This window comes from Periplaneta americana, chromosome 4 (assembly GCF_040183065.1).
Source record: "Periplaneta americana isolate PAMFEO1 chromosome 4, P.americana_PAMFEO1_priV1, whole genome shotgun sequence".
In the NCBI taxonomy this organism is placed as follows: Eukaryota; Metazoa; Arthropoda; class Insecta; order Blattodea; family Blattidae; genus Periplaneta; species Periplaneta americana.
This window is the reverse complement of record NC_091120.1, coordinates 205,635,698-205,707,786: the sequence shown is the minus strand read 5'-3', so window position 1 is coordinate 205,707,786 and position 72,089 is coordinate 205,635,698.

Sequence of the window (72,089 nt, the reverse complement as noted above, 5' to 3'; positions counted from 1 at the left end):
CTAAGCCTTCATACTTTCAAGAAATATTACATAAACTTTGAAAATTTCAGGAAATATTAACCCAAACCTTCACATTTTCAAGAAATATTAACCTAACATTCGAAACTTTCATAAAGTATTAACTCAAAATTTAATATTTTTTTAAGATTTATTACCCTAAAGTTTGAAAATTTCACGAAATATTAACCCACACCATATTTTCAAATCATATTACGTAAACGTTGAAAATTTCAAGAGGGCAAGAGGGCGACAGAGCACGAAAGCACGAGGGCACAAGAGCCAGAGGGCACGAGAGCATGGGGGAGCGATGGCAGGAGGGCAAAGGGGCAGGAGGGTCCGGGGGCACGAGAGCACGGGGGCAGGAGGGCACGAGGGCAAGAGGGCAGGAGGACACGAGGGCATGAGAGCACGGTGGCACGAGGGCACGGGGAAACGGGGACACTTGCTGCATACGCCACCTGTATCAAGATAATTTTGAAACTTTCCCCAAATATTAAACCAAACATTCATATTTGCAAGAAATATTAATCTAATCTTTGAAAATTTCACGGAAATTAAAAAAAAACCTTTATAATTTCAAGAAGTATTGATCTAAATGTCGAAAATGTCACGAAATATTAACCCAAATCTTAATATTTTCTAGAAATATTACATAACATTGAAAATTTCACGAAATATTAAAACAAACATGCATATTTTCAAGAAATATTAACCTAAGTGTTGGAAAATTCACGAAATATTAACACAAACCTTCATTAACCTGAAGTTCGAAATTTTCACGAAATATTGATCCAAACCTTCATATTTTCAAGAAAATTAAACTACACTTTGAAAATTTCACTATATATAAAACCAAACCGTAATGTTTTCAAGATTTATTAAACTAAACTTTGAAAATTTCACGAAACCTTCCTATTTTCAGAAATATTAACCCAAAACTTCATATTTTCAAGAAATATTAAACTAAAGTTTGAAAATTTCACGAAATATTAACCCAAAACCTTTATATTTTCAAGAACTGTTAACTTAACTTTGAAAGTTTCACGAAATATTAAACAAAAAACTAATAATTTCAAGAATTATTAACCTAAACTTAAAAAAAAATATCACGAAATTTTAACAGAAAACTTCATATTTTCAAGAAATATTATATACATTTCGAAAATTTCATGAAATATTAGACCAAACCTTCATATTTTCAAGAAATATTAAACCGAACATTCATATTTTCAAGAAATATTAAACCAAACTTTGAAAATTTCACGAAATATTAACCAAATCTTTCAGATTTTCAAGACATATTAACTTAAATTTCAAAATTTCCCCAAACATTAACCCAAACCTTCATATTTTCAAGAAATATTAATGTAATGTTTGAAAATTTGACGGAATATTAACAAAAACCTTGATAATTTCAAGAAATATTAAACTAAACTTCGAAAATTTCAAGAAATATTAACAAAAATCTTCATACTTTCAAGAAAATTAAACTAAACTTAAAAAATCCCACGAAATATTAACCGAAATCTTATTATTGTCAAGAATTATTCGCATAGATTATGAAATATTAGAAGAAATATTAACCTAAACCTAGAAGATTTCACGAAATATTAACGCAAACGTTCATTTTTCAAGAAATGTTACATAAACTTTCAAAATTTCACGAAACAATAACGCAAACCATAAAGTTTTCAAGATTTATTAACCAAGAATATGAATATTGCAAGAAATATTAAACCAAACCTTCATACTTAAAAATATTATTACATAAACTTTGAAAATTTCAGGAAATATTAAACCAGACCTTCATACTTAAAAGTATTATTACATAAACTTTGAAAATTTCAGGAAATATTAAACCAAACCTTCATACTTAAAAGTATTATTACATAAACTTTGAAAATTTCACGAAATATTAAACCAAACCTTCATACTTTCAAGAAATATTAAACTAAACTTTAAAAATTTCACGAAATATTATCCCAAATCTTCATATTTTCAAGATATATTAATCTAAACTTCGACATTTTCATGAAATATTACCCCAAACCTTAATATTTTCAAGAAAATTACAATAAACTTGAAAAATTTGACGAAATATTATCCCAAATCTTCATATTTTCAAGAGATATTAATCTAAACTTCGAAATGTTCACGAAATATACATTAGTTTATAGTTTCAAGAAAAATATTAAAGCAAACTTTGAAAATTTGACGAAATATTAATACAAACCTACAATCTTTCAAGAAATATTGCAGAAAACTTTGAAAACATCAAGAAATATTAAACCAAACGTTCATAGTTTCAAGAAATATCACCCCAAAGTTAGAAAATCTCACGAAGTATTAAACCAAACCTTAATATTTTCAAGAATTATTCACATAGATTTTCAAAATTTCATGAAATATTAGCGCAAACCTTCATATTTTCAAGAAATATAATACAAACTTTGAAAATTTGACGAAATATTAAACCTACCATTCATATTTTCAAGAAATATTAACCTAAACTTCGATAGTTTCAGGAAATATTAACCCAAACATTAATCATTTCAAGAAATATTCAACTAAACTTTGAAAATTTCACGAAATATTAACCCAAACCTTCTTATTATTTTCAAGATATATGAACTGAATATATGAAAAAATTCACGAAATATTAAACCTATCCCTCGTAATTTAGAGAAATATTAACCTAAACCTAGAAAATTTCACGAAATATCACCCCAAACGTTTATATTAGCAAGAAATATTACATAAACTTTGAAAATCTCACGAAACATTAACCCAAACCATAAACTTTTGAAAAATTATTAACCTAGAGTATGAAAATTGCAAGAAATATTAAACTAAACCTTCATACTTTCAAGAAATATTACATAAACTTTGAAAATTTCACGAAATATTAACGCAAACCTTCATATTTTCAAGAAATATTAACTAAACTTTGAAAATTTCACGAAATGTTAGACAAATCTTCATATTTTCAAGAAATATTAACCTAACCTTCGAAAAGTATTAACCCAAACCATAATATTTTTTTTAAGATTTATTACAATAAAGTTTGAAATTTTCACGATTTATTAACCCAAACCATATTTTCAAATCATATTACGCAAACTTGGAAATTTCAAGAGGGCACGAGAGCACGAAGGTACGAGAACACGAGGGCAAGAGGGCAAGTGAGGAAGAGAGTAAGAGGGCACGAAAACAAGAGGACACGAGGGAACAAGTTTACAAGGGCCAGTGGGCACGAGGGCACGAAGGCGCGAGGGAAAGAGAGCACGGGGACACGATAGCAGGAGGGCACGGGGTAGGAGGGGACGAGGGCACGAGGGCAGGAGAGGTCGAGGGCAAGAGGGCAGTAGGGCACCAGGGCAGGAGAGCTCGAGGGCACGAAGGAAGGAGGGTACCAGGGCAGGAGAGCTCGAGGGCAGGAGGGCACGAGGGCACGGGGTCATGAGGGCACGGGGGCTGGAGGGCACGGGGGCATGAGGGCACGGGGCATGAGGGCAGGAGGGCACGGGGGCATGAGGGCAGGAGGGCACGGGGGCATGAGGGCACGAGGGCACGGGGGCAGGAGGGCACGAGGGCAGGAGTGCTCGAGAGCACGAGGGCACGAGGCATGAGGGCAGAAGGGAACTGGGGCATGAGGGCACGAGGGCACGGGGGCAGGAGGGCACGAGGGAAGGAGTGCTAGAGGGCACGAAGGCACGGGGGCAGGAGGGGACGGTGCCAGGAGTGCACGAGGGCAGGGGGGCATGAGGGCACGACGGCACGGGGGCAGGAGGGCACGAGGGCACGAAGGCACGGGGGCAGGAGGGCACGAGGGCACGGGGGCAGGAGGGCACGAGGGAACAGGGGCATGAGGGCACGGGGGCATGAGGGCATGAGGGCACGTGGGCACGGAGGCAGGAGGACACAAGGGCACGAGTGCAGGAGAGCTCGAGGGCACGGGGGCAGGAGGACACGAGGACACGAAAGCACGGGGACAAGGGGGCACTTACTGCATACGCAACTCTATTAACCTAATTTTGAAACTTCCCCAAATATTAAACCAAACGTTCATATTTGGAAGTAGTATTAATCTAATCTTTGGAAATTTCACGGAATATTAAAAAAAAACCTTCATAATATCAAGAAATATCTGAACTTCGAAAATTTCACGAAGTATTAAGTAGCAACCCAAGACGTGAAAATGTATCTGTATGCAGATAATATGGTTGTGCTAAGCAGCAACAGGACCTCACTCCAAGAGGCCATCAACAACCTAGTCGTATGGTCCCAGGACAACGACATGCAGATACACCAAAACAAGACGAAAATAATGAAGTTTCAAAGAGGAGGAAAATTATCCTCAAAGGAGAAGTTTATCTTCGAAACTCAAACCCTCGAAATAGTAAAATATTTCAAATATCTAGGGGTGACCCTGCAAGTAACAGGATTCACGTTCACAAGGCATATGGAGAATAGAACAGTCGCGGCAATCAAGGCCACAATAGGGATACGAAACCTCAAGTCTCTGTCACTCGGAACCTCAATTGCATTGTACAAACTCAAAGTCGCACCACTAGATCCATATGTCATTGAGATAATATGGACGTACTTGAGCTACCAAAACCTGAAAACTTTGGACAGGGCTAAGTCCAGATATATAAAAAGAACACTCTGCATCTCCAAGTCCGCTGCAACCCGACTCGTGTACCAGCTGGCAGGAACAACGTCCTTCATGGAAGATTTAATGGCCACCTACAACCTGACACCAACCCCAGCCAGTACGAAGTCTTTTGACGAACGACCATAGAAAGCCGCAGAAATTGACCCTGCATTTTTCCGCACCCCAGCGATGAACAACGAGGAATGGAAAGCAGCCAACTTCGAGCTACGTCACCATTACACAAGGGAAGCAATCCATGGTTTTCACTACCGCATCTGTACTAGAAAAGGTTTTCACCAGGTGACCAGTGATTGTGCGTGTATAATCTGTGGACTGCATTGCCCGCTAAATCACCTCTTTGAGTGCTCACTAAGAATATTGCCGCTTTCGTATTACGCTAAAGATGAATGACAAAGAACTGTGTACGACCTACTCACAATGCTCGATATACACAATGTGTTTATTAAATCTATCATAAACCTTAATATTTTCAAGATATATTAACCTAAGTGTTGGAAAATTCACGAAATATTAACACAAACCTTCCTTAACCTAAAGTTTGAAATTATCACGAAATATTGACCCAAACCTTCATATTTTAAACAAAATTAAACTAAAATTTGAAAATTTCACGAAATATTAACCCAAACCTTCCTATTTTCAAGAAATATTAACCTGAAATTTGAACATTTCACGAAATATTAACACAAAACTTCATATTTTCAAGAAATATTAAACTCAAGTTAGAAAATTTCACGAAATATTAACAAAACTCTTCATATTTTCAAGAAATATTAAACTAAAGTTTGAACATTTCACGAAATATTAAACCAAACCTTCCTATTTTCAAGAAATATTAAACTAAAGATTGAAAATTTCACGACATATTAACCCAAGCCTTCATATTTTCAAAAAAATATTAACCTAAACTTTGAAAATTTCACGAAATATTAAACCAAAACTTCATATTTTCAAGAAATATTAACCTCAAGTTAGAACATTTCACGAAATATTAACCCAAAACTGCATATTTTCAAAAAAATATTAACCTAAACTTTGAAAATTTCACGAAATATTAACACAAAACTTCCTATTTTCAAGAAATATTAATCTGAAGTTTGAACATTTCACGAAATATTATACCAAACATTCCTATTTTCAAGAAATATTAACCTGAAGTTTGAACATTTCAGGAAATATTAACCCAAACCTTCCTATTTTCAAGAAATATTAACCTCAAGTTTGAAACTTTCGCGAAATATTAACAAAAATCTTCATATTTTCAAGAAATATTAACCGCAAGTTTGAAAATTTCACGAAATATTAACAGAAACCTTCATATTTTCAAGAAATATTAAACTAAACTTTGAAAATTTCACGAAATATTAACCCAAACCTTCTTATTATTTTCAGGATATATGAACTTAAAATATGAAAAAATTCACGAAATATTAAACCAATCCCTCGTAATTTCGAGAAATATTAACCTAAACCTAGAAAATTTCACGAAATATTAACCCAAACATTTATATTTGCAAGAAATATGACATAAACTTTGAAAATTTCACGAAACATTAACCCAAACCATAAACTTTTGAAAAATGATTAACCTAGAGTATGAAAAATGCAAGAAATATTAAACTAAGCCTTCACACTTTCAAGAAATATTACATAAACTTTGAAAATTTCAGGAAATATTAAAGCAAACCTTCATACTTTCAAGAAATATTACATAAACTTTGAAAATTTCACGAAATATTAACCCAAACCTTCCTATTTTCAAAAAATATTAAACTGAAGTTTGAACATTTCACGAAATATTAAATCAAACCTTCCTATTTTCAAGAAATATTAACCTGAAATTTGAACATTTCACGAAATATTAACACAAAACTTCATATTTTCAAGAAATATTAAACTCAAGTTAGAAAATTTCACGAAATATTAACAAAACTCTTCATATTTTCAAGAAATATTAAACTAAAGTTTGAACATTTCACGAAATATTAAACCAAACCTTCCTATTTTCAAGAAATATTAACCTCAAGTTTGAACATTTCACGAAATATTATACCAAACATTCCTATTTTCAAGAAATATTAACCTCAAGTTTGAAAATTTCACGAAATATTAACCCAAACCTTCCTATTTTCAAGAAATATTAACCTGATGTTTGAACATTTCACGAAATATTAACCCAAAACTTCATATTTTCAAGAAATATTAAACTCAAGTTTGAACATTTCACGAAATATTAAACCAAACCTTCCTATTTTCAAGAAATATTTAACTAAAGATTGAAAATTTCACGACATATTAACCCAAGCCTTCATATTTTCAAAAAAATATTAACCTAAACTTTGAAAATTTCACGAAATATTAACACAAAACTTCCTATTTTCAAGAAATATTAATCTGAAGTTTGAACATTTCACGAAATATTATACCAAACATTCCTATTTTCAAGAAATATTAACCTCAAGTTTGAAAATTTCACGAAATATTAACCCAAACCTTCCTATTTTCAAGAAATATTAACCTGAATGTTTGAACATTTCACGAAATATTAACCCAAAACTTCATATTTTCAAGAAATATTAAACTCAAGTTTGAAAATTTCACGAAATATTAACCCAAACCTTCCTATTTTCAAGAAATATTAACCTGAAGTTTGAACATTTCACGAAATATTAAACCAAACCTTCCTATTTTCAAGAAATATTAACCTGAAGTTTGAACATTTCACGAAATATTAACCCAAAACTTCATATTTTCAGGAAATATTAACCTCAAGTTTGAAAATTTCACGAAATATTAACAAAAACGTTCATATTTTCAAGAAATATTACATAAACTTTGAAAATTTCACGAAACATTAACCCAAACCATAAACTTTTGAAAAATTATTAACCTAGAGTATGAAAATTGCAAGAAATATTAAACTAAGCCCTCATACTTTCAAGAAATATTACATAAACTTTGAAAATATCAGGAAATATTAAAGCAAACCTTCATACTTTCAAGAAATATTACATAAACTTTGAAAATTTCACGAAATATTAACGCAAGCCTTCATATTTTCAAGAAATATTAACTAAACTTTGAAAATTTCACAAAATATTAGACAAATCCTCATATTTTCATCATCATCATCATCATCATCATCATCATCATCTTCCTAACAAGTATTAGGCCAAGTGGCCTGTTACGGTCTCAAACTAGAATTTTCAGTCCATCTCTTCTTTGGACGGCCTAGAGATCTTTTGCCATATGGATGGTAATGAAGCAGTGCTTTTGGAATTCTGCATCGATTCATTCGTTCGAGATGACCCTTCCACTGAAGTTGATATTTGCTGATGACCTGCATAATGGGTTCTATTTGAAGTTCTTGCATTATGTCCTCATTTATTTATGATCCCAGCGAGTATATCCAATTGTTGCTCTCATGAACCTCATCTCACTTGCTGTTATTCTACTGACATCTTCATTCTTCACAGTCCACTCTTCGCTACCATAGCTTAATACTGGCTGTGCTAAGGTTTTATACAAGCCTATTCTTGTGTGTCTTTGTACTAGTGAGGGTTTCATGATTTTATTAATGATCCCCATTGTTTTATTATATTTACATATTTTTAACCTTCGAAAATTTCATAAAGTATTAACCCAAACCGTAATATTTTTTTTTTTAGATTTATTATCCTAAACTTTGAAATTTTCACGATATATTAACCCAAAGCATATTTTCAAATCATATTACGCAAACTTGGAAATTTCAAGAGGTCACGAGAGCACGAAGGTACGAGAACACGAGGGCACGAGGGCAAGTGAGCAAGAGAGTACGAGGGCACGGGGACACGAGGGAACAAGTTTACAAGGGCCAAAGGGCACGAGGGCACGAAGGCGCGAGGGAAGAGAACACGGGGACACGATGGCAGGAGGGCACGGGGTAGGAGGGGACGCGGGCACGAGGGCAGGAGGGCACGGGGGCAGGAGGGCATGAGGGCACGGGGGCATGAGGGCACGAGGACAGGAGAGCTCGAGGGCAGGAGGGCAGGATGGCACGAGGGCACGGGGGCAGGAGGGCAAGAGGAAACGAGGGCAGGAGGGCACGAAGGCAGGAGAGCTCGAGGGCATGAGGGCACGGGAGCAGGAGGGCACCGGGGCAGGAGGGCACGAGGGAACGGGGGCATCAGGGCACGAGGGCACGGGGGCATCAGGGCACGAGGTCACGGGGGCAGGAGGGCACGAGGGCAGGAGAGCTCGAGGGCACGAAGGCACGGGGGCAGGAGGGCACGAGGACACGAGAGCACGGGGACAAGGGGGCAATTACAGCATACGCCAACTCTATTAACCTAATTTTGAAACTTTCCCCAAATATTAAACCAAACGTTCATATTTGGAAGTACTATTAATCTAATCTTTGAAAATTTCACGGAATGTTAAAAAAAAAACTTCATAATTTCAAGAAATATTAACCTGTACTTTGAACATTTCACGAAATATTAAACCAAAACTTCCTATTTTCAAGAAATATTAACCTGAACTTTGAACATTTCACGAAATATTAAACCTAAACTTCATATTTTCAAGAAATATTAACCTCAAGTTTGAAAATTTCACGAAATATTAACAAAAATCTTCCTATTTTCAAGAAATATTAACCAAAAGTTGTAAAATTTCACGAAATATTAAACCAAACCTTCCTATTTTCAAGAAATATTAAACTAAACTTCGAAAATTTCACGAAATATTAACCCAAAACTTCATATTTTCAAGAAATATTAACCTCAAGTTTGAAATTTTCACGAAATATTAACAAAAATCTTCCTGTTTTCAAGAAATATTGACCTAAAGTTTGAAAATTTCACGAAACATTAATCCAAACCTTCCTATTTTCAAGAAATATTAACCAGAAGTTTGAACATTACACGCAAATATATAACCAAACCTTCCTATTTTCAAGAAATATTAACCTGAAGTTTGAAAATTTCACGAAATATTGACCCAAACCATCCTATTTTCAAGAAATATTAACCTGAAGTTTGAACATTTCAGGAAATATTCACCCAAACCTTCCTATTTTGAAGAAATATTAACCTGAAGTTTGAACATTTCACGAAATATTAAACCAAACCTTCCTATTTTCAAGAAATATTAATCTGAAGTTTGAAAATTTCACGAAATATTAACCCAAAACTTCATATTTTCAAGAAATATTAACCTGAAGATTGAACATTTCACGAAATATTAACCCAAACCTTCCTATTTTCAAGAAATATTAACCTGAGTTTGAACATTTCACGAAATATTAACCCGAACCTTCCTATTTTCAAGAAATATTAACCTAAACATTGAACATTTCAGGAAATATTAACCCAAACCTTCCTATTTTCAAGAAATATTAACCTGAAGTTTGAACATTTCACGAAATATTAACCCAAACCTTCCTATTTTCAAGAAATATTAACCTGAAGTTTGAACAATTCTCGAAATATCAACCCAAAACTTCATATTTTCAAGAAATATTAACCTCAAGTTTGAAAATTTCACGAAATATTAACAAAAATCTTCATATTTTCAAGAAATATTAACCTCAAGTTTGAAAATTTCACAAAATATTAACAAAAACCTTCATATTTCCAAGAAATATTAAACTAAACTTTGAAAATTTCAGGAAATATTAACCCAAACCTTCTTATTATTTTCAAGATATATGAACTGAAAATATGAAAAAATTCACGAAATAATAAACCAATCCATCGTAATTTCGAGAAATATTAACCTAAACCTTGAATATTTCACGAATTATTAACCCAAACATGTATATTTGCAAGAAATATTACATAAACTTTGAAAATTTCACGAAATATTAACGTAAGCCTTCATATTTTCAAGAAATATTAACTAAACTTTGAAAATTTCACAAAATATTAGAAAAATCCTCATATTTTCATCATCATCATCATCATCATCATCATCATCATCATCATCATCTTCCTAACAAGTATTAGGCCAAGTGGCCTGATACGTTCTCACACTAGAATTTTCAGTCCATCTCTTCTTTGGACGGCCTAGAGATCTTTTGCCATATGGATGGTAATGAAGCAGTGCTTTTGGAATTCTGCATCGATTCATTCGTTCGAGATGACCCTTCCACTGAAGTTGATATTTGCTGATGAACTGCATAATGGGTTCTATTTGAAGTTCTTGCATTAAGTCTTCATTTTTTTTTTTTTTTTTTATCACAGCGAGTATATCCAGCTGTTGCTCTCATGAACCTCATCTCACTTGCTGTTATTCTACTGACGTCTTTATTCTTCACAGTCCACTCTTCGCTACCATAGCTTAATACTGGCTGTGCTAAGATTTATACAAGCCTATTCTTGTGTGTCTTTGTACTAGTGAGGGTTTCATGATTTTATTAATGATCCCCATTGTTTTATTATATTTACATATTTTTAACCTTCGAAAATTTCATAAAGTATTAACCCAAAACATAATATTTCTTTAAGATTTATTATCCTAAAGTTTGAAATTCTCACGATATATTAAGCCAAAGCAAATTTTCAAAACATATTACGCAAACTTGGAAATTTCAAGAGGGCAAGAGGGCACGAGAGCACGAAGGTATGAGAAAACGAGGGCACGAGGGCAAGTGAGCAAGAGAGTACGAGGGCACGAGGACACGAGGGAACAAGTTTACAAGGGCACGAGGGCACGAGGGCAGGAGGGCAGGAGAGCTCTAGGGCAGGAGGGCACGAAGGCACGGGGGCATGATGGCACGAGGACAGGAGAGCTCGAGGACAGGAGGGCACGGGGGCACGGAGGCATGAGGGCACGAGGGCATGGGGGCAGGAGGGCACGGGGGTATGAGGGCACGAGGGCAGGAGAGCTCGAGGGCATGAGGGCACGTGGGCATGAGGGCACGAGGGCACGGGGGCAGCAGGGCACGGGAGCATGAGGGCACGAGGGCACGGTGGCATGAGGACACAAGGGCAGGGGGCAGGAGGGCACGAGAGCAGGAGAGCTCGAGGGCACGAAGGCACGGGGGCAGGAGGGCACGAGGACACGAGAGCATGGGGACAAGGGGGCACTTACTGCATACGCCAACTCTATTAACCTAATTTTGAAACTTTCCCCAAATATTAAACCAAACGTTCATATTTGGAAGTACTATTAATCTAATCATTGAAAATTTCATGGAATATTAAAAAAATACCTTCATAATTTCAAGAAATATTAATTTGAACTTCGAAAATTTCACGAAATATTAAGTAGCAACCCAAGACGTGAAAATGTATCTGTATGCAGATAATATGGTTGTGCTAAGCAGCAACAGGACCTCACTCCAAGAGGCCATCAACAGCCTAGTCGTATGGTCCCAGGACAACGACATGCAGATACACCAAAACAAGACGAAAATAATGAAGTTTCAAAGAGGAGGAAAATTATCCTCAAAGGAGAAGTTTATCTTCGAAACTCAAACCCTCGAAATAGTAAAATATTTCAAATATCTAGGGGTGACCCTGCAAGTAACCGGATTCACGTTCACAAGGCATATTGAGGATAGAACAGTCGCGGCAATCAAGGCCACAATGGGGATACGAAACCTCAAGTCTCTGTCACTCGGAACCTCAATTGCATTGTTCAAACTCAAAGTCGCACCAGTAGCTTCATATGCCATTGGGATAATATGGACGTACCTGAGCTACCAAAACCTGAAATCTTTGGACAAGGCTAAGTCCAGATATATAAAAAGAACACTCTGCATCTCCAAGTTCGCTCCAACCCGACTCGTGTATAGTCGGAGGCACCGATTTTGGCAGATGACCTCGATGGCATTTCCAGTAGGCGAGCCAATATTGTTTCTGTAAGCTGCGAGAATGAGGTGCGATAACATTCTGAGTCGTTCATATTTTCATAACAGCAGCTCATATCAATTATCCTTATTATGAAACACACCACGGTACAGTCCTACTCAAAAAATACCGTTAATAATTAATGTAAATGACTTCCGTTCGCAATGATTTTACAATACGTCTCCTACATTTCCCAAATTAAATTAATTCTTAATTAAAAGGAAAATTCTACCCTTACCAGATCAATATACAAGATTTGTCCAGTAATAATCTAGGGATCGTCTACTGGTGGTGCGACAATTGAAGTTAATAAAATTACGATTCTTCTTAATAATCAAAATATAATTTGGTTAATTGGGTAAAATTGCATGCTGCGGAAGTTAGATTTATATAAGAGTATAATAAATAGGATTGTAATGGATATTACAAGGGCAATAATTTCTTCACACGCACATTGTGAACAGAACAGAGAAGAAAGCATTTTAAAATATTCGAAATCGTACAAAATATCCGAGAAACCAATTTTCTCTGCACAAATTGCACCAATTGAAAAATATAATTACCATTCACAATAAATACTGTATTTTATGGATTCTAAAAAGTTCTAGAGGTATTGGCTGATGACTATACTAAATTCCAGCACAACATTCATTCAGAATATGTAGAAATTACACTTTGGATGTTACTAAATGTATAGGCCTACTATCAAAAGGTGTTACATACCCCCTTAAATACTGTACATGTGTTACCTGTGCGATATCCGATGTTTAATTTTTTAAAATACAATTCATAGTACTGGAACTGCCATATTGAATTCGCACAAATTGTATTATTCGTAATTTTCGTCTCGAAAACCCCTAAGATATCTAATTTAATTTTTCACCCATTTTTGTCCCACTCCACCACTTTAGGGACAAAGTCGGACTAAATAATACCTTATTCGTATTCTGTGATCGCAAAGATCCCCAGATATCGACTTTCATCGAGATCGGATGACATGAGATTTCTCACTCCCTTCTGCCTTTTCATCAGTACCTTAGGATATGGTATTTAAAAATCTAAGAATGTTTAACCAATATTGTAGAGAGTAACCTTCATTTTAAATTTTACGTCTCTAGTTAAATATAGTTCAGTGAATTTTTGAAATCGTCGACTTCTTTCTCTCTCCTCTCTGCTCGGAAGTAAAAAAAAAAAACTGAAGTTATTTCAAGGTAGCTAAGATGAAATTGAATTTTTTTACTTTCCTTATACATTTTAGAAATAATTCTGAGAGATGAGATGAATAGTCTAACCCAATTTGATGAGTGAATCTTTGTTTTAAATTTAAAGGCTGCACGTCTGCTGGTTAAAAAAAATAAATCGGTATAATTATTTTGATCATTACTGCCTCCCATTTTCCATCCCTTAATGTTCGTATTTCGTAAAACTCAGTCTTATCTATTGACTAAGGATTAACATATTTCCATATACATATATATTTCCATATATAAAACAGATTGTATTTCCATTTCGTACAATATTCTGGTCACGAGACATAATCATATACTTTGTTTTTTCGGGATTTACTACCAAACCTATCGCTTTATTTGCTTCAAGTAAAATTTCCGTGTTTTCCCTAATCGTTTGTGGAGTTTTTCCTAACATATTCACGTCATCCGCATAGACAAAAAGCTGATGTAACCCGTTCAATTCCAAACCCTCTCTGTTATTCTGAACTTTCTTAATGGCATATTCTAGAGAGAAGTTAAAAAGTAAAGGTGATAGTGCATCTCCTTGCTTTAGCCCGCAGTGAATTGGAAAAGCATCAGATAGAGACTGGCCTATACGGACTCTGCTGTAAGTTTCATTGAGACACATTTTAATCGATCGAACAAGTTTCTTGGGAATACCAAAGACACGTATAGACTATTGTAATATTCGTTTCGTTTTTGGAGGTGACTGTCCAGAGTGCACAAATACTCGGGCGTGCATGTTTACTCTTATGTCCTACCCATTCCACTGCGACAGAGATAACAGCCGATCTTGCAAGCGGTGAGAACTCGCTCTCCAGATTGCATTAAGAATATCCATCTGCCAAAATCCCTGGCGCGACCTATACCAGCTGGCAGGAACAACATCCTTCATAGAAGATTTAATGGCCACCTACAACCTGACACCAACCCCAGCCAGTACGAAGTTTTTTGACGAACGACGACAGAAAGCCGCAGAAATTGACCCTGCATTTTTCCGCACCCCAGCGATGAACAACGAGGAATGGAAAGCAGCCAACTTCGAGCTACGTCACCATTACACAAGGGGAGCAATCCATGGTTTTCACTACCGCATCTGTACTAGAAAAGGTTTTCACCAGGTGACCAGTGATTGTGCGTGTATAATCTGTGGACTGCATTGCCCGCTAAATCACCTCTTTGAGTGCTCACTAAGAATATTGCCGCTTTCGTATTACGCTAAAGATGAGTGACAAAGAACTGTGTACAACCTACTCACAATCCTCGATATACACAATGTGTTTATTAAATCTATTATAAACCTTCCTATTTTCAAGAAATATTAACCTCAAGTTTGAACATTTCACGAAATATTAACCCAAAACTTCATATTTTCAAGAAATATTAACCTCATGTTTGAAAATTTCACGAAATATTAACAGAAATCTTCATATTTTCAAGAAATATTAACCTCAAGTTTGAAAATTTCACAAAATATTAACAGAAACCTTCATATTTCCAAGAAATATTAAAGTAAACATTGAAAATTTCACGAAATATTAACCCAAACCTTCCTATTTTCAAGAAATATTAACCAGAAGTTTGAAAATTTCACGAAATATTGACCCAAACCATGCTATTTTCAAGAAATATTAACCTGAAGTTTGAAAATTTCACGAAATATTAACCCAAACCTTCTTATTTTGAAGAAATATTAACCTGAATTTTGAACATTTCACGAAATATTAACCCAAACCTTCCTATTTTCAAGAAATATTAACCTGAAGTTTGAACATTTCAGGAAATATTAACCCAAACCTTCCTATTTTCAAGAAATATTAACCTCAAGTTTGAAAATTTCACGAAATATTAACAAAAATCTTCATATTTTCAAGAAATATTAACCGCAAGTTTGAAAATTTCACGAAATATTAACAGAAACCTTCATATTTTCAAGAAATATTAAACTAAACTTTGAAAATTTCACGAAATATTAACCCAAACCTTCTTATTATTTTCAGGATATATGAACTGAAAATATGAAAAAATTCACGAAATATTAAACCAATCCCTCGTAATTTCGAGAAATATTAACCTAAACCTAGAAAATTTCACGAAATATTAACCCAAACATTTATATTTGCAAGAAATATTACATAAACTTTGAAAATTTCACACAAGGGCAGGGGGGCAGGAGGGCACGAGAGCAGGAGAGCTCGAGGGCACGAAGGCACGGGGGCAGGAGGGCACGAGGACACGAGAGCACGGGGACAAGGGGGCACTTACTGCATACGCCAACTCTATGAACCTAATTTTGAAACTTTCTCCAAATATTAAACCAAACGTTCATATTTGGAAGTACTATTAATCTAATCATTGAAAATTTCACGGAATATTAAAAAAATACCTTCATAATTTCAAGAAATATTAATTTGAACTTCGAAAATTTCACGAAATATTAAGTAGCAACCCAAGACGTGAAAATGTATCTGTATGCAGATAATATGGTTGTGCTAAGCAGCAACAGGACCTCACTCCAAGAGGCCATCAACAACCTAGTCGTATGGTCCCAGGACAACGACATGCAGATACACCAAAACAAGACGAAAATAATGAAGTTTCAAAGAGGAGGAAAATTATCCTCAAAGGAGAAGTTTATCTTCGAAACTCAAACCCTCGAAATAGTAAAATATTTCAAATATCTAGGGGTGACCCTGCAAGTAACCGGATTCACGTTCACAAGGCATATTGAGGATAGAACAGTCGCGGCAATCAAGGCCACAATGGGGATACGAAACCTCAAGTCTCTGTCACTCGGAACCTCAATTGCATTGTTCAAACTCAAAGTCGCACCAGTAGCTTCATATGCCATTGGGATAATATGGACGTACCTGAGCTACCAAAACCTGAAATCTTTGGACAGGGCTAAGTCCAGATATATAAAAGATCACTCTGCATCTCCAAGTTCGCTCCAACCCGACTCGTGTATAGTCGGAGGCACCGATTTTGGCAGATGATCTCGATGGCATTTCCAGTAGGCGAGCCAATATTGTTTCTGTAAGCTGCGAGAATGAGGTGCGATAACATTCTGAGTCGTTCATATTTTCATAACAGCAGCTCATATCAATTATCCTTATTATGAAACACACCACGGTACAGTCCTACTCAAAAAATACCGTTAATAATTAATGTAAATGACTTCCGTTCGCAATGATTTTACAATACGTCTCCTACATTTCCTAAATTAAATTAATTCTTAATTAAAAGGAAAATTCTACCCTTACCAGATCAATATACAAGATTTGTCCAGTAATAATCTAGGGATCGTCTACTGGTGGTGCGACAATTGAAGTTAATAAAATTACGATTCTTCTTAATAATCAAAATATAATTTGGTTAATTGGGTAAAATTGCATGCTGCGGAAGTTAGATTTATATAAGAGTATAATAAATAGGATTGTAATGGATATTACAAGGGCAATAATTTCTTCACACGCACATTGTGAACAGAACAGAGAAGAAAGCATTTTAAAATATTCGAAATCGTACAAAATATCCGAGAAACCAATTTTCTCTGCACAAATTGCACCAATTGAAAAATATAATTACCATTCACAATAAATACTGTATTTTATGGATTCTAAAAAGTTCTAGAGGTATTGGCTGATGACTATACTAAATTCCAGCACAACATTCATTCAGAATATGTAGAAATTACACTTTGGATGTTACTAAATGTATAGGCCTACTATCAAAAGGTGTTACATACCCCCTTAAATACTGTACATGTGTTACCTGTGCGATATCCGATGTTTAATTTTTTAAAATACAATTCATAGTACTGGAACTGCCATATTGAATTCGCACAAATTGTATTATTCGTAATTTTCGTCTCGAAAACCCCTAAGATATCTAATTTAATTTTTCACCCATTTTTGTCCCACTCCACCACTTTAGGGACAAAGTCGGACTAAATAATACCTTATTCGTATTCTGTGATCGCAAAGATCCCCAGATATCGACTTTCATCGAGATCGGATGACATGAGATTTCTCACTCCCTTCTGCCTTTTCATCAGTACCTTAGGATATGGTATTTAAAAATCTAAGAATGTTTAACCAATATTGTAGAGAGTAACCTTCATTTTAAATTTTACGTCTCTAGTTAAATATAGTTCAGTGAATTTTTGAAATCGTCGACTTCTTTCTCTCTCCTCTCTGCTCGGAAGTAAAAAAAAAAAAACTGAAGTTATTTCAAGGTAGCTAAGATGAAATTGAATTTTTTTACTTTCCTTATACATTTTAGAAATAATTCTGAGAGATGAGATGAATAGTCTAACCCAATTTGATGAGTGAATCTTTGTTTTAAATTTAAAGGCTGCACGTCTGCTGGTTAAAAAAAATAAATCGGTATAATTATTTTGATCATTACTGCCTCCCATTTTCCATCCCTTAATGTTCGTATTTCGTAAAACTCAGTCTTATCTATTGACTAAGGATTAACATATTTCCATATACATATATATTTCCATATATAAAACAGATTGTATTTCCATTTCGTACAATATTCTGGTCACGAGACATAATCATATACTTTGTTTTTTCGGGATTTACTACCAAACCTATCGCTTTATTTGCTTCAAGTAAAATTTCCGTGTTTTCCCTAATCGTTTGTGGAGTTTTTCCTAACATATTCACGTCATCCGCATAGACAAAAAGCTGATGTAACCCGTTCAATTCCAAACCCTCTCTGTTATTCTGAACTTTCTTAATGGCATATTCTAGAGCGAAGTTAAAAAGTAAAGGTGATAGTGCATCTCCTTGCTTTAGCCCGCAGTGAATTGGAAAAGCATCAGATAGAAACTGGCCTATACGGACTCTGCTGTAAGTTTCATTGAGACACATTTTAATCGATCGAACAAGTTTCTTGGGAATACCAAAGACACGTATAGACTATTGTAATATTCGTTTCGTTTTTGGAGGTGACTGTCCAGAGTGCACAAATACTCGGGCGTGCATGTTTACTCTTATGTCCTACCCATTCCACTGCGACAGAGATAACAGCCGATCTTGCAAGCGGTGAGAACTCGCTCTCCAGATTGCATTAAGAATATCCATCTGCCAAAATCCCTGGCGCGACCTATACCAGCTGGCAGGAACAACATCCTTCATGGAAGATTTAATGGCCACCTACAACCTGACACCAACCCCAGCCAGTACGAAGTTTTTTGACAAACGACGACAGAAAGCCGCAGAAATTGACCCTGCATTTTTCCGCACCCCTGCGATGAACAACGAGGAATGGAAAGCAGCCAACTTCGAGCTACGTCACCATTACACAAGGGGAGCAATCCATGGTTTTCACTACCGCATCTGTACTAGAAAAGGTTTTCACCAGGTGACCAGTGATTGTGCGTGTATAATCTGTGGACTGCATTGCCCGCTAAATCACCTCTTTGAGTGCTCACTAAGAATATTGCCGCTTTCGTATTACGCTAAAGATGAGTGACAAAGAACTGTGTACAACCTACTCACAATCCTCGATATACACAATGTGTTTATTAAATCTATTATAAACCTTCCTATTTTCAAGAAATATTAACCTCAAGTTTGAACATTTCACGAAATATTAACCCAAAACTTCATATTTTCAAGAAATATTAACCTCAAGTTTGAAAATTTCACGAAATATTAACAGAAACCTTCATATTTCCAAGAAATATTAAAGTAAACTTTGAAAATTTCACGAAATATTAACCCAAACCTTCCTATTTTCAAGAAATATTAACCAGAAGTTTGAAAATTTCACGAAATATTGACCCAAACCATGCTATTTTCAAGAAATATTAACCTGAAGTTTGAAAATTTCACGAAATATTAACCCAAACCTTCCTATTTTGAAGAAATATTAACCTGAATTATGAACATTTCACGAAATATTAACCCAAACCTTCCTATTTTCAAGAAATATTAACCTGAAGTTTGAACATTTCAGGAAATATTAACCCAAACCTTCCCATTTTCAAGAAATATTAACCTCAAGTTTGAAAATTTCACGAAATATTAACGCAAAACTTAATATTTTCAAGAAATATTAACCTCATGTTTGAAAATTTCACGAAATATTAACAAAAATCTTCATATTTTCAAGAAATATTAACCGCAAGTTTGAAAATTTCACGAAATATTAACAGAAACCTTCATATTTTCAAGAAATATTAAACTAAACTTTGAAAATTTCACGAAATATTAACCCAAACCTTCTTATTATTTTCAGGATATATGAACTGAAAATATGAAAAAATTCACGAAATATTAAACCAATCCCTCGTAATTTCGAGAAATATTAACCTAAACCTAGAAAATTTCACGAAATATTAGCCCAAACATTTATATTTGCAAGAAATATTACATAAACTTTGAAAATTTCACGAAACATTAACCCAAACCATAAATTTTTGAAAAATTATTAACCTAGAGTATGAAAAATGCAAGAAATATTAAACTAAGCCTTCACACTTTCAAGAAATATTACATAAACTTTGAAAATTTCAGGAAATATTAAAGCAAACCTTCATACTTTCAAGAAATATTACATAAACTTTGAAAATTTCACGAAATATTAACGCAAGCCTTCATATTTTAAAGAAATATTAACTAAACTTTGAAAATTTCACAAAATATTAGACAAATCCTCATATTTTCATCATCATGATCATCATCATCATCATCATCTTCCTAACAAGTATTAGGCCAAGTGGCCTGTTACGGTCTCAAACTAGAATTTTCAGTCCATCTCTTCTTTGGACGGCCTAGAGATCTTTTGCCATATGGATGGTAATGAAGCAGTGCTTTTGGAATTCTGCATCGATTCATTCGTTCGAGATGACCCTTCCACTGAAGTTGATATTTGCTGATGAACTGCATAATGGGTTCTATTTGAAGTTCTTGCATTATGTCCTCATTTATTTATGATCCCAGCGAGTATATCCAATTGTTGCTCTCATGAACCTCATCTCACTTGCTGTTATTCTACTGACATCTTCATTCTTCACAGTCCACTCTTCGCTACCATAGCTTAATACTGGCTGTGCTAAGGTTTTATACAAGCCTATTCTTGTGTGTCTTTGTACTAGTGAGGGTTTCATGATTTTATTAATGATCCCCATTGTTTTATTATATTTACATATTTTTAACCTTCGAAAATTTCATAAAGTATTAACCCAAACCATAATATTTTTTTAAGATTTATTATCCTAAAGCTTGAAATTCTCACGATATATTAACCCAAAGCATATTTTCAAATCATATTACGCAAACTTGGAAATTTCAAGAGGGCAAGAGGGCACGAGAGCACGAAGGTACAAGGGCATGAGGGCAAGTGAGCAAGAGAGTACGAGGGCACGAGGACACGAGGGAACATGTTTACAAGGGCACGAGGGCACGAGGGCAGGAGAGCTCGAGGGCAGGACGGCACGGGGGCTGGAGGGCACGAGGGCAGGAGAGCTCTAGGGCAGGAGGGCACGAAGGCACGGGGGCATGAGGGCACGAGGACAGGAGAGCTCGAGGACAGGAGGGCACGGGGGCACGGAGGCATGAGGGCACGAGGGCATGGGGGCAGGAGGGCACGGGGGTATGAGGGCACGAGGGCAGGAGAGCTCGAGGGCATGAAGGCACGTGGGCATGAGGGCACGAGGGCACGGGGGCATGAGGGCACGAGGGCACGGTGGCATGAGGACACAAGGGCAGGGGGCAGGAGGGCACGAGAGCAGGAGAGCTCGAGGGCACGAAGGCACGGGGGCAGGAGGGCACGAGGACACGAGAGCATGGGGACAAGGGGGCACTTACTGCATACGCCAACTCTATTAACCTAATTTTGAAACTTTCCCCAAATATTAAACCAAACGTTCATATTTGGAAGTACTATTAATCTAATCATTGGAAATTTCACGGAATATTAAAAAAATACCTTCATAATTTCAAGAAATATTAATTTCAACTTCGAAAATTTCACGAAATATTAAGTAGCAACCCAAAACGTGAAAATGTATCTGTATGCAGATAATATGGTTGTGCTAAGCAGCAACAGGACCTCACTCCAAGAGGCCATCAACAACCTAGTCGTATGGTCCCAGGACAACGACATGCAGATACACCAAAACAAGACGAAAATAATGAAGTTTCAAAGAGGAGGAAAATTATCCTCAAAGGAGAAGTTTATCTTCGAAACTCAAACCCTCGAAATAGTAAAATATTTCAAATATCTAGGGGTGACCCTGCAAGTAACCGGATTCACGTTCACAAGGCATATTGAGGATAGAACAGTCGCGGCAATCAAGGCCACAATGGGGATACGAAACCTCAAGTCTCTGTCACTCGGAACCTCAATTGCATTGTTCAAACTCAAAGTCGCACCAGTAGCTTCATATGCCATTGGGATAATATGGACGTTCCTGAGCTACCAAAACCTGAAATCTTTGGACAGGGCTAAGTCCAGATATATAAAAAGAACACTCTGCATCTCCAAGTTCGCTCCAACCCGACTCGTGTATAGTCGGAGGCACCGATTTTGGCAGATGACCTCGATGGCATTTCCAGTAGGCGAGCCAATATTGTTTCTGTAAGCTGCGAGAATGAGGTGCGATAACATTCTGAGTCGTTCATATTTTCATAACAGCAGCTCATATCAATTATCCTTATTATGAAACACACCACGGTACAGTCCTACTCAAAAAATACCGTTAATAATTAATGTAAATGACTTCCGTTCGCAATGATTTTACAATACGTCTCCTACATTTCCCAAATTAAATTAATTCTTAATTAAAAGGAAAATTCTACCCTTACCAGATCAATATACAAGATTTGTCCAGTAATAATCTAGGGATCGTCTACTGGTGGTGCGACAATTGAAGTTAATAAAATTACGATTCTTCTTAATAATCAAAATATAATTTGGTTAATTGGGTAAAATTGCATGCTTGCGGAAGTTAGATTTATATAAGAGTATAATAAATAGGATTGTAATGGATATTACAAGGGCAATAATTTCTTCACACGCACATTGTGAACAGAACAGAGAAGAAAGCATTTTAAAATATTCGAAATCGTACAAAATATCCGAGAAACCAATTTTCTCTGCACAAATTGCACCAATTGAAAAATATAATTACCATTCACAATAAATACTGTATTTTATGGATTCTAAAAAGTTCTAGAGGTATTGGCTGATGACTATACTAAATTCCAGCACAACATTCATTCAGAATATGTAGAAATTACACTTTGGATGTTACTAAATGTATAGGCCTACTATCAAAAGGTGTTACATACCCCCTTAAATACTGTACATGTGTTACCTGTGCGATATCCGATGTTTAATTTTTTAAAATACAATTCATAGTACTGGAACTGCCATATTGAATTCGCACAAATTGTATTATTCGTAATTTTCGTCTCGAAAACCCCTAAGATATCTAATTTAATTTTTCACCCATTTTTGTCCCACTCCACCACTTTAGGGACAAAGTCGGACTAAATAATACCTTATTCGTATTCTGTGATCGCAAAGATCCCCAGATATCGACTTTCATCGAGATCGAATGATATGAGATTTCTCACTCCCTTCTGCCTTTTCATCAGTACCTTAGGATATGGTATTTAAAAATCTAAGAATGTTTAACCAATATTGTAGAGAGTAACCTTCATTTTAAATTTTACGTCTCTAGTTAAATATAGTTCAGTGAATTTTTGAAATCGTCGACTTCTTTCTCTCTCCTCTCTGCTCGGAAGTAAAAAAAAAAAAACTGAAGTTATTTCAAGGTAGCTAAGATGAAATTGAATTTTTTTACTTTCCTTATACATTTTAGAAATAATTCTGAGAGATGAGATGAATAGTCTAACCCAATTTGATGAGTGAACCTTTGTTTTAAATTTAAAGGCTGCACGTCTGCTGGTTAAAAAAAATAAATCGGTATAATTATTTTGATCATTACTGCCTCCCATTTTCCATCCCTTAATGTTCGTATTTCGTAAAACTCAGTCTTATCTATTGACTAAGGATTAACATATTTCCATATACATATATATTTCCATATATAAAACAGATTGTATTTCCATTTCGTACAATATTCTGGTCACGAGACATAATCATATACTTTGTTTTTTCGGGATTTACTACCAAACCTATCGCTTTATTTGCTTCAAGTAAAATTTCCGTGTTTTCCCTAATCGTTTGTGGAGTTTTTCCTAACATATTCACGTCATCCGCATAGACAAAAAGCTGATGTAACCCGTTCAATTCCAAACCCTCTCTGTTATTCTGAACTTTCTTAATGGCATATTCTAGAGCGAAGTTAAAAAGTAAAGGTGATAGTGCATCTCCTTGCTTTAGCCCGCAGTGAATTGGAAAAGCATCAGATAGAAACTGGCCTATACGGACTCTGCTGTAAGTTTCATTGAGACACATTTTAATCGATCGAACAAGTTTCTTGGGAATACCAAAGACACGTATAGACTATTGTAATATTCGTTTCGTTTTTGGAGGTGACTGTCCAGAGTGCACAAATACTCGGGCGTGCATGTTTACTCTTATGTCCTACCCATTCCACTGCGACAGAGATAACAGCCGATCTTGCAAGCGGTGAGAACTCGCTCTCCAGATTGCATTAAGAATATCCATCTGCCAAAATCCCTGGCGCGAACAGCTGGCAGGAACAACATCCTTCATGGAAGATTTAATGGCCACCTACAACCTGACACCAACCCCAGCCAGTACGAAGTTTTTTGACGAACGACGACAGAAAGCCGCAGAAATTGACCCTGCATTTTTCCGCACCCCTGCGATGAACAACGAGGAATGGAAAGCAGCCAACTTCGAGCTACGTCACCATTACACAAGGGGAGCAATCCATGGTTTTCACTACCGCATCTGTACTAGAAAAGGTTTTCACCAGGTGACCAGTGATTGTGCGTGTATAATCTGTGGACTGCATTGCCCGCTAAATCACCTCTTTGAGTGCTCACTAAGAATATTGCCGCTTTCGTATTACGCTAAAGATGAGTGACAAAGAACTGTGTACAACCTACTCACAATCCTCGATATACACAATGTGTTTATTAAATCTATTATAAACCTTCCTATTTTCAAGAAATATTAACCTCAAGTTTGAACATTTCACGAAATATTAACCCAAAACTTCATATTTTCAAGAAATATTAACCTCATGTTTGAAAATTTCACGAAATATTAACAAAAATCTTCATATTTTCAAGAAATATTAACCTCAAGTTTGAAAATTTCACGAAATATTAACAGAAACCTTCATATTTCCAAGAAATATTAAAGAAAACTTTGAAAATTTCACGAAATATTAACCCAAACCTTCCTATTTTCAAGAAATATTAACCAGAAGTTTGAAAATTTCACGAAATATTGACCCAAACCATGCTATTTTCAAGAAATATTAACCTGAAGTTTGAAAATTTCACGAAATATTAACCCAAACCTTCCTATTTTCAAGAAATATTAACCTGAATTTTGAACATTTCACGAAATATTAACCCAAACCTTCCTATTTTCAAGAAATATTAACCTGAAGTTTGAACATTACAGGAAATATTAACCCAAACCTTCCTATTTTCAAGAAATATTAACCTCAAGTTTGAAAATTTCACGAAATATTAACAAAAATCTTCATATTTTCAAGAAATATTAACCGCAAGTTTGAAAATTTCACGAAATATTAACAGAAACCTTCATATTTTCAAGAAATATTAAACTAAACTTTGAAAATTTCACGAAATATTAACCCAAACCTTCTTATTATTTTCAGGATATATGAACTGAAAATATGAAAAAATTCACGAAATATTAAACCAATCCCTCGTAATTTCGAGAAATATTAACCTAAACCTAGAAAATTTCACGAAATATTAACCCAAACATTTATATTTGCAAGAAATATTACATAAACTTTGAAAATTTCACGAAACATTAACCCAAACCATAAACTTTTGAAAAATTATTAACCTAGAGTATGAAAAATGCAAGAAATATTAAACTAAGCCTTCACACTTTCAAGAAATATTACATAAACTTTGAAAATTTCAGGAAATATTAAAGCAAACCTTCATACTTTCAAGAAATATTACATAAACTTTGAAAATTTCACGAAATATTAACGCAAGCCTTCATATTTTCAAGAAATATTAACTAAACTTAGAAAATTTCACAAAATATTAGACAAATCATCATATTTTCATCATCATCATCATCATCATCATCATCTTCCTAACAAGTATTAGGCCAAGTGGCCTGTTACGGTCTCAAACTAGAATTTTCAGTCCATCTCTTCTTTGGACGGCCTAGAGATCTTTTGCCATATGGATGGTAATGAAGCAGTGCTTTTGGAATTCTGCATCGATTCATTCGTTCGAGATGACCCTTCCACTGAAGTTGATATTTGCTGATGAACTGCATAATGGGTTCTATTTGAAGTTCTTGCATTATGTCCTCATTTATTTATGATCCCAGCGAGTATATCCAATTGTTGCTCTCATGAACCTCATCTCACTTGCTGTTATTCTACTGACATCTTCATTCTTCACAGTCCACTCTTCGCTACCATAGCTTAATACTGGCTGTGCTAAGGTTTTATACAAGCCTATTCTTGTGTGTCTTTTTTTTACTAGTGAGGGTTTCATGATTTTATTAATGATCCCCATTGTTTTATTATATTTACATATTTTTAACCTTCGAAAATTTCATAAAGTATTAACCCAAACCATAATATTTTTTTAAGATTTATTATCCTAAAGTTTGAAATTCTCACGATATATTAACCCAAAGCATATTTTCAAATCATATTACGCAAAATTGGAAATTTCAAGAGGGCAAGAGGGCACGAGAGTACGAAGGTACGAGGGCACGAGGGCAAGTGAGCAAGAGAGTACGAGGGCACGACGACACGAGGGAACAAGTTTACAAGGGCACGAGGGCTCAGGGCAGGAGGGCAGGAGAGCTCGAGGGCAGGACGGCACGGGGGCTGGAGGGCACGAGGGCAGGAGAGCTCAAGGCCAGAAGGGCACAGGGGCAGGAGGGCACGAAGGCACGGGGGCATGAGGGCACGGAGGCATGAGGGCACGAGGGCATGGGGGCAGGAGGGAACGGGGGTATGAGGGCACGAGGGCAGGAGAGCTCGAGGGCATGAGGGCACGTGGGCAAGAGGGCACGGGGGCAGCAGGGCACGGGGGCATGAGGGCACGAGGGCACGGTGGCATGAGGACACAAGGGCAGGGGGCAGGAGGGCACGAGAGCAGGAGAGCTCGAGGGCACGAAGGCACGGGGGCAGGAGGGCACGAGGACACGAGAGCACGGGGACAAGGGGGCACTTACTGCATACGCCAACTCTATTAACCTAATTTTGAAACTTTCCCCAAATATTAAACCAAACGTTCATATTTGGAAGTACTATTAATCTAATCATTGAAAATTTCACGGAATATTAAAAAAATACCTTCATAATTTCAAGAAATATTAATTTGAACTTCGAAAATTTCACGAAATATTAAGTAGCAACCCAAGACGTGAAAATGTATCTGTATGCAGATAATATGGTTGTGCTAAGCAGCAACAGGACCTCACTCCAAGAGGCCATCAACAACCTAGTCGTATGGTCCCAGGACAACGACATGCAGATACACCAAAACAAGACGAAAATAATGAAGTTTCAAAGAGGAGGAAAATTATCCTCAAAGGAGAAGTTTATCTTCGAAACTCAAACCCTCGAAATAGTAAAATATTTCAAATATCTAGGGGTGACACTGCAAGTAACCGGATTCACGTTCACAAGGCATATTGAGGATAGAACAGTCGCGGCAATCAAGGCCACAATGGGGATACGAAACCCCAAGTCTCTGTCACTCGGAACCTCAATTGCATTGTTCAAACTCAAAGTCGCACCAGTAGCTTCATATGCCATTGGGATAATATGGACGTACCTGAGCTACCAAAACCTGAAATCTTTGGACAGGGCTAAGTCCAGATATATAAAAAGAACACTCTGCATCTCCAAGTTCGCTCCACCCCGACTCGTGTATAGTCGGAGGCACCGATTTTGGCAGATGACCTCGATGGCATTTCCAGTAGGCGAGCCAATATTGTTTCTGTAAGCTGCGAGAATGAGGTGCGATAACATTCTGAGTCGTTCATATTTTCATAACAGCAGCTCATATCAATTATCCTTATTATGAAACACACCACGGTACAGTCCTACTCAAAAAATACCGTTAATAATTAATGTAAATGACTTCCGTTCGCAATGATTTTACAATACGTCTCCTACATTTCCTAAATTAAATTAATTCTTAATTAAAAGGAAAATTCTACCCTTACCAGATCAATATACAAGATTTGTCCAGTAATAATCTAGGGATCGTCTACTGGTGGTGCGACAATTGAAGTTAATAAAATTACGATTCTTCTTAATAATCAAAATATAATTTGGTTAATTGGGTAAAATTGCATGCTGCGGAAGTTAGATTTATATAAGAGTATAATAAATAGGATTGTAATGGATATTACAAGGGCAATAATTTCTTCACACGCACATTGTGAACAGAACAGAGAAGAAAGCATTTTAAAATATTCGAAATCGTACAAAATATCCGAGAAACCAATTTTCTCTGCACAAATTGCACCAATTGAAAAATATAATTACCATTCACAATAAATACTGTATTTTATGGATTCTAAAAAGTTCTAGAGGTATTGGCTGATGACTATACTAAATTCCAGCACAACATTCATTCAGAATATGTAGAAATTACACTTTGGATGTTACTAAATGTATAGGCCTACTATCAAAAGGTGTTACATACCCCCTTAAATACTGTACATGTGTTACCTGTGCGATATCCGATGTTTAATTTTTTAAAATACAATTCATAGTACTGGAACTGCCATATTGAATTCGCACAAATTGTATTATTCGTAATTTTCGTCTCGAAAACCCCTAAGATATCTAATTTAATTTTTCACCCATTTTTGTCCCACTCCACCACTTTAGGGACAAAGTCGGACTAAATAATACCTTATTCGTATTCTGTGATCGCAAAGATCCCCAGATATCGACTTTCATCGAGATCGGATGACATGAGATTTCTCACTCCCTTCTGACTTTTCATCAGTACCTTAGGATATGGTATTTAAAAATCTAAGAATGTTTAACCAAAATTGTAGAGAGTAACCTTCTTTTTAAATTTTACGTCTCTAGTTAAATATAGTTCAGTGAATTTTTGAAATCGTCGACTTCTTTCTCTCTCCTCTCTGCTCGGAAGTAAAAAAAAAAAAAAAACTGAAGTTATTTCAAGGTAGCTAAGATGAAATTGAATTTTTTTACTTTCCTTATACATTTTAGAAATAATTCTGAGAGATGAGATGAATAGTCTAACCCAATTTGATGAGTGAATCTTTGTTTTAAATTTAAAGGCTGCACGTCTGCTGGTTAAAAAAAATAAATCGGTATAATTATTTTGATCATTACTGCCTCCCATTTTCCATCCCTTAATGTTCGTATTTCGTAAAACTCAGTCTTATCTATTGACTAAGGATTAACATATTTCCATATACATATATATTTCCATATATAAAACAGATTGTATTTCCATTTCGTACAATATTCTGGTCACGAGACATAATCATATACTTTGTTTTTTCGGGATTTACTACCAAACCTATCGCTTTATTTGCTTCAAGTAAAATTTCCGTGTTTTCCCTAATCGTTTGTGGAGTTTTTCCTAACATATTCACGTCATCCGCATAGACAAAAAGCTGATGTAACCCGTTCAATTCCAAACCCTCTCTGTTATTCTGAACTTTCTTAATGGCATATTCTAGAGCGAAGTTAAAAAGTAAAGGTGATAGTGCATCTCCTTGCTTTAGCCCGCAGTGAATTGGAAAAGCATCAGATAGAAACTGGCCTATACGGACTCTGCTGTAAGTTTCATTGGGACACATTTTAATCGATCGAACAAGTTTCTTGGGAATACCAAAGACACGTATAGACTATTGTAATATTCGTTTCGTTTTTGGAGGTGACTGTCCAGAGTGCACAAATACTCGGGCGTGCATGTTTACTCTTATGTCCTACCCATTCCACTGCGACAGAGATAACAGCCGATCTTGCAAGCGGTGAGAACTCGCTCTCCAGATTGCATTAAGAATATCCATCTGCCAAAATCCCTGGCGCGACCTATACCAGCTGGCAGGAACAACATCCTTCATGGAAGATTTAATGGCCACCTACAACCTGACACCAACCCCAGCCAGTACGAAGTTTTTTGACGAACGACGACAGAAAGCCGCAGAAATTGACCCTGCATTCTTCCGCACCCCTGCGATGAACAACGAGGAATGGAAAGCAGCCAACTTCGAGCTACGTCACCATTACACAAGGGGAGCAATCCATGGTTTTCACTACCGCATCTGTACTAGAAAAGGTTTTCACCAGGTGACCAGTGATTGTGCGTGTATAATCTGTGGACTGCATTGCCCGCTAAATCACCTCTTTGAGTGCTCACTAAGAATATTGCCGCTTTCGTATTACGCTAAAGATGAGTGACAAAGAACTGTGTACAACCTACTCACAATCCTCGATATACACAATGTGTTTATTAAATCTATTATAAACCTTCCTATTTTCAAGAAATATTAACCTCAAGTTTGAACATTTCACGAAATATTAACCCAAAACTTCATATTTTCAAGAAATATTAACCTCATGTTTCAAAAATTTCACGAAATATTAACAAAAATCTTCATATTTTCAAGAAATATTAACCTCAAGTTTGAAAATTTCACAAAATATTAACAGAAACCTTCATATTTCCAAGAAATATTAAAGTAAACTTTGAAAATTTCACGAAATATTAACCCAAACCTTCCTATTTTCAAGAAATATTAACCAGAAGTTTGAAAATTTCACGAAATATTGACCCAAACCATGCTATTTTCAAGAAATATTAACCTGAAGTTTGAAAATGTCACGAAATATTAACCCAAACCTTCCTATTTTGAAGAAATATTAACCTGAATTTTGAACATTTCACGAAATATTAACCCAAACCTTCCTATTTTCAAGAAATATTAACCTGAAGTTTGAACATTTCAGGAAATATTAACCCAAACCTTCCTATTTTCAAGAAATATTAACCTCAAGTTTGAAAATTTCACGAAATATTAACAAAAATCTTCATATTTTCAAGAAATATTAACCGCAAGTTTGAAAATTTCACGAAATATTAACAGAAACCTTCATATTTTCAAGAAATATTAAACTAAACTTTGAAAATTTCACGAAATATTAACCCAAACCTTCTTATTATTTTCAGGATATATGAACTGAAAATATGAAAAAATTCACGAAATATTAAACCAATCCCTCGTAATTTCGAGAAATATTAACCTAAACCTAGAAAATTTCACGAAATATTAACCCAAACATTTATATTTGCAAGAAATATTACATAAACTTTGAAAATTTCACACAAGGGCAGGGGGGCAGGAGGGCACGAGAGCAGGAGAGCTCGAGGGCACGAAGGCACGGGGGCAGGAGGGCACGAGGACACGAGAGCACGGGGACAAGGGGGCACTTACTGCATACGCCAACTCTATTAACCTAATTTTGAAACTTTCCCCAAATATTAAACCAAACGTTCATATTTGGAAGTACTATTAATCTAAACATTGAAAATTTCACGGAATATTAAAAAAATACCTTCATAATTTCAAGAAATATTAATTTGAACTTCGAAAATTTCACGAAATATTAAGTAGCAACCCAAGACGTGAAAATGTATCTGTATGCAGATAATATGGTTGTGCTAAGCAGCAACAGGACCTCACTCCAAGAGGCCATCAACAACCTAGTCGTATGGTCCCAGGACAACGACATGCAGATACACCAAAACAAGACGAAAATAATGAAGTTTCAAAGAGGAGGAAAATTATCCTCAAAGGAGAAGTTTATCTTCGAAACTCAAACCCTCGAAATAGTAAAATATTTCAAATATCTAGGGGTGACCCTGCAAGTAACCGGATTCACGTTCACAAGGCATATTGAGGATAGAACAGTCGCGGCAATCAAGGCCACAATGGGGATACGAAACCTCAAGTCTCTGTCACTCGGAACCTCAATTGCATTGTTCAAACTCAAAGTCGCACCAGTAGCTTCATATGCCATTGGGATAATATGGACGTACCTGAGCTACCAAAACCTGAAATCTTTGGACAGGGCTAAGTCCAGATATATAAAAGAACACTCTGCATCTCCAAGTTCGCTCCAACCCGACTCGTGTATAGTCGGAGGCACCGATTTTGGCAGATGATCTCGATGGCATTTCCAGTAGGCGAGCCAATATTGTTTCTGTAAGCTGCGAGAATGAGGTGCGATAACATTCTGAGTCGTTCATATTTTCATAACAGCAGCTCATATCAATTATCCTTATTATGAAACACACCACGGTACAGTCCTACTCAAAAAATACCGTTAATAATTAATGTAAATGACTTCCGTTCGCAATGATTTTACAATACGTCTCCTACATTTCCTAAATTAAATTAATTCTTAATTAAAAGGAAAATTCTACCCTTACCAGATCAATATACAAGATTTGTCCAGTAATAATCTAGGGATCGTCTACTGGTGGTGCGACAATTGAAGTTAATAAAATTACGATTCTTCTTAATAATCAAAATATAATTTGGTTAATTGGGTAAAATTGCATGCTGCGGAAGTTAGATTTATATAAGAGTATAATAAATAGGATTGTAATGGATATTACAAGGGCAATAATTTCTTCACACGCACATTGTGAACAGAACAGAGAAGGAAGCATTTTAAAATATTCGAAATCGTACAAAATATCCGAGAAACCAATTTTCTCTGCACAAATTGCACCAATTGAAAAATATAATTACCATTCACAATAAATACTGTATTTTATGGATTCTAAAAAGTTCTAGAGGTATTGGCTGATGACTATACTAAATTCCAGCACAACATTCATTCAGAATATGTAGAAATTACACTTTGGATGTTACTAAATGTATAGGCCTACTATCAAAAGGTGTTACATACCCCCTTAAATACTGTACATGTGTTACCTGTGCGATATCCGATGTTTAATTTTTTAAAATACAATTCATAGTACTGGAACTGCCATATTGAATTCGCACAAATTGTATTATTCGTAATTTTCGTCTCGAAAACCCCTAAGATATCTAATTTAATTTTTCACCCATTTTTGTCCCACTCCACCACTTTAGGGACAAAGTCGGACTAAATAATACCTTATTCGTATTCTGTGATCGCAAAGATCCCCAGATATCGACTTTCATCGAGATCGGATGACATGAGATTTCTCACTCCCTTCTGCCTTTTCATCAGTACCTTAGGATATGGTATTTAAAAATCTAAGAATGTTTAACCAATATTGTAGAGAGTAACCTTCATTTTAAATTTTACGTCTCTAGTTAAATATAGTTCAGTGAATTTTTGAAATCGTCGACTTCTTTCTCTCTCCTCTCTGCTCGGAAGTAAAAAAAAAAAAACTGAAGTTATTTCAAGGTAGCTAAGATGAAATTGAATTTTTTTACTTTCCTTATACATTTTAGAAATAATTCTGAGAGATGAGATGAATAGTCTAACCCAATTTGATGAGTGAATCTTTGTTTTAAATTTAAAGGCTGCACGTCTGCTGGTTAAAAAAAATAAATCGGTATAATTATTTTGATCATTACTGCCTCCCATTTTCCATCCCTTAATGTTCGTATTTCGTAAAACTCAGTCTTATCTATTGACTAAGGATTAACATATTTCCATATACATATATATTTCCATATATAAAACAGATTGTATTTCCATTTCGTACAATATTCTGGTCACGAGACATAATCATATACTTTGTTTTTTCGGGATTTACTACCAAACCTATCGCTTTATTTGCTTCAAGTAAAATTTCCGTGTTTTCCCTAATCGTTTGTGGAGTTTTTCCTAACATATTCACGTCATCCGCATAGACAAAAAGCTGATGTAACCCGTTCTATTCCAAACCCTCTCTGTTATTCTGAACTTTCTTAATGGCATATTCTAGAGCGAAGTTAAAAAGTAAAGGTGATAGTGCATCTCCTTGCTTTAGCCCGCAGTGAATTGGAAAAGCATCAGATAGAAACTGGCCTATACGGACTCTGCTGTAAGTTTCATTGAGACACATTTTAATCGATCGAACAAGTTTCTTTGGAATACCAAAGACACGTATAGACTATTGTAATATTCGTTTCGTTTTTGGAGGTGACTGTCCAGAGTGCACAAATACTCGGGCGTGCATGTTTACTCTTATGTCCTACCCATTCCACTGCGACAGAGATAACAGCCGATCTTGCAAGCGGTGAGAACTCGCTCTCCAGATTGCATTAAGAATATCCATCTGCCAAAATCCCTGGCGCGACCTATACCAGCTGGCAGGAACAACATCCTTCATGGAAGATTTAATGGCCACCTACAACCTGACACCAACCCCAGCCAGTACGAAGTTTTTTGACGAACGACGACAGAAAGCCGCAGAAATTGACCCTGCATTCTTCCGCACCCCTGCGATGAACAACGAGGAATGGAAAGCAGCCAACTTCGAGCTACGTCACCATTACACAAGGGGAGCAATCCATGGTTTTCACTACCGCATCTGTACTAGAAAAGGTTTTCACCAGGTGACCAGTGATTGTGCGTGTATAATCTGTGGACTGCATTGCCCGCTAAATCACCTCTTTGAGTGCTCACTAAGAATATTGCCGCTTTCGTATTACGCTAAAGATGAGTGACAAAGAACTGTGTACAACCTACTCACAATCCTCGATATACACAATGTGTTTATTAAATCTATTATAAACCTTCCTATTTTCAAGAAATATTAACCTCAAGTTTGAACATTTCACGAAATATTAACCCAAAACTTCATATTTTCAAGAAATATTAACCTCATGTTTGAAAATTTCACGAAATATTAACAAAAATCTTCATATTTTCAAGAAATATTAACCTCAAGTTTGAAAATTTCACGAAATATTAACAGAAACCTTCATATTTCCAAGAAATATTAAAGAAAACTTTGAAAATTTCACGAAATATTAACCCAAACCTTCCTATTTTCAAGAAATATTAACCAGAAGTTTGAAAATTTCACGAAATATTGACCCAAACCATGCTATTTTCAAGAAATATTAACCTGAAGTTTGAAAATTTCACGAAATATTAACCCAAACCTTCCTATTTTGAAGAAATATTAACCTGAATTTTGAACATTTCACGAAATATTAACCCAAACCTTCCTATTTTCAAGAAATATTAACCTGAAGTTTGAACATTTCAGGAAATATTAACCCAAACCTTCCTATTTTCAAGAAATATTAACCTCAAGTTTGAAAATTTCACGAAATATTAACAAAAATCTTCATATTTTCAAGAAATATTAACCGCAAGTTTGAAAATTTCACGAAATATTAACAGAAACCTTCATATTTTCAAGAAATATTAAACTAAACTTTGAAAATTTCACGAAATATTAACCCAAACCTTCTTATTATTTTCAGGATATATGAACTGAAAATATGAAAAAATTCACGAAATATTAAACCAATCCCTCGTAATTTCGAGAAATATTAACCTAAACCTAGAAAATTTCACGAAATATTAACCCAAACATTTATATTTGCAAGAAATATTACATAAACTTTGAAAATTTCACGAAACATTAACCCAAACCATAAACTTTTGAAAAATTATTAACCTAGAGTATGAAAAATGCAAGAAATATTAAACTAATCCTTCACACTTTCAAGAAATATTACATAAACTTTGAAAATTTCAGGAAATATTAAAGCAAACCTTCATACTTTCAAGAAATATTACATAAACTTTGAAAATTTCACGAAATATTAACGCAAGCCTTCATATTTTCAAGAAATATTAACTAAACTTTGAAAATTTCACAAAATATTAGACAAATCCTCATATTTTCATCATCATCATCATCATCATCATCATCATCATCTTCCTAACAAGTATTAGGCCAAGTGGCCTGTTACGGTCTCAAACTAGAATTTTCAGTCCATCTCTTCTTTGGACGGCCTAGAGATCTTTTGCCATATGGATGGTAATGAAGCAGTGCTTTTGGAATTCTGCATCGATTCATTCGTTCGAGATGACCCTTCCACTGAAGTTGATATTTGCTGATGAACTGCATAATGGGTTCTATTTGAAGTTCTTGCATTATGTCCTCATTTATTTATGATCCCAGCGAGTATATCCAATTGTTGCTCTCATGAACCTCATCTCACTTGCTGTTATTCTACTGACATCTTCATTCTTCACAGTCCACTCTTCGCTACCATAGCTTAATACTGGCTGTGCTAAGGTTTTATACAAGCCTATTCTTGTGTGTCTTTGTACTAGTGAGGGTTTCATGATTTTATTAATGATCCCCATTGTTTTATAATATTTACATATTTTTAACCTTCGAAAATTTCATAAAGTATTAACCCAAACCATAATATTTTTTTAAGATTTATTATCCTAAAGTTTGAAATTCTCACGATATATTAACCCAAAGCATATTTTCAAATCATATTACCCAAACTTGGAAATTTCAAGAGGGCAAGAGGGCACGAGAGCACGAAGGTACGAGGGCATGAGGGCAAGTGAGCAAGAGAGTACGAGGGCACGAGGACACGAGGGAACAAGTTTACAAGGGCACGAGGGCAGGAGGGCAGGAGAGCTCGAGGGCAGGACGGCACGGGGGCTGGAGGGCACGAGGGCAGGAGAGCTCTAGGGCAGGAGGGCACAGGGGCAGGAGGGCACGAAGGCACGGGGGCATGAGGGCACGAGGACAGGAGAGCTCGAGGACAGGAGGGCACGGGGGCAGGAGGGCACGAGGGCACGGAGGCATGAGGGCACGAGGGCATGGGGGCAGGAGGGCACGGGGGTATGAGGGCACGAGGGCAGGAGAGCTCGAGGGCATGAGGGCACGTGGGCATGAGGGCACGAGGGCACGGGGGCAGCAGGGCACGGGGGCATGAGGGCACGGTGGCATGAGGACACAAGGGCAGGGGGGCAGGAGGGCACGAGAGCAGGAGAGCTCGAGGGCACGAAGGCACGGGGGCAGGAGGGCACGAGGACACGAGAGCACGGGGACAAGGGGGCACTTACTGCATACGCCAACTCTATTAACCTAATTTTGAAACTTTCCCCAAATATTAAACCAAACGTTCATATTTGGAAGTACTATTAATCTAATCATTGAAAATTTCACGGAATATTAAAAAAATACCTTCATAATTTCAAGAAATATTAATTTGAACTTCGAAAATTTCACGAAATATTAAGTAGCAACCCAAGACGTGAAAATGTATCTGTATGCAGATAATATGGTTGTGCTAAGCAGCAACAGGACCTCACTCCAAGAGGCCATCAACAACCTAGTCGTATGGTCCCAGGACAACGACATGCAGATACACCAAAACAAGACGAAAATAATGAAGTTTCAAAGAGGAGGAAAATTATCCTCAAAGGAGAAGTTTATCTTCGAAACTCAAACCCTCGAAATAGTAAAATATTTCAAATATCTAGGGGTGACCCTGCAAGTAACCGGATTCACGTTCACAAGGCATATTGAGGATAGAACAGTCGCGGCAATCAAGGCCACAATGGGGATACGAAACCTCAAGTCTCTGTCACTCGGAACCTCAATTGCATTGTTCAAACTCAAAGTCGCACCAGTAGCTTCATATGCCATTGGGATAATATGGACGTACCTGAGCTACCAAAACCTGAAATCTTTGGACAGGGCTAAGTCCAGATATATAAAAAGAACACTCTGCATCTCCAAGTTCGCTCCAACCCGACTCGTGTATAGTCGGAGGCACCGATTTTGGCAGATGACCTCGATGGCATTTCCAGTAGGCGAGCCAATATTGTTTCTGTAAGCTGCGAGAATGAGGTGCGATAACATTCTGAGTCGTTCATATTTTCATAACAGCAGCTCATATCAATTATCCTTATTATGAAACACACCACGGTACAGTCCTACTCAAAAAATACCGTTAATAATTAATGTAAATGACTTCCGTTCGCAATGATTTTACAATACGTCTCCTACATTTCCTAAATTAAATTAATTCTTAATTAAAAGGAAAATTCTACCCTTACCAGATCAATATACAAGATTTGTCCAGTAATAATCTAGGGATCGTCTACTGGTGGTGCGACAATTGAAGTTAATAAAATTACGATTCTTCTTAATAATCAAAATATAATTTGGTTAATTGGGTAAAATTGCATGCTGCGGAAGTTAGATTTATATAAGAGTATAATAAATAGGATTGTAATGGATATTACAAGGGCAATAATTTCTTCACACGCACATTGTGAACAGAACAGAGAAGAAAGCATTTTAAAATATTCGAAATCGTACAAAATATCCGAGAAACCAATTTTCTCTGCACAAATTGCACCAATTGAAAAATATAATTACCATTCACAATAAATACTGTATTTTATGGATTCTAAAAAGTTCTAGAGGTATTGGCTGATGACTATACTAAATTCCAGCACAACATTCATTCAGAATATGTAGAAATTACACTTTGGATGTTACTAAATGTATAGGCCTACTATCAAAAGGTGTTACATACCCCCTTAAATACTGTACATGTGTTACCTGTGCGATATCCGATGTTTAATTTTTTAAAATACAATTCATAGTACTGGAACTGCCATATTGAATTCGCACAAATTGTATTATTCGTAATTTTCGTCTCGAAAACCCCTAAGATATCTAATTTAATTTTTCACCCATTTTTGTCCCACTCCACCACTTTAGGGACAAAGTCGGACTAAATAATACCTTATTCGTATTCTGTGATCGCAAAGATCCCCAGATATCGACTTTCATCGAGATCGAATGATATGAGATTTCTCACTCCCTTCTGCCTTTTCATCAGTACCTTAGGATATGGTATTTAAAAATCTAAGAATGTTTAACCAATATTGTAGAGAGTAACCTTCATTTTAAATTTTACGTCTCTAGTTAAATATAGTTCAGTGAATTTTTGAAATCGTCGACTTCTTTCTCTCTCCTCTCTGCTCGGAAGTAAAAAAAAAAAAACTGAAGTTATTTCAAGGTAGCTAAGATGAAATTGAATTTTTTTACTTTCCTTATACATTTTAGAAATAATTCTGAGAGATGAGATGAATAGTCTAACCCAATTTGATGAGTGAACCTTTGTTTTAAATTTAAAGGCTGCACGTCTGCTGGTTAAAAAAAATAAATCGGTATAATTATTTTGATCATTACTGCCTCCCATTTTCCATCCCTTAATGTTCGTATTTCGTAAAACTCAGTCTTATCTATTGACTAAGGATTAACATATTTCCATATACATATATATTTCCATATATAAAACAGATTGTATTTCCATTTCGTACAATATTCTGGTCACGAGACATAATCATATACTTTGTTTTTTCGGGATTTACTACCAAACCTATCGCTTTATTTGCTTCAAGTAAAATTTCCGTGTTTTCCCTAATCGTTTGTGGAGTTTTTCCTAACATATTCACGTCATCCGCATAGACAAAAAGCTGATGTAACCCGTTCAATTCCAAACCCTCTCTGTTATTCTGAACTTTCTTAATGGCATATTCTAGAGCGAAGTTAAAAAGTAAAGGTGATAGTGCATCTCCTTGCTTTAGCCCGCAGTGAATTGGAAAAGCATCAGATAGAAACTGGCCTATACGGACTCTGCTGTAAGTTTCATTGAGACACATTTTAATCGATCGAACAAGTTTCTTGGGAATACCAAAGACACGTATAGACTATTGTAATATTCGTTTCGTTTTTGGAGGTGACTGTCCAGAGTGCACAAATACTCGGGCGTGCATGTTTACTCTTATGTCCTACCCATTCCACTGCGACAGAGATAACAGCCGATCTTGCAAGCGGTGAGAACTCGCTCTCCAGATTGCATTAAGAATATCCATCTGCCAAAATCCCTGGCGCGAACAGCTGGCAGGAACAACATCCTTCATGGAAGATTTAATGGCCACCTACAACCTGACACCAACCCCAGCCAGTACGAAGTTTTTTGACGAACGACGACAGAAAGCCGCAGAAATTGACCCTGCATTTTTCCGCACCCCTGCGATGAACAACGAGGAATGGAAAGCAGCCAACTTCGAGCTACGTCACCATTACACAAGGGGAGCAATCCATGGTTTTCACTACCGCATCTGTACTAGAAAAGGTTTTCACCAGGTGACCAGTGATTGTGCGTGTATAATCTGTGGACTGCATTGCCCGCTAAATCACCTCTTTGAGTGCTCACTAAGAATATTGCCGCTTTCGTATTACGCTAAAGATGAGTGACAAAGAACTGTGTACAACCTACTCACAATCCTCGATATACACAATGTGTTTATTAAATCTATTATAAACCTTCCTATTTTCAAGAAATATTAACCTCAAGTTTGAACATTTCACGAAATATTAACCCAAAACTTCATATTTTCAAGAAATATTAACCTCATGTTTGAAAATTTCACGAAATATTAACAAAAATCTTCATATTTTCAAGAAATATTAACCTCAAGTTTGAAAATTTCACGAAATATTAACAGAAACCTTCATATTTCCAAGAAATATTAAAGAAAACTTTGAAAATTTCACGAAATATTAACCCAAACCTTCCTATTTTCAAGAAATATTAACCAGAAGTTTGAAAATTTCACGAAATATTGACCCAAACCATGCTATTTTCAAGAAATATTAACCTGAAGTTTGAAAATTTCACGAAATATTAACCCAAACCTTCCTATTTTCAAGAAATATTAACCTGAATTTTGAACATTTCACGAAATATTAACCCAAACCTTCCTATTTTCAAGAAATATTAACCTGAAGTTTGAACATTTCAGGAAATATTAACCCAAACCTTCCTATTTTCAAGAAATATTAACCTCAAGTTTGAAAATTTCACGAAATATTAACAAAAATCTTCATATTTTCAAGAAATATTAACCGCAAGTTTGAAAATTTCACGAAATATTAACAGAAACCTTCATATTTTCAAGAAATATTAAACTAAACTTTGAAAATTTCACGAAATATTAACCCAAACCTTCTTATTATTTTCAGGATATATGAACTGAAAATATGAAAAAATTCACGAAATATTAAACCAATCCCTCGTAATTTCGAGAAATATTAACCTAAACCTAGAAAATTTCACGAAATATTAACCCAAACATTTATATTTGCAAGAAATATTACATAAACTTTGAAAATTTCACGAAACATTAACCCAAACCATAAACTTTTGAAAAATTATTAACCTAGAGTATGAAAAATGCAAGAAATATTAAACTAAGCCTTCACACTTTCAAGAAATATTACATAAACTTTGAAAATTTCAGGAAATATTAAAGCAAACCTTCATACTTTCAAGAAATATTACATAAACTTTGAAAATTTCACGAAATATTAACGCAAGCCTTCATATTTTCAAGAAATATTAACTAAACTTAGAAAATTTCACAAAATATTAGACAAATCATCATATTTTCATCATCATCATCATCATCATCATCATCTTCCTAACAAGTATTAGGCCAAGTGGCCTGTTACGGTCTCAAACTAGAATTTTCAGTCCATCTCTTCTTTGGACGGCCTAGAGATCTTTTGCCATATGGATGGTAATGAAGCAGTGCTTTTGGAATTCTGCATCGATTCATTCGTTCGAGATGACCCTTCCACTGAAGTTGATATTTGCTGATGAACTGCATAATGGGTTCTATTTGAAGTTCTTGCATTATGTCCTCATTTATTTATGATCCCAGCGAGTATATCCAATTGTTGCTCTCATGAACCTCATCTCACTTGCTGTTATTCTACTGACATCTTCATTCTTCACAGTCCACTCTTCGCTACCATAGCTTAATACTGGCTGTGCTAAGGTTTTATACAAGCCTATTCTTGTGTGTCTTTTTTTTACTAGTGAGGGTTTCATGATTTTATTAATGATCCCCATTGTTTTATTATATTTACATATTTTTAACCTTCGAAAATTTCATAAAGTATTAACCCAAACCATAATATTTTTTTAAGATTTATTATCCTAAAGTTTGAAATTCTCACGATATATTAACCCAAAGCATATTTTCAAATCATATTACGCAAAATTGGAAATTTCAAGAGGGCAAGAGGGCACGAGAGTACGAAGGTACGAGGGCACGAGGGCAAGTGAGCAAGAGAGTACGAGGGCACGACGACACGAGGGAACAAGTTTACAAGGGCACGAGGGCTCAGGGCAGGAGGGCAGGAGAGCTCGAGGGCAGGACGGCACGGGGGCTGGAGGGCACGAGGGCAGGAGAGCTCAAGGCCAGAAGGGCACAGGGGCAGGAGGGCACGAAGGCACGGGGGCATGAGGGCACGGAGGCATGAGGGCACGAGGGCATGGGGGCAGGAGGGAACGGGGGTATGAGGGCACGAGGGCAGGAGAGCTCGAGGGCATGAGGGCACGTGGGCAAGAGGGCACGGGGGCAGCAGGGCACGGGGGCATGAGGGCACGAGGGCACGGTGGCATGAGGACACAAGGGCAGGGGGCAGGAGGGCACGAGAGCAGGAGAGCTCGAGGGCACGAAGGCACGGGGGCAGGAGGGCACGAGGACACGAGAGCACGGGGACAAGGGGGCACTTACTGCATACGCCAACTCTATTAACCTAATTTTGAAACTTTCCCCAAATATTAAACCAAACGTTCATATTTGGAAGTACTATTAATCTAATCATTGAAAATTTCACGGAATATTAAAAAAATACCTTCATAATTTCAAGAAATATTAATTTGAACTTCGAAAATTTCACGAAATATTAAGTAGCAACCCAAGACGTGAAAATGTATCTGTATGCAGATAATATGGTTGTGCTAAGCAGCAACAGGACCTCACTCCAAGAGGCCATCAACAACCTAGTCGTATGGTCCCAGGACAACGACATGCAGATACACCAAAACAAGACGAAAATAATGAAGTTTCAAAGAGGAGGAAAATTATCCTCAAAGGAGAAGTTTATCTTCGAAACTCAAACCCTCGAAATAGTAAAATATTTCAAATATCTAGGGGTGACACTGCAAGTAACCGGATTCACGTTCACAAGGCATATTGAGGATAGAACAGTCGCGGCAATCAAGGCCACAATGGGGATACGAAACCCCAAGTCTCTGTCACTCGGAACCTCAATTGCATTGTTCAAACTCAAAGTCGCACCAGTAGCTTCATATGCCATTGGGATAATATGGACGTACCTGAGCTACCAAAACCTGAAATCTTTGGACAGGGCTAAGTCCAGATATATAAAAAGAACACTCTGCATCTCCAAGTTCGCTCCACCCCGACTCGTGTATAGTCGGAGGCACCGATTTTGGCAGATGACCTCGATGGCATTTCCAGTAGGCGAGCCAATATTGTTTCTGTAAGCTGCGAGAATGAGGTGCGATAACATTCTGAGTCGTTCATATTTTCATAACAGCAGCTCATATCAATTATCCTTATTATGAAACACACCACGGTACAGTCCTACTCAAAAAATACCGTTAATAATTAATGTAAATGACTTCCGTTCGCAATGATTTTACAATACGTCTCCTACATTTCCTAAATTAAATTAATTCTTAATTAAAAGGAAAATTCTACCCTTACCAGATCAATATACAAGATTTGTCCAGTAATAATCTAGGGATCGTCTACTGGTGGTGCGACAATTGAAGTTAATAAAATTACGATTCTTCTTAATAATCAAAATATAATTTGGTTAATTGGGTAAAATTGCATGCTGCGGAAGTTAGATTTATATAAGAGTATAATAAATAGGATTGTAATGGATATTACAAGGGCAATAATTTCTTCACACGCACATTGTGAACAGAACAGAGAAGAAAGCATTTTAAAATATTCGAAATCGTACAAAATATCCGAGAAACCAATTTTCTCTGCACAAATTGCACCAATTGAAAAATATAATTACCATTCACAATAAATAATGTATTTTATGGATTCTAAAAAGTTCTAGAGGTATTGGCTGATGACTATACTAAATTCCAGCACAACATTCATTCAGAATATGTAGAAATTACACTTTGGATGTTACTAAATGTATAGGCCTACTATCAAAAGGTGTTACATACCCCCTTAAATACTGTACATGTGTTACCTGTGCGATATCCGATGTTTAATTTTTTAAAATACAATTCATAGTACTGGAACTGCCATATTGAATTCGCACAAATTGTATTATTCGTAATTTTCGTCTCGAAAACCCCTAAGATATCTAATTTAATTTTTCACCCATTTTTGTCCCACTCCACCACTTTAGGGACAAAGTCGGACTAAATAATACCTTATTCGTATTCTGTGATCGCAAAGATCCCCAGATATCGACTTTCATCGAGATCGGATGACATGAGATTTCTCACTCCCTTCTGCCTTTTCATCAGTACCTTAGGATATGGTATTTAAAAATCTAAGAATGTTTAACCAAAATTGTAGAGAGTAACCTTCTTTTTAAATTTTACGTCTCTAGTTAAATATAGTTCAGTGAATTTTTGAAATCGTCGACTTCTTTCTCTCTCCTCTCTGCTCGGAAGTAAAAAAAAAAAAAAAACTGAAGTTATTTCAAGGTAGCTAAGATGAAATTGAATTTTTTTACTTTCCTTATACATTTTAGAAATAATTCTGAGAGATGAGATGAATAGTCTAACCCAATTTGATGAGTGAATCTTTGTTTTAAATTTAAAGGCTGCACGTCTGCTGGTTAAAAAAAATAAATCGGTATAATTATTTTGATCATTACTGCCTCCCATTTTCCATCCCTTAATGTTCGTATTTCGTAAAACTCAGTCTTATCTATTGACTAAGGATTAACATATTTCCATATACATATATATTTCCATATATAAAACAGATTGTATTTCCATTTCGTACAATATTCTGGTCACGAGACATAATCATATACTTTGTTTTTTCGGGATTTACTACCAAACCTATCGCTTTATTTGCTTCAAGTAAAATTTCCGTGTTTTCCCTAATCGTTTGTGGAGTTTTTCCTAACATATTCACGTCATCCGCATAGACAAAAAGCTGATGTAACCCGTTCAATTCCAAACCCTCTCTGTTATTCTGAACTTTCTTAATGGCATATTCTAGAGCGAAGTTAAAAAGTAAAGGTGATAGTGCATCTCCTTGCTTTAGCCCGCAGTGAATTGGAAAAGCATCAGATAGAAACTGGCCTATACGGACTCTGCTGTAAGTTTCATTGGGACACATTTTAATCGATCGAACAAGTTTCTTGGGAATACCAAAGACACGTATAGACTATTGTAATATTCGTTTCGTTTTTGGAGGTGACTGTCCAGAGTGCACAAATACTCGGGCGTGCATGTTTACTCTTATGTCCTACCCATTCCACTGCGACAGAGATAACAGCCGATCTTGCAAGCGGTGAGAACTCGCTCTCCAGATTGCATTAAGAATATCCATCTGCCAAAATCCCTGGCGCGACCTATACCAGCTGGCAGGAACAACATCCTTCATGGAAGATTTAATGGCCACCTACAACCTGACACCAACCCCAGCCAGTACGAAGTTTTTTGACGAACGACGACAGAAAGCCGCAGAAATTGACCCTGCATTCTTCCGCACCCCTGCGATGAACAACGAGGAATGGAAAGCAGCCAACTTCGAGCTACGTCACCATTACACAAGGGGAGCAATCCATGGTTTTCACTACCGCATCTGTACTAGAAAAGGTTTTCACCAGGTGACCAGTGATTGTGCGTGTATAATCTGTGGACTGCATTGCCCGCTAAATCACCTCTTTGAGTGCTCACTAAGAATATTGCCGCTTTCGTATTACGCTAAAGATGAGTGACAAAGAACTGTGTACAACCTACTCACAATCCTCGATATACACAATGTGTTTATTAAATCTATTATAAACCTTCCTATTTTCAAGAAATATTAACCTCAAGTTTGAACATTTCACGAAATATTAACCCAAAACTTCATATTTTCAAGAAATATTAACCTCATGTTTGAAAATTTCACGAAATATTAACAAAAATCTTCATATTTTCAAGAAATATTAACCTCAAGTTTGAAAATTTCACAAAATATTAACAGAAACCTTCATATTTCCAAGAAATATTAAAGTAAACTTTGAAAATTTCACGAAATATTAACCCAAACCTTCCTATTTTCAAGAAATATTAACCAGAAGTTTGAAAATTTCACGAAATATTGACCCAAACCATGCTATTTTCAAGAAATATTAACCTGAAGTTTGAAAATGTCACGAAATATTAACCCAAACCTTCCTATTTTGAAGAAATATTAACCTGAATTTTGAACATTTCACGAAATATTAACCCAAACCTTCCTATTTTCAAGAAATATTAACCTGAAGTTTGAACATTTCAGGAAATATTAACCCAAACCTTCCTATTTTCAAGAAATATTAACCTCAAGTTTGAAAATTTCACGAAATATTAACAAAAATCTTCATATTTTCAAGAAATATTAACCGCAAGTTTGAAAATTTCACGAAATATTAACAGAAACCTTCATATTTTCAAGAAATATTAAACTAAACTTTGAAAATTTCACGAAATATTAACCCAAACCTTCTTATTATTTTCAGGATATATGAACTGAAAATATGAAAAAATTCACGAAATATTAAACCAATCCCTCGTAATTTCGAGAAATATTAACCTAAACCTAGAAAATTTCACGAAATATTAACCCAAACATTTATATTTGCAAGAAATATTACATAAACTTTGAAAATTTCACACAAGGGCAGGGGGGCAGGAGGGCACGAGAGCAGGAGAGCTCGAGGGCACGAAGGCACGGGGGCAGGAGGGCACGAGGACACGAGAGCACGGGGACAAGGGGGCACTTACTGCATACGCCAACTCTATTAACCTAATTTTGAAACTTTCCCCAAATATTAAACCAAACGTTCATATTTGGAAGTACTATTAATCTAAACATTGAAAATTTCACGGAATATTAAAAAAATACCTTCATAATTTCAAGAAATATTAATTTGAACTTCGAAAATTTCACGAAATATTAAGTAGCAACCCAAGACGTGAAAATGTATCTGTATGCAGATAATATGGTTGTGCTAAGCAGCAACAGGACCTCACTCCAAGAGGCCATCAACAACCTAGTCGTATGGTCCCAGGACAACGACATGCAGATACACCAAAACAAGACGAAAATAATGAAGTTTCAAAGAGGAGGAAAATTATCCTCAAAGGAGAAGTTTATCTTCGAAACTCAAACCCTCGAAATAGTAAAATATTTCAAATATCTAGGGGTGACCCTGCAAGTAACCGGATTCACGTTCACAAGGCATATTGAGGATAGAACAGTCGCGGCAATCAAGGCCACAATGGGGATACGAAACCTCAAGTCTCTGTCACTCGGAACCTCAATTGCATTGTTCAAACTCAAAGTCGCACCAGTAGCTTCATATGCCATTGGGATAATATGGACGTACCTGAGCTACCAAAACCTGAAATCTTTGGACAGGGCTAAGTCCAGATATATAAAAGAACACTCTGCATCTCCAAGTTCGCTCCAACCCGACTCGTGTATAGTCGGAGGCACCGATTTTGGCAGATGATCTCGATGGCATTTCCAGTAGGCGAGCCAATATTGTTTCTGTAAGCTGCGAGAATGAGGTGCGATAACATTCTGAGTCGTTCATATTTTCATAACAGCAGCTCATATCAATTATCCTTATTATGAAACACACCACGGTACAGTCCTACTCAAAAAATACCGTTAATAATTAATGTAAATGACTTCCGTTCGCAATGATTTTACAATACGTCTCCTACATTTCCTAAATTAAATTAATTCTTAATTAAAAGGAAAATTCTACCCTTACCAGATCAATATACAAGATTTGTCCAGTAATAATCTAGGGATCGTCTACTGGTGGTGCGACAATTGAAGTTAATAAAATTACGATTCTTCTTAATAATCAAAATATAATTTGGTTAATTGGGTAAAATTGCATGCTGCGGAAGTTAGATTTATATAAGAGTATAATAAATAGGATTGTAATGGATATTACAAGGGCAATAATTTCTTCACACGCACATTGTGAACAGAACAGAGAAGGAAGCATTTTAAAATATTCGAAATCGTACAAAATATCCGAGAAACCAATTTTCTCTGCACAAATTGCACCAATTGAAAAATATAATTACCATTCACAATAAATACTGTATTTTATGGATTCTAAAAAGTTCTAGAGGTATTGGCTGATGACTATACTAAATTCCAGCACAACATTCATTCAGAATATGTAGAAATTACACTTTGGATGTTACTAAATGTATAGGCCTACTATCAAAAGGTGTTACATACCCCCTTAAATACTGTACATGTGTTACCTGTGCGATATCCGATGTTTAATTTTTTAAAATACAATTCATAGTACTGGAACTGCCATATTGAATTCGCACAAATTGTATTATTCGTAATTTTCGTCTCGAAAACCCCTAAGATATCTAATTTAATTTTTCACCCATTTTTGTCCCACTCCACCACTTTAGGGACAAAGTCGGACTAAATAATACCTTATTCGTATTCTGTGATCGCAAAGATCCCCAGATATCGACTTTCATCGAGATCGGATGACATGAGATTTCTCACTCCCTTCTGCCTTTTCATCAGTACCTTAGGATATGGTATTTAAAAATCTAAGAATGTTTAACCAATATTGTAGAGAGTAACCTTCATTTTAAATTTTACGTCTCTAGTTAAATATAGTTCAGTGAATTTTTGAAATCGTCGACTTCTTTCTCTCTCCTCTCTGCTCGGAAGTAAAAAAAAAAAAACTGAAGTTATTTCAAGGTAGCTAAGATGAAATTGAATTTTTTTACTTTCCTTATACATTTTAGAAATAATTCTGAGAGATGAGATGAATAGTCTAACCCAATTTGATGAGTGAATCTTTGTTTTAAATTTAAAGGCTGCACGTCTGCTGGTTAAAAAAAATAAATCGGTATAATTATTTTGATCATTACTGCCTCCCATTTTCCATCCCTTAATGTTCGTATTTCGTAAAACTCAGTCTTATCTATTGACTAAGGATTAACATATTTCCATATACATATATATTTCCATATATAAAACAGATTGTATTTCCATTTCGTACAATATTCTGGTCACGAGACATAATCATATACTTTGTTTTTTCGGGATTTACTACCAAACCTATCGCTTTATTTGCTTCAAGTAAAATTTCCGTGTTTTCCCTAATCGTTTGTGGAGTTTTTCCTAACATATTCACGTCATCCGCATAGACAAAAAGCTGATGTAACCCGTTCTATTCCAAACCCTCTCTGTTATTCTGAACTTTCTTAATGGCATATTCTAGAGCGAAGTTAAAAAGTAAAGGTGATAGTGCATCTCCTTGCTTTAGCCCGCAGTGAATTGGAAAAGCATCAGATAGAAACTGGCCTATACGGACTCTGCTGTAAGTTTCATTGAGACACATTTTAATCGATCGAACAAGTTTCTTTGGAATACCAAAGACACGTATAGACTATTGTAATATTCGTTTCGTTTTTGGAGGTGACTGTCCAGAGTGCACAAATACTCGGGCGTGCATGTTTACTCTTATGTCCTACCCATTCCACTGCGACAGAGATAACAGCCGATCTTGCAAGCGGTGAGAACTCGCTCTCCAGATTGCATTAAGAATATCCATCTGCCAAAATCCCTGGCGCGACCTATACCAGCTGGCAGGAACAACATCCTTCATGGAAGATTTAATGGCCACCTACAACCTGACACCAACCCCAGCCAGTACGAAGTTTTTTGACGAACGACGACAGAAAGCCGCAGAAATTGACCCTGCATTCTTCCGCACCCCTGCGATGAACAACGAGGAATGGAAAGCAGCCAACTTCGAGCTACGTCACCATTACACAAGGGGAGCAATCCATGGTTTTCACTACCGCATCTGTACTAGAAAAGGTTTTCACCAGGTGACCAGTGATTGTGCGTGTATAATCTGTGGACTGCATTGCCCGCTAAATCACCTCTTTGAGTGCTCACTAAGAATATTGCCGCTTTCGTATTACGCTAAAGATGAGTGACAAAGAACTGTGTACAACCTACTCACAATCCTCGATATACACAATGTGTTTATTAAATCTATTATAAACCTTCCTATTTTCAAGAAATATTAACCTCAAGTTTGAACATTTCACGAAATATTAACCCAAAACTTCATATTTTCAAGAAATATTAACCTCATGTTTGAAAATTTCACGAAATATTAACAAAAATCTTCATATTTTCAAGAAATATTAACCTCAAGTTTGAAAATTTCACGAAATATTAACAGAAACCTTCATATTTCCAAGAAATATTAAAGTAAACTTTGAAAATTTCACGAAATATTAACCCAAACCTTCCTATTTTCAAGAAATATTAACCAGAAGTTTGAAAATTTCACGAAATATTGACCCAAACCATGCTATTTTCAAGAAATATTAACCTGAAGTTTGAAAATTTCACGAAATATTAACCCAAACCTTCCTATTTTGAAGAAATATTAACCTGAATTTTGAACATTTCACGAAATATTAACCCAAACCTTCCTATTTTCAAGAAATATTAACCTGAAGTTTGAACATTTCAGGAAATATTAACCCAAACCTTCCTATTTTCAAGAAATATTAACCTCAAGTTTGAAAATTTCACGAAATATTAACAAAAATCTTCATATTTTCAAGAAATATTAACCGCAAGTTTGAAAATTTCACGAAATATTAACAGAAACCTTCATATTTTCAAGAAATATTAAACTAAACTTTGAAAATTTCACGAAATATTAACCCAAACCTTCTTATTATTTTCAGGATATATGAACTGAAAATATGAAAAAATTCACGAAATATTAAACCAATCCCTCGTAATTTCGAGAAATATTAACCTAAACCTAGAAAATTTCACGAAATATTAACCCAAACATTTATATTTGCAAGAAATATTACATAAACTTTGAAAATTTCACGAAACATTAACCCAAACCATAAACTTTTGAAAAATTATTAACCTAGAGTATGAAAAATGCAAGAAATATTAAACTAATCCTTCACACTTTCAAGAAATATTACATAAACTTTGAAAATTTCAGGAAATATTAAAGCAAACCTTCATACTTTCAAGAAATATTACATAAACTTTGAAAATTTCACGAAATATTAACGCAAGCCTTCATATTTTCAAGAAATATTAACTAAACTTTGAAAATTTCACAAAATATTAGACAAATCCTCATATTTTCATCATCATCATCATCATCATCATCATCATCATCATCATCTTCCTAACAAGTATTAGGCCAAGTGGCCTGTTACGGTCTCAAACTAGAATTTTCAGTCCATCTCTTCTTTGGACGGCCTAGAGATCTTTTGCCATATGGATGGTAATGAAGCAGTGCTTTTGGAATTCTGCATCGATTCATTCGTTCGAGATGACCCTTCCACTGAAGTTGATATTTGCTGATGAACTGCATAATGGGTTCTATTTGAAGTTCTTGCATTATGTCCTCATTTATTTATGATCCCAGCGAGTATATCCAATTGTTGCTCTCATGAACCTCATCTCACTTGCTGTTATTCTACTGACATCTTCATTCTTCACAGTCCACTCTTCGCTACCATAGCTTAATACTGGCTGTGCTAAGGTTTTATACAAGCCTATTCTTGTGTGTCTTTGTACTAGTGAGGGTTTCATGATTTTATTAATGATCCCCATTGTTTTATAATATTTACATATTTTTAACCTTCGAAAATTTCATAAAGTATTAACCCAAACCATAATATTTTTTTAAGATTTATTATCCTAAAGTTTGAAATTCTCACGATATATTAACCCAAAGCATATTTTCAAATCATATTACCCAAACTTGGAAATTTCAAGAGGGCAAGAGGGCACGAGAGCACGAAGGTACGAGGGCATGAGGGCAAGTGAGCAAGAGAGTACGAGGGCACGAGGACACGAGGGAACAAGTTTACAAGGGCACGAGGGCAGGAGGGCAGGAGAGCTCGAGGGCAGGACGGCACGGGGGCTGGAGGGCACGAGGGCAGGAGAGCTCTAGGGCAGGAGGGCACAGGGGCAGGAGGGCACGAAGGCACGGGGGCATGAGGGCACGAGGACAGGAGAGCTCGAGGACAGGAGGGCACGGGGGCAGGAGGGCACGAGGGCACGGAGGCATGAGGGCACGAGGGCATGGGGGCAGGAGGGCACGGGGGTATGAGGGCACGAGGGCAGGAGAGCTCGAGGGCATGAGGGCACGTGGGCATGAGGGCACGAGGGCACGGGGGCAGCAGGGCACGGGGGCATGAGGGCACGGTGGCATGAGGACACAAGGGCAGGGGGGCAGGAGGGCACGAGAGCAGGAGAGCTCGAGGGCACGAAGGCACGGGGGCAGGAGGGCACGAGGACACGAGAGCACGGGGACAAGGGGGCACTTACTGCATACGCCAACTCTATTAACCTAATTTTGAAACTTTCCCCAAATATTAAACCAAACGTTCATATTTGGAAGTACTATTAATCTAATCATTGAAAATTTCACGGAATATTAAAAAAATACCTTCATAATTTCAAGAAATATTAATTTGAACTTCGAAAATTTCACGAAATATTAAGTAGCAACCCAAGACGTGAAAATGTATCTGTATGCAGATAATATGGTTGTGCTAAGCAGCAACAGGACCTCACTCCAAGAGGCCATCAACAACCTAGTCGTATGGTCCCAGGACAACGACATGCAGATACACCAAAACAAGACGAAAATAATGAAGTTTCAAAGAGGAGGAAAATTATCCTCAAAGGAGAAGTTTATCTTCGAAACTCAAACCCTCGAAATAGTAAAATATTTCAAATATCTAGGGGTGACCCTGCAAGTAACCGGATTCACGTTCACAAGGCATATTGAGGATAGAACAGTCGCGGCAATCAAGGCCACAATGGGGATACGAAACCTCAAGTCTCTGTCACTCGGAACCTCAATTGCATTGTTCAAACTCAAAGTCGCACCAGTAGCTTCATATGCCATTGGGATAATATGGACGTACCTGAGCTACCAAAACCTGAAATCTTTGGACAGGGCTAAGTCCAGATATATAAAAAGAACACTCTGCATCTCCAAGTTCGCTCCAACCCGACTCGTGTATAGTCGGAGGCACCGATTTTGGCAGATGACCTCGATGGCATTTCCAGTAGGCGAGCCAATATTGTTTCTGTAAGCTGCGAGAATGAGGTGCGATAACATTCTGAGTCGTTCATATTTTCATAACAGCAGCTCATATCAATTATCCTTATTATGAAACACACCACGGTACAGTCCTACTCAAAAAATACCGTTAATAATTAATGTAAATGACTTCCGTTCGCAATGATTTTACAATACGTCTCCTACATTTCCTAAATTAAATTAATTCTTAATTAAAAGGAAAATTCTACCCTTACCAGATCAATATACAAGATTTGTCCAGTAATAATCTAGGGATCGTCTACTGGTGGTGCGACAATTGAAGTTAATAAAATTACGATTCTTCTTAATAATCAAAATATAATTTGGTTAATTGGGTAAAATTGCATGCTGCGGAAGTTAGATTTATATAAGAGTATAATAAATAGGATTGTAATGGATATTACAAGGGCAATAATTTCTTCACACGCACATTGTGAACAGAACAGAGAAGAAAGCATTTTAAAATATTCGAAATCGTACAAAATATCCGAGAAACCAATTTTCTCTGCACAAATTGCACCAATTGAAAAATATAATTACCATTCACAATAAATACTGTATTTTATGGATTCTAAAAAGTTCTAGAGGTATTGGCTGATGACTATACTAAATTCCAGCACAACATTCATTCAGAATATGTAGAAATTACACTTTGGATGTTACTAAATGTATAGGCCTACTATCAAAAGGTGTTACATACCCCCTTAAATACTGTACATGTGTTACCTGTGCGATATCCGATGTTTAATTTTTTAAAATACAATTCATAGTACTGGAACTGCCATATTGAATTCGCACAAATTGTATTATTCGTAATTTTCGTCTCGAAAACCCCTAAGATATCTAATTTAATTTTTCACCCATTTTTGTCCCACTCCACCACTTTAGGGACAAAGTCGGACTAAATAATACCTTATTCGTATTCTGTGATCGCAAAGATCCCCAGATATCGACTTTCATCGAGATCGAATGATATGAGATTTCTCACTCCCTTCTGCCTTTTCATCAGTACCTTAGGATATGGTATTTAAAAATCTAAGAATGTTTAACCAATATTGTAGAGAGTAACCTTCATTTTAAATTTTACGTCTCTAGTTAAATATAGTTCAGTGAATTTTTGAAATCGTCGACTTCTTTCTCTCTCCTCTCTGCTCGGAAGTAAAAAAAAAAAAACTGAAGTTATTTCAAGGTAGCTAAGATGAAATTGAATTTTTTTACTTTCCTTATACATTTTAGAAATAATTCTGAGAGATGAGATGAATAGTCTAACCCAATTTGATGAGTGAATCTTTGTTTTAAATTTAAAGGCTGCACGTCTGCTGGTTAAAAAAAATAAATCGGTATAATTATTTTGATCATTACTGCCTCCCATTTTCCATCCCTTAATGTTCGTATTTCGTAAAACTCAGTCTTATCTATTGACTAAGGATTAACATATTTCCATATACATATATATATTTCCATATATAAAACAGATTGTATTTCCATTTCGTACAATATTCTGGTCACGAGACATAATCATATACTTTGTTTTTTCGGGATTTACTACCAAACCTATCGCTTTATTTGCTTCAAGTAAAATTTCCGTGTTTTCCCTAATCGTTTGTGGAGTTTTTCCTAACATATTCACGTCATCCGCATAGACAAAAAGCTGATGTAACCCGTTCAATTCCAAACCCTCTCTGTTATTCTGAACTTTCTTAATGGCATATTCTAGAGCGAAGTTAAAAAGTAAAGGTGATAGTGCATCTCCTTGCTTTAGCCCGCAGTGAATTGGAAAAGCATCAGATAGAAACTGGCCTATACGGACTCTGCTGTAAGTTTCATTGAGACACATTTTAATCGATCGAACAAGTTTCTTGGGAATACCAAAGACACGTATAGACTATTGTAATATTCGTTTCGTTTTTGGAGGTGACTGTCCAGAGTGCACAAATACTCGGGCGTGCATGTTTACTCTTATGTCCTACCCATTCCACTGCGACAGAGATAACAGCCGATCTTGCAAGCGGTGAGAACTCGCTCTCCAGATTGCATTAAGAATATCCATCTGCCAAAATCCCTGGCGCGAACAGCTGGCAGGAACAACATCCTTCATGGAAGATTTAATGGCCACCTACAACCTGACACCAACCCCAGCCAGTACGAAGTTTTTTGACGAACGACGACAGAAAGCCGCAGAAATTGACCCTGCATTTTTCCGCACCCCTGCGATGAACAACGAGGAATGGAAAGCAGCCAACTTCGAGCTACGTCACCATTACACAAGGGGAGCAATCCATGGTTTTCACTACCGCATCTGTACTAGAAAAGGTTTTCACCAGGTGACCAGTGATTGTGCGTGTATAATCTGTGGACTGCATTGCCCGCTAAATCACCTCTTTGAGTGCTCACTAAGAATATTGCCGCTTTCGTATTACGCTAAAGATGAGTGACAAAGAACTGTGTACAACCTACTCACAATCCTCGATATACACAATGTGTTTATTAAATCTATTATAAACCTTCCTATTTTCAAGAAATATTAACCTCAAGTTTGAACATTTCACGAAATATTAACCCAAAACTTCATATTTTCAAGAAATATTAACCTCATGTTTGAAAATTTCACGAAATATTAACAAAAATCTTCATATTTTCAAGAAATATTAACCTCAAGTTTGAAAATTTCACGAAATATTAACAGAAACCTTCATATTTCCAAGAAATATTAAAGAAAACTTTGAAAATTTCACGAAATATTAACCCAAACCTTCCTATTTTCAAGAAATATTAACCAGAAGTTTGAAAATTTCACGAAATATTGACCCAAACCATGCTATTTTCAAGAAATATTAACCTGAAGTTTGAAAATTTCACGAAATATTAACCCAAACCTTCCTATTTTCAAGAAATATTAACCTGAATTTTGAACATTTCACGAAATATTAACCCAAACCTTCCTATTTTCAAGAAATATTAACCTGAAGTTTGAACATTTCAGGAAATATTAACCCAAACCTTCCTATTTTCAAGAAATATTAACCTCAAGTTTGAAAATTTCACGAAATATTAACAAAAATCTTCATATTTTCAAGAAATATTAACCGCAAGTTTGAAAATTTCACGAAATATTAACAGAAACCTTCATATTTTCAAGAAATATTAAACTAAACTTTGAAAATTTCACGAAATATTAACCCAAACCTTCTTATTATTTTCAGGATATATGAACTGAAAATATGAAAAAATTCACGAAATATTAAACCAATCCCTCGTAATTTCGAGAAATATTAACCTAAACCTAGAAAATTTCACGAAATATTAACCCAAACATTTATATTTGCAAGAAATATTACATAAACTTTGAAAATTTCACGAAACATTAACCCAAACCATAAACTTTTGAAAAATTATTAACCTAGAGTATGAAAAATGCAAGAAATATTAAACTAAGCCTTCACACTTTCAAGAAATATTACATAAACTTTGAAAATTTCAGGAAATATTAAAGCAAACCTTCATACTTTCAAGAAATATTACATAAACTTTGAAAATTTCACGAAATATTAACGCAAGCCTTCATATTTTCAAGAAATATTAACTAAACTTAGAAAATTTCACAAAATATTAGACAAATCATCATATTTTCATCATCATCATCATCATCATCATCATCTTCCTAACAAGTATTAGGCCAAGTGGCCTGTTACGGTCTCAAACTAGAATTTTCAGTCCATCTCTTCTTTGGACGGCCTAGAGATCTTTTGCCATATGGATGGTAATGAAGCAGTGCTTTTGGAATTCTGCATCGATTCATTCGTTCGAGATGACCCTTCCACTGAAGTTGATATTTGCTGATGAACTGCATAATGGGTTCTATTTGAAGTTCTTGCATTATGTCCTCATTTATTTATGATCCCAGCGAGTATATCCAATTGTTGCTCTCATGAACCTCATCTCACTTGCTGTTATTCTACTGACATCTTCATTCTTCACAGTCCACTCTTCGCTACCATAGCTTAATACTGGCTGTGCTAAGGTTTTATACAAGCCTATTCTTGTGTGTCTTTTTTTTACTAGTGAGGGTTTCATGATTTTATTAATGATCCCCATTGTTTTATTATATTTACATATTTTTAACCTTCGAAAATTTCATAAAGTATTAACCCAAACCATAATATTTTTTTAAGATTTATTATCCTAAAGTTTGAAATTCTCACGATATATTAACCCAAAGCATATTTTCAAATCATATTACGCAAACTTGGAAATTTCAAGAGGGCAAGAGGGCACGAGAGTACGAAGGTACGAGGGCACGAGGGCAAGTGAGCAAGAGAGTACGAGGGCACGACGACACGAGGGAACAAGTTTACAAGGGCACGAGGGCTCAGGGCAGGAGGGCAGGAGAGCTCGAGGGCAGGACGGCACGGGGGCTGGAGGGCACGAGGGCAGGAGAGCTCAAGGCCAGAAGGGCACAGGGGCAGGAGGGCACGAAGGCACGGGGGCATGAGGGCACGGAGGCATGAGGGCACGAGGGCATGGGGGCAGGAGGGAACGGGGGTATGAGGGCACGAGGGCAGGAGAGCTCGAGGGCATGAGGGCACGTGGGCAAGAGGGCACGGGGGCAGCAGGGCACGGGGGCATGAGGGCACGAGGGCACGGTGGCATGAGGACACAAGGGCAGGGGGCAGGAGGGCACGAGAGCAGGAGAGCTCGAGGGCACGAAGGCACGGGGGCAGGAGGGCACGAGGACACGAGAGCACGGGGACAAGGGGGCACTTACTGCATACGCCAACTCTATTAACCTAATTTTGAAACTTTCCCCAAATATTAAACCAAACGTTCATATTTGGAAGTACTATTAATCTAATCATTGAAAATTTCACGGAATATTAAAAAAATACCTTCATAATTTCAAGAAATATTAATTTGAACTTCGAAAATTTCACGAAATATTAAGTAGCAACCCAAGACGTGAAAATGTATCTGTATGCAGATAATATGGTTGTGCTAAGCAGCAACAGGACCTCACTCCAAGAGGCCATCAACAACCTAGTCGTATGGTCCCAGGACAACGACATGCAGATACACCAAAACAAGACGAAAATAATGAAGTTTCAAAGAGGAGGAAAATTATCCTCAAAGGAGAAGTTTATCTTCGAAACTCAAACCCTCGAAATAGTAAAATATTTCAAATATCTAGGGGTGACACTGCAAGTAACCGGATTCACGTTCACAAGGCATATTGAGGATAGAACAGTCGCGGCAATCAAGGCCACAATGGGGATACGAAACCCCAAGTCTCTGTCACTCGGAACCTCAATTGCATTGTTCAAACTCAAAGTCGCACCAGTAGCTTCATATGCCATTGGGATAATATGGACGTACCTGAGCTACCAAAACCTGAAATCTTTGGACAGGGCTAAGTCCAGATATATAAAAAGAACACTCTGCATCTCCAAGTTCGCTCCACCCCGACTCGTGTATAGTCGGAGGCACCGATTTTGGCAGATGACCTCGATGGCATTTCCAGTAGGCGAGCCAATATTGTTTCTGTAAGCTGCGAGAATGAGGTGCGATAACATTCTGAGTCGTTCATATTTTCATAACAGCAGCTCATATCAATTATCCTTATTATGAAACACACCACGGTACAGTCCTACTCAAAAAATACCGTTAATAATTAATGTAAATGACTTCCGTTCGCAATGATTTTACAATACGTCTCCTACATTTCCTAAATTAAATTAATTCTTAATTAAAAGGAAAATTCTACCCTTACCAGATCAATATACAAGATTTGTCCAGTAATAATCTAGGGATCGTCTACTGGTGGTGCGACAATTGAAGTTAATAAAATTACGATTCTTCTTAATAATCAAAATATAATTTGGTTAATTGGGTAAAATTGCATGCTGCGGAAGTTAGATTTATATAAGAGTATAATAAATAGGATTGTAATGGATATTACAAGGGCAATAATTTCTTCACACGCACATTGTGAACAGAACAGAGAAGAAAGCATTTTAAAATATTCGAAATCGTACAAAATATCCGAGAAACCAATTTTCTCTGCACAAATTGCACCAATTGAAAAATATAATTACCATTCACAATAAATAATGTATTTTATGGATTCTAAAAAGTTCTAGAGGTATTGGCTGATGACTATACTAAATTCCAGCACAACATTCATTCAGAATATGTAGAAATTACACTTTGGATGTTACTAAATGTATAGGCCTACTATCAAAAGGTGTTACATACCCCCTTAAATACTGTACATGTGTTACCTGTGCGATATCCGATGTTTAATTTTTTAAAATACAATTCATAGTACTGGAACTGCCATATTGAATTCGCACAAATTGTATTATTCGTAATTTTCGTCTCGAAAACCCCTAAGATATCTAATTTAATTTTTCACCCATTTTTGTCCCACTCCACCACTTTAGGGACAAAGTCGGACTAAATAATACCTTATTCGTATTCTGTGATCGCAAAGATCCCCAGATATCGACTTTCATCGAGATCGGATGACATGAGATTTCTCACTCCCTTCTGCCTTTTCATCAGTACCTTAGGATATGGTATTTAAAAATCTAAGAATGTTTAACCAAAATTGTAGAGAGTAACCTTCTTTTTAAATTTTACGTCTCTAGTTAAATATAGTTCAGTGAATTTTTGAAATCGTCGACTTCTTTCTCTCTCCTCTCTGCTCGGAAGTAAAAAAAAAAAAAAAACTGAAGTTATTTCAAGGTAGCTAAGATGAAATTGAATTTTTTTACTTTCCTTATACATTTTAGAAATAATTCTGAGAGATGAGATGAATAGTCTAACCCAATTTGATGAGTGAATCTTTGTTTTAAATTTAAAGGCTGCACGTCTGCTGGTTAAAAAAAATAAATCGGTATAATTATTTTGATCATTACTGCCTCCCATTTTCCATCCCTTAATGTTCGTATTTCGTAAAACTCAGTCTTATCTATTGACTAAGGATTAACATATTTCCATATACATATATATTTCCATATATAAAACAGATTGTATTTCCATTTCGTACAATATTCTGGTCACGAGACATAATCATATACTTTGTTTTTTCGGGATTTACTACCAAACCTATCGCTTTATTTGCTTCAAGTAAAATTTCCGTGTTTTCCCTAATCGTTTGTGGAGTTTTTCCTAACATATTCACGTCATCCGCATAGACAAAAAGCTGATGTAACCCGTTCAATTCCAAACCCTCTCTGTTATTCTGAACTTTCTTAATGGCATATTCTAGAGCGAAGTTAAAAAGTAAAGGTGATAGTGCATCTCCTTGCTTTAGCCCGCAGTGAATTGGAAAAGCATCAGATAGAAACTGGCCTATACGGACTCTGCTGTAAGTTTCATTGGGACACATTTTAATCGATCGAACAAGTTTCTTGGGAATACCAAAGACACGTATAGACTATTGTAATATTCGTTTCGTTTTTGGAGGTGACTGTCCAGAGTGCACAAATACTCGGGCGTGCATGTTTACTCTTATGTCCTACCCATTCCACTGCGACAGAGATAACAGCCGATCTTGCAAGCGGTGAGAACTCGCTCTCCAGATTGCATTAAGAATATCCATCTGCCAAAATCCCTGGCGCGACCTATACCAGCTGGCAGGAACAACATCCTTCATGGAAGATTTAATGGCCACCTACAACCTGACACCAACCCCAGCCAGTACGAAGTTTTTTGACAAACGACGACAGAAAGCCGCAGAAATTGACCCTGCATTTTTCCGCACCCCTGCGATGAACAACGAGGAATGGAAAGCAGCCAACTTCGAGCTACGTCACCATTACACAAGGGGAGCAATCCATGGTTTTCACTACCGCATCTGTACTAGAAAAGGTTTTCACCAGGTGACCAGTGATTGTGCGTGTATAATCTGTGGACTGCATTGCCCGCTAAATCACCTCTTTGAGTGCTCACTAAGAATATTGCCGCTTTCGTATTACGCTAAAGATGAGTGACAAAGAACTGTGTACAACCTACTCACAATCCTCGATATACACAATGTGTTTATTAAATCTATTATAAACCTTCCTATTTTCAAGAAATATTAACCTCAAGTTTGAACATTTCACGAAATATTAACCCAAAACTTCATATTTTCAAGAAATATTAACCTCATGTTTGAAAATTTCACGAAATATTAACAAAAATCTTCATATTTTCAAGAAATATTAACCTCAAGTTTGAAAATTTCACAAAATATTAACAGAAACCTTCATATTTCCAAGAAATATTAAAGTAAACTTTGAAAATTTCACGAAATATTAACCCAAACCTTCCTATTTTCAAGAAATATTAACCAGAAGTTTGAAAATTTCACGAAATATTGACCCAAACCATGCTATTTTCAAGAAATATTAACCTGAAGTTTGAAAATGTCACGAAATATTAACCCAAACCTTCCTATTTTGAAGAAATATTGACCTGAATTTTGAACATTTCACGAAATATTAACCCAAACCTTCCTATTTTCAAGAAATATTAACCTGAAGTTTGAACATTTCAGGAAATATTAACCCAAACCTTCCTATTTTCAAGAAATATTAACCTCAAGTTTGAAAATTTCACGAAATATTAACAAAAATCTTCATATTTTCAAGAAATATTAACCGCAAGTTTGAAAATTTCACGAAATATTAACAGAAACCTTCATATTTTCAAGAAATATTAAACTAAACTTTGAAAATTTCACGAAATATTAACCCAAACCTTCTTATTATTTTCAGGATATATGAACTGAAAATATGAAAAAATTCACGAAATATTAAACCAATCCCTCGTAATTTCGAGAAATATTAACCTAAACCTAGAAAATTTCACGAAATATTAACCCAAACATTTATATTTGCAAGAAATATTACATAAACTTTGAAAATTTCACACAAGGGCAGGGGGGCAGGAGGGCACGAGAGCAGGAGAGCTCGAGGGCACGAAGGCACGGGGGCAGGAGGGCACGAGGACACGAGAGCACGGGGACAAGGGGGCACTTACTGCATACGCCAACTCTATTAACCTAATTTTGAAACTTTCCCCAAATATTAAACCAAACGTTCATATTTGGAAGTACTATTAATCTAAACATTGAAAATTTCACGGAATATTAAAAAAATACCTTCATAATTTCAAGAAATATTAATTTGAACTTCGAAAATTTCACGAAATATTAAGTAGCAACCCAAGACGTGAAAATGTATCTGTATGCAGATAATATGGTTGTGCTAAGCAGCAACAGGACCTCACTCCAAGAGGCCATCAACAACCTAGTCGTATGGTCCCAGGACAACGACATGCAGATACACCAAAACAAGACGAAAATAATGAAGTTTCAAAGAGGAGGAAAATTATCCTCAAAGGAGAAGTTTATCTTCGAAACTCAAACCCTCGAAATAGTAAAATATTTCAAATATCTAGGGGTGACCCTGCAAGTAACCGGATTCACGTTCACAAGGCATATTGAGGATAGAACAGTCGCGGCAATCAAGGCCACAATGGGGATACGAAACCTCAAGTCTCTGTCACTCGGAACCTCAATTGCATTGTTCAAACTCAAAGTCGCACCAGTAGCTTCATATGCCATTGGGATAATATGGACGTACCTGAGCTACCAAAACCTGAAATCTTTGGACAGGGCTAAGTCCAGATATATAAAAGAACACTCTGCATCTCCAAGTTCGCTCCAACCCGACTCGTGTATAGTCGGAGGCACCGATTTTGGCAGATGATCTCGATGGCATTTCCAGTAGGCGAGCCAATATTGTTTCTGTAAGCTGCGAGAATGAGGTGCGATAACATTCTGAGTCGTTCATATTTTCATAACAGCAGCTCATATCAATTATCCTTATTATGAAACACACCACGGTACAGTCCTACTCAAAAAATACCGTTAATAATTAATGTAAATGACTTCCGTTCGCAATGATTTTACAATACGTCTCCTACATTTCCTAAATTAAATTAATTCTTAATTAAAAGGAAAATTCTACCCTTACCAGATCAATATACAAGATTTGTCCAGTAATAATCTAGGGATCGTCTACTGGTGGTGCGACAATTGAAGTTAATAAAATTACGATTCTTCTTAATAATCAAAATATAATTTGGTTAATTGGGTAAAATTGCATGCTGCGGAAGTTAGATTTATATAAGAGTATAATAAATAGGATTGTAATGGATATTACAAGGGCAATAATTTCTTCACACGCACATTGTGAACAGAACAGAGAAGAAAGCATTTTAAAATATTCGAAATCGTACAAAATATCCGAGAAACCAATTTTCTCTGCACAAATTGCACCAATTGAAAAATATAATTACCATTCACAATAAATACTGTATTTTATGGATTCTAAAAAGTTCTAGAGGTATTGGCTGATGACTATACTAAATTCCAGCACAACATTCATTCAGAATATGTAGAAATTACACTTTGGATGTTACTAAATGTATAGGCCTACTATCAAAAGGTGTTACATACCCCCTTAAATACTGTACATGTGTTACCTGTGCGATATCCGATGTTTAATTTTTTAAAATACAATTCATAGTACTGGAACTGCCATATTGAATTCGCACAAATTGTATTATTCGTAATTTTCGTCTCGAAAACCCCTAAGATATCTAATTTAATTTTTCACCCATTTTTGTCCCACTCCACCACTTTAGGGACAAAGTCGGACTAAATAATACCTTATTCGTATTCTGTGATCGCAAAGATCCCCAGATATCGACTTTCATCGAGATCGGATGACATGAGATTTCTCACTCCCTTCTGCCTTTTCATCAGTACCTTAGGATATGGTATTTAAAAATCTAAGAATGTTTAACCAATATTGTAGAGAGTAACCTTCATTTTAAATTTTACGTCTCTAGTTAAATATAGTTCAGTGAATTTTTGAAATCGTCGACTTCTTTCTCTCTCCTCTCTGCTCGGAAGTAAAAAAAAAAAAACTGAAGTTATTTCAAGGTAGCTAAGATGAAATTGAATTTTTTTACTTTCCTTATACATTTTAGAAATAATTCTGAGAGATGAGATGAATAGTCTAACCCAATTTGATGAGTGAATCTTTGTTTTAAATTTAAAGGCTGCACGTCTGCTGGTTAAAAAAAATAAATCGGTATAATTATTTTGATCATTACTGCCTCCCATTTTCCATCCCTTAATGTTCGTATTTCGTAAAACTCAGTCTTATCTATTGACTAAGGATTAACATATTTCCATATACATATATATTTCCATATATAAAACAGATTGTATTTCCATTTCGTACAATATTCTGGTCACGAGACATAATCATATACTTTGTTTTTTCGGGATTTACTACCAAACCTATCGCTTTATTTGCTTCAAGTAAAATTTCCGTGTTTTCCCTAATCGTTTGTGGAGTTTTTCCTAACATATTCACGTCATCCGCATAGACAAAAAGCTGATGTAACCCGTTCAATTCCAAACCCTCTCTGTTATTCTGAACTTTCTTAATGGCATATTCTAGAGCGAAGTTAAAAAGTAAAGGTGATAGTGCATCTCCTTGCTTTAGCCCGCAGTGAATTGGAAAAGCATCAGATAGAAACTGGCCTATACGGACTCTGCTGTAAGTTTCATTGAGACACATTTTAATCGATCGAACAAGTTTCTTGGGAATACCAAAGACACGTATAGACTATTGTAATATTCGTTTCGTTTTTGGAGGTGACTGTCCAGAGTGCACAAATACTCGGGCGTGCATGTTTACTCTTATGTCCTACCCATTCCACTGCGACAGAGATAACAGCCGATCTTGCAAGCGGTGAGAACTCGCTCTCCAGATTGCATTAAGAATATCCATCTGCCAAAATCCCTGGCGCGACCTATACCAGCTGGCAGGAACAACATCCTTCATGGAAGATTTAATGGCCACCTACAACCTGACACCAACCCCAGCCAGTACGAAGTTTTTTGACAAACGACGACAGAAAGCCGCAGAAATTGACCCTGCATTTTTCCGCACCCCTGCGATGAACAACGAGGAATGGAAAGCAGCCAACTTCGAGCTACGTCACCATTACACAAGGGGAGCAATCCATGGTTTTCACTACCGCATCTGTACTAGAAAAGGTTTTCACCAGGTGACCAGTGATTGTGCGTGTATAATCTGTGGACTGCATTGCCCGCTAAATCACCTCTTTGAGTGCTCACTAAGAATATTGCCGCTTTCGTATTACGCTAAAGATGAGTGACAAAGAACTGTGTACAACCTACTCACAATCCTCGATATACACAATGTGTTTATTAAATCTATTATAAACCTTCCTATTTTCAAGAAATATTAACCTCAAGTTTGAACATTTCACGAAATATTAACCCAAAACTTCATATTTTCAAGAAATATTAACCTCATGTTTGAAAATTTCACGAAATATTAACAAAAATCTTCATATTTTCAAGAAATATTAACCTCAAGTTTGAAAATTTCACGAAATATTAACAGAAACCTTCATATTTCCAAGAAATATTAAAGTAAACTTTGAAAATTTCACGAAATATTAACCCAAACCTTCCTATTTTCAAGAAATATTAACCAGAAGTTTGAAAATTTCACGAAATATTGACCCAAACCATGCTATTTTCAAGAAATATTAACCTGAAGTTTGAAAATTTCACGAAATATTAACCCAAACCTTCCTATTTTGAAGAAATATTAACCTGAATTTTGAACATTTCACGAAATATTAACCCAAACCTTCCTATTTTCAAGAAATATTAACCTCAAGTTTGAACATTTCAGGAAATATTAACCCAAACCTTCCTATTTTCAAGAAATATTAACCTCAAGTTTGAAAATTTCACGAAATATTAACAAAAATCTTCATATTTTCAAGAAATATTAACCGCAAGTTTGAAAATTTCACGAAATATTAACAGAAACCTTCATATTTTCAAGAAATATTAAACTAAACTTTGAAAATTTCACGAAATATTAACCCAAACCTTCTTATTATTTTCAGGATATATGAACTGAAAATATGAAAAAATTCACGAAATATTAAACCAATCCCTCGTAATTTCGAGAAATATTAACCTAAACCTAGAAAATTTCACGAAATATTAACCCAAACATTTATATTTGCAAGAAATATTACATAAACTTTGAAAATTTCACGAAACATTAACCCAAACCATAAACTTTTGAAAAATTATTAACCTAGAGTATGAAAAATGCAAGAAATATTAAACTAATCCTTCACACTTTCAAGAAATATTACATAAACTTTGAAAATTTCAGGAAATATTAAAGCAAACCTTCATACTTTCAAGAAATATTACATAAACTTTGAAAATTTCACGAAATATTAACGCAAGCCTTCATATTTTCAAGAAATATTAACTAAACTTTGAAAATTTCACAAAATATTAGACAAATCCTCATATTTTCATCATCATCATCATCATCATCATCATCATCTTCCTAACAAGTATTAGGCCAAGTGGCCTGTTACGGTCTCAAACTAGAATTTTCAGTCCATCTCTTCTTTGGACGGCCTAGAGATCTTTTGCCATATGGATGGTAATGAAGCAGTGCTTTTGGAATTCTGCATCGATTCATTCGTTCGAGATGACCCTTCCACTGAAGTTGATATTTGCTGATGAACTGCATAATGGGTTCTATTTGAAGTTCTTGCATTATGTCCTCATTTATTTATGATCCCAGCGAGTATATCCAATTGTTGCTCTCATGAACCTCATCTCACTTGCTGTTATTCTACTGACATCTTCATTCTTCACAGTCCACTCTTCGCTACCATAGCTTAATACTGGCTGTGCTAAGGTTTTATACAAGCCTATTCTTGTGTGTCTTTGTACTAGTGAGGGTTTCATGATTTTATTAATGATCCCCATTGTTTTATAATATTTACATATTTTTAACCTTCGAAAATTTCATAAAGTATTAACCCAAACCATAATATTTTTTTAAGATTTATTATCCTAAAGTTTGAAATTCTCACGATATATTAACCCAAAGCATATTTTCAAATCATATTACCCAAACTTGGAAATTTCAAGAGGGCAAGAGGGCACGAGAGCACGAAGGTACGAGGGCATGAGGGCAAGCGAGCAAGAGAGTACGAGGGCACGAGGACACGAGGGAACAAGTTTACAAGGGCACGAGGGCAGGAGGGCAGGAGAGCTCGAGGGCAGGACGGCACGGGGGCTGGAGGGCACGAGGGCAGGAGAGCTCTAGGGCAGGAGGGCACAGGGGCAGGAGGGCACGAAGGCACGGGGGCATGAGGGCACGAGGACAGGAGAGCTCGAGGACAGGAGGGCACGGGGGCAGGAGGGCACGAGGGCACGGAGGCATGAGGGCACGAGGGCATGGGGGCAGGAGGGCACGGGGGTATGAGGGCACGAGGGCAGGAGAGCTCGAGGGCATGAGGGCACGTGGGCATGAGGGCACGAGGGCACGGGGGCAGCAGGGCACGGGGGCATGAGGGCACGGTGGCATGAGGACACAAGGGCAGGGGGGCAGGAGGGCACGAGAGCAGGAGAGCTCGAGGGCACGAAGGCACGGGGGCAGGAGGGCACGAGGACACGAGAGCACGGGGACAAGGGGGCACTTACTGCATACGCCAACTCTATTAACCTAATTTTGAAACTTTCCCCAAATATTAAACCAAACGTTCATATTTGGAAGTACTATTAATCTAATCATTGAAAATTTCACGGAATATTAAAAAAATACCTTCATAATTTCAAGAAATATTAATTTGAACTTCGAAAATTTCACGAAATATTAAGTAGCAACCCAAGACGTGAAAATGTATCTGTATGCAGATAATATGGTTGTGCTAAGCAGCAACAGGACCTCACTCCAAGAGGCCATCAACAACCTAGTCGTATGGTCCCAGGACAACGACATGCAGATACACCAAAACAAGACGAAAATAATGAAGTTTCAAAGAGGAGGAAAATTATCCTCAAAGGAGAAGTTTATCTTCGAAACTCAAACCCTCGAAATAGTAAAATATTTCAAATATCTAGGGGTGACCCTGCAAGTAACCGGATTCACGTTCACAAGGCATATTGAGGATAGAACAGTCGCGGCAATCAAGGCCACAATGGGGATACGAAACCTCAAGTCTCTGTCACTCGGAACCTCAATTGCATTGTTCAAACTCAAAGTCGCACCAGTAGCTTCATATGCCATTGGGATAATATGGACGTACCTGAGCTACCAAAACCTGAAATCTTTGGACAGGGCTAAGTCCAGATATATAAAAAGAACACTCTGCATCTCCAAGTTCGCTCCAACCCGACTCGTGTATAGTCGGAGGCACCGATTTTGGCAGATGACCTCGATGGCATTTCCAGTAGGCGAGCCAATATTGTTTCTGTAAGCTGCGAGAATGAGGTGCGATAACATTCTGAGTCGTTCATATTTTCATAACAGCAGCTCATATCAATTATCCTTATTATGAAACACACCACGGTACAGTCCTACTCAAAAAATACCGTTAATAATTAATGTAAATGACTTCCGTTCGCAATGATTTTACAATACGTCTCCTACATTTCCTAAATTAAATTAATTCTTAATTAAAAGGAAAATTCTACCCTTACCAGATCAATATACAAGATTTGTCCAGTAATAATCTAGGGATCGTCTACTGGTGGTGCGACAATTGAAGTTAATAAAATTACGATTCTTCTTAATAATCAAAATATAATTTGGTTAATTGGGTAAAATTGCATGCTGCGGAAGTTAGATTTATATAAGAGTATAATAAATAGGATTGTAATGGATATTACAAGGGCAATAATTTCTTCACACGCACATTGTGAACAGAACAGAGAAGAAAGCATTTTAAAATATTCGAAATCGTACAAAATATCCGAGAAACCAATTTTCTCTGCACAAATTGCACCAATTGAAAAATATAATTACCATTCACAATAAATACTGTATTTTATGGATTCTAAAAAGTTGTTTATTATTCTAGAGGTATTGGCTCATGACTATACTAAATTCCAGCACAACATTCATTCAGAATATGTAGAAATTACACTTTGGATGTTACTAAATGTATAGGCCTACTATCAAAAGGTGTTACATACCCCCTTAAATACTGTACATGTGTTACCTGTGCGATATCCGATGTTTAATTTTTTTTTAAATACAATTCATAGTACTGGAACTGCCATATTGAATTCGCACAAATTGTATTATTCGTAATTTTCGTCTCGAAAACCCCTAAGATATCTAATTTAATTTTTCACCCATTTTTGTCCCACTCCACCACTTTAGGGACAAAGTCGGACTAAATAATACCTTATTCGTATTCTGTGATCGCAAAGATCCCCAGATATCGACTTTCATCGAGATCGGATGACATGAGATTTCTCACTCCCTTCTGCCTTTTCATCAGTACCTTAGGATATGGTATTTAAAAATCTAAGAATGTTTAACCAATATTGTAGAGAGTAACCTTCATTTTAAATTTTACGTCTCTAGTTAAATATAGTTCAGTGAATTTTTGAAAGCGTCGACTTCTTTCTCTCTCCTCTCTGCTCGGAAGTAAAAAAAAAAAAAACTGAAGTTATTTCAAGGTAGCTAAGATGAAATTGAATTTTTTTACTTTCCTTATACATTTTAGAAATAATTCTGAGAGATGAGATGAATAGTCTAACCCAATTTGATGAGTGAATCTTTGTTTTAAATTTAAAGGCTGCACGTCTGCTGGTTAAAAAAAATAAATCGGTATAATTATTTTGATCATTACTGCCTCCCATTTTCCATCCCTTAATGTTCGTATTTCGTAAAACTCAGTCTTATCTATTGACTAAGGATTAACATATTTCCATATACATATATATTTCCATATATAAAACAGATTGTATTTCCATTTCGTACAATATTCTGGTCACGAGACATAATCATATACTTTGTTTTTTCGGGATTTACTACCAAACCTATCGCTTTATTTGCTTCAAGTAAAATTTCCGTGTTTTCCCTAATCGTTTGTGGAGTTTTTCCTAACATATTCACGTCATCCGCATAGACAAAAAGCTGATGTAACCCGTTCAATTCCAAACCCTCTCTGTTATTCTGAACTTTCTTAATGGCATATTCTAGAGCGAAGTTAAAAAGTAAAGGTGATAGTGCATCTCCTTCCTTTAGCCCGCAGTGAATTGGAAAAGCATCAGATAGAAACTGGCCTATACGGACTCTGCTGTAAGTTTCATTGGGACACATTTTAATCGATCGAACAAGTTTCTTGGGAATACCAAAGACACGTATAGACTATTGTAATATTCGTTTCGTTTTTGGAGGTGACTGTCCAGAGTGCACAAATACTCGGGCGTGCATGTTTACTCTTATGTCCTACCCATTCCACTGCGACAGAGATAACAGCCGATCTTGCAAGCGGTGAGAACTCGCTCTCCAGATTGCATTAAGAATATCCATCTGCCAAAATCCCTGGCGCGAACTATACCAGCTGGCAGGAACAACATCCTTCATGGAAGATTTAATGGCCACCTACAACCTGACACCAACCCCAGCCAGTACGAAGTTTTTTGACGAACGACGACAGAAAGCCGCAGAAATTGACCCTGCATTTTTCCGCACCCCAGCGATGAACAACGAGGAATGGAAAGCAGCCAACTTCGAGCTACGTCACCATTACACAAGGGGAGCAATCCATGGTTTTCACTACCGCATCTGTACTAGAAAAGGTTTTCACCAGGTGACCAGTGATTGTGCGTGTATAATCTGTGGACTGCATTGCCCGCTAAATCACCTCTTTGAGTGCTCACTAAGAATATTGCCGCTTTCGTATTACGCTAAAGATGAGTGACAAAGAACTGTGTACAACCTACTCACAATCCTCGATATACACAATGTGTTTATTAAATCTATTATGAACCTTCCTATTTTCAAGAAATATTAACCTCAAGTTTGAACATTTCACGAAATATTAACCCAAAACTTCATATTTTCAAGAAATATTAACCTCATGTTTGAAAATTTCACGAAATATTAACAAAAATCTTCATATTTTCAAGAAATATTAACCTCAAGTTTGAAAATTTCACGAAATATTAACAGAAACCTTCATATTTCCAAGAAATATTAAAGTAAACTTTGAAAATTTCACGAAATATTAACCCAAACCTTCCTATTTTCAAGAAATATTAACCAGAAGTTTGAAAATTTCACGAAATATTGACCCAAACCATGCTATTTTCAAGAAATATTAACCTGAAGTTTGAAAATTTCACGAAATATTAACCCAAACCTTCCTATTTTGAAGAAATATTAACCTGAATTTTGAACATTTCACGAAATATTAACCCAAACCTTCCTATTTTCAAGAAATATTAACCTCAAGTTTGAACATTTCAGGAAATATTAACCCAAACCTTCCTATTTTCAAGAAATATTAACCTCAAGTTTGAAAATTTCACGAAATATTAACAAAAATCTTCATATTTTCAAGAAATATTAACCGCAAGTTTGAAAATTTCACGAAATATTAACAGAAACCTTCATATTTTCAAGAAATATTAAACTAAACTTTGAAAATTTCACGAAATATTAACCCAAACCTTCTTATTATTTTCAGGATATATGAACTGAAAATATGAAAAAATTCACGAAATATTAAACCAATCCCTCGTAATTTCGAGAAATATTAACCTAAACCTAGAAAATTTCACGAAATATTAACCCAAACATTTATATTTGCAAGAAATATTACATAAACTTTGAAAATTTCACGAAACATTAACCCAAACCATAAACTTTTGAAAAATTATTAACCTAGAGTATGAAAAATGCAAGAAATATTAAACTAATCCTTCACACTTTCAAGAAATATTACATAAACTTTGAAAATT